Source organism: Panulirus ornatus, chromosome 58, assembly GCF_036320965.1.
Source record: "Panulirus ornatus isolate Po-2019 chromosome 58, ASM3632096v1, whole genome shotgun sequence".
Taxonomy (NCBI): domain Eukaryota; kingdom Metazoa; phylum Arthropoda; class Malacostraca; order Decapoda; family Palinuridae; genus Panulirus; species Panulirus ornatus.
Window position 1 is genome coordinate 20,767,256 of NC_092281.1, and position 72,089 is coordinate 20,839,344.

A 72,089-nucleotide genomic window follows, 5' to 3' on the forward strand; every position below is an offset into this window, starting at 1 on the left:
AACGACCAATAAATATGCAGATGAATCCAAAGATAAATCATCCTATTCCCTCTATTTTTCTTTGGCCTCGACTTTATCTGCTCATCAGCAGCCTTGCTGATCGTCAGTTCTATTACCCTCAGAGAGAGGTGGTGCAGTAGAGATTATCTTGAAGGGGCTGCATGAACTTCCTCCGTCATCAACGACAACCATTGTAACACCCTCACAGATGCTGTACCGAGGTAGCCAGACAGGTGTAACATCTCCTACACTTGTCCTCCAGACGAACCACGTCGAAACCCATTCGAGATAAATAAAAAAGCGACAACAATACTGTGTTCCTTGAATCGAGTATTATACACTCGATAGAGAAGAGAGAAAGAGTTACTAATATCTAATATGGGACTGTTGATTGCGATGGTTTCCGTAATGTGCGAGTTCGATCCACTTGGATATTAACGAGAGCAGTGGGGCAGTGTAGGCCACAGGCATCTCCCCAGTTGGACAACAGCAGCAGCAGCATCATAAAAATGATCTAAGTTTTGTATTGTCCAATCTTGATTAAGGGTATGTTCAAGGGAGACCTACAAGGAGCAATAGTACACCAACATTGACCTGAGCAGTAACAAGGGTTATGTCAAAATCACTATTTCTAATCAAAAGCATACGACAAATTGGATTGCAAAGGGAAATTAATGTTGATTTTATCATATCAGATTGCAAAGATGTATAGCCTATTACCTCCTAACGAATATTGAGGTATACAGCACCTACATTAACAGTGGAAGGAATACTGGTGACTATATCACATGCTGGTAACACCTGTGCTAAACGACAGTCACTTTCTATGGCGAACAGAAGACGTGCAAGAAGTTTTCTCGCACGTTATTATATACAAGACGGGACACAGAACGTCTCCCAGGAGGACCCCTTACATGTTGATCACCTGCACATTATCATTTCCACGAGTATCTTTACAGACGATGCACAGGAAGCCGCCGCCCGCCTTCACCTGGCTTGCGACGGTCAAAGTAAAGATCTGGAAGCAAATTGGAACCACTATGAGTGCGCTCAGTGTGATGTTGCGACATATGCAACCTGACAAACTCGTCGGGACTCGGGAGGCTTTCAGCCATTAACGCGGTCGGCTGCTCTGTAATGCCCGTTTTGAAGCATCTCGTGTCAAACCTGTTTTGCCAGTCTCGTGCCCCGCCGCCCAAGCGGAATCCAGAAAAAAGGCCTGAAGAACAAAGATAAATACGTTCGCTTCGCCTAAAAGGCCAAAAGACCATCATTCACCGAGGGAAGAATCTTAAATGTTGTTATCTTACAGTTCACCACTGGTGTCATGAACCCAGGACTGATGATGCCACTATAGCCATCCAGGGTACATGGCGATGGAACTAAGGTGACGCTGAATGCAGAGCAAAGACTTCAGGATCCAAAATATGCGGTTCTATTGCTGGGTAACTTCCCGATAGGTATTATCCTGAATATAAAAATTGAAGGAATGATCCCATCTTTGTTGGTTCAGTGTATCGACAGCCGCTCATCAAATCCTCGACTCAGATTGAAAATGTTACCTAATGAATGATAAACTGGATATATATATATATATATATATATATATATATATATATATATATATATATATATATATATATATATGTGTGTGTGTGTGTGTGTGTGTGTGTGTGTGTGTGTAGTTTATATTGCCAATTTATGATCAGACGACTTATCAAATAAAACCAAAATGAAAGCTGATGGATATCATGTTCATTTTCAGAGCCTGACATGTTGTCATGAAACTGAAATGTTCGTCGCTGAAGGCTTTCGGCCAATTTGTTTTCAAATCTAGATCAATCCCAACGCGAGTCATGAAAAATGAAATGTGGCACGAATCATGATAATCATATGCCAAATGTTGCTGGCTGCATCATACTAGTAATTACACTCCATCTATCACAAGAGTGAATGACGTGGTGTTATTTTTTCAAAGCACTGCAATTTCCGTTTTTCCTATAGCAACACCACACTATTGATCACATCACCTTTACTAGTATCATCCAGTATCACATGCGAGGTTGTATGGAATGATGCACGATACTGCAAACAAAATCATTCGAAGTGGACTTAGAGGAGATGAAGGATTAAGTGTAGATTAATGGTGTCTTGAAAGAACGGGAGAGGTTGAAATACAGAACTTGTTGGAAATACATTTACTTAAGGGGCCACTTCTGTTTATCAGCTGAAGAAGAAGGCACTTTAGCACACACTTTGTTTTAATGTAAACGTGTTTCACTCAACGGATAACAGCTCTGCAAATGATTCCGAGTAAAACTGATAAATTAAGATCCAGTTGAGAGTTAGTCTTCCAGGAGCGATACACTTATGGATGGCGCAGGTATTAGAAGAGCCACCAGAGAAAGGATACAAGAATCCATGCCATCCAGGACGACCTCCGCTATACGGTCAGCACAACTGGATGTGTCTCGGCAGGCAAAGCAATGCTTGTCCCAAGGAAAACCAGTCTAAGTTGCATATGCAGTTTTGGCAAAGTGCCATAGGTTGAGTTTTCAGGAAGGACAGGTGGTAGATGCGCCCAGATGGAAATGATGGAAACGAGATTGTGGCCTGAAGATTCCAAGGGGTGCAGAAATAATCAGTCTAACGAGAGGGTTCAGAGGTAAAGAAAGGGGTCTAGTATGTTTGTGGAACCGTCGTGGTGTGCAGGCACTAGTACTGGAGGTTTAATCATTTGTTCTAGACCTTGAAGGAAAATAAAGAAATTTTGTTGCGAATGCTGACTTAGAATGCCAAGGAATCAAAAGTCTTTCGTACTTATTTCGACGATATGAATCTGAGGAAAACATTCAGGTCTCATCAGGTTCGCGAGTCAGTTTCTGAGGCGTCTCTAATTTGCTTACCAAGGTGACCTTTTCACTCACCAAGATGACCTTTACACTCACCAGGGTAAACTTTACTCCGAGTAATTTTCAAATATTTTTCGCTCAGAGATAATTATATTCTCGAGAAAGTTAACTCAAGTTTGAAAAGAAAAATCTTATTGAGGGTAATTTTCTTGCTTGTTTGCTATGCCAGGGCGGTGTAGCTGTGGGACATGAAGAGTAGACGATTTTCTTAGCTGAAGGGGTAAGATATGTGTGTTAGCTGAAGGGATAGGTTGACTAAGCCGAAAAGTTAGCGTAACTACGTCAGCTAAAGGGGGTAGGCTGTGTCAGCTACAAGGGGTAGGACGTATGTGTAAGCTGAAAGGGTAAGAGTACCTTTTTTCAGTAGACGATGCAGGGTGACTGTGTAGGGGATGACAGATGGGTGTGATCAAGTGTCGTGTTTACACTTTGAACCCTCGCAATCACTACCTTCACTGGATGCCAAAGATTCACTATCCTTCGTCAAACTCTACTACAACACTTTACCATCATCCTGACCGCCAGATGAATCTTATAGTTTCATAGGCATCTTGGCTACATGTCAACATTTCTCCATTCTCACGAATGATTCTCCCTATACCAACCTTTCATTATCCAACCGATACATCTTACTCTAATTCCCTTTCAGTAGAGTCCACAACATTTCTCTTGTTATAGTCTACTATTTTTAAGCTTACCATACTGCTTTTCAGAATATCCCACACCTAAGGTGCACCATATACTGATAAAACACCATCTACATACACATCAAAACTCTCAACATTCAATTTCCTTTATCCTATTTCTACATTACCTACCAGGATATCTTTAAGATTCTGTGCTAATTAGACACGGGATGTACGCAGGAGCTAAAGAAAACTCTGCTTCACTCAATCCTCGAATTCGAATCACATTCGTCGTTCCTTCCATTCGCCTGAAGTGGACTAAAATAGAAGAGGAAGATACTGAGAGAAAGGAAGGCTTTTTGAGCGAATGAAGTGGGCCATAAGTTTTCCAGAAAACTGCATGCAGGTCTTGAATATGAATGATATACCAGTTCACACACCTTTTTCATTCCACATCTCACTCCTACCTGCTCGATTCATCATACGCTTTTCTAAAGAGTGAAATGATGTTCCGGCATTTTCTTCTATGATCTTTTTTGGTGCTTATCCTACCTACGTAACAACCTTACTTGCCTGTATAGATCTAGCCTATATATACGATGGCAGTTTCCCTACTGTTATAACATTCAGCAGCTCTGAAATATCTTACCTGCAACCTTCAGACTAATATCCTACGAAATTGACGAGAACCAAAAGTCTAAAATATATATTTTTTGTTTTATCTTTATCAGGTCGCTGCTGCTTTCCATTCACATATCACATGAATGAAACTCGAAGCTCAGCTATCTCTTTTTAACCAAGCCTTTGTCTTTTGCTTGCATTCAGTTTAATGCTGCTGCTAAATCTTTAATCCCTAGATTCTTGATCACTTACTTCTCTTGCCGTAATATTGCTTTTATTATCCTCTTGCTCCCCTTGTGACGGCTCTTTCATTTCCTAATTACAGCTGCCACTCTCTATACTCTTACATTCATTACATGATCAGATATCTCCCTTTGTAAGATTCAGAATGAACATGCGTATGAAATAAGGATGTTCAATGTAGCAGCATGGGTTTTAGCATATATATATATATATATATATATGCATTACACATGACTGCTAGATACCGAGTGTGAACGAATGTGGCGACGTGAATGGACGAAGGCAGCAAGTATGAATATTAACATGTGTATACATGTATATGTCTATGTATACGTTGAGAGGTATAGGTATGTATATGTGCGCGTTTATGTACATGCATATGGATGGGTTGGACCATTCTTTCGTAGGTTTCCTTGCGCTACCTCGCTGACGCGGGAGACAGTGACAAGTATGATAATAAAAAAAAAAATATATATATATATATATATATATATATATATATATATATATATATATATACACACATATATATTTTCCCCCTCCATAGGTAGTGACAGGAATAGAAGGCCGCAAACTGTAACATCCATGCCCTAGCAGTCACATGAAATGCATCGAAACCACAGCTCCTGATCCTCAAACAGACCCCACCGACCTATCCAGACGCTTCATATAACCTGGTTTGATTCTCTGACAACACGTCGACCCCGGTATACCACAACGTTCCAATGCACTCTATTCCTTGCACGTCTTTCACCCTCCTGTATGTTCAGGGCCCCGATCGCTCAGAATCTTTTTCACTTCATCCTTCCATCTCCAATCTGGTCCCCCACTTTTTGGTTCCTTCACACAAGATTTTTCAGCTTTTCCTCCCATTCTCTCCAAATGTCCAAACCACCTCAACACACCCTTTTCAGCTCTCTCAACCACACTTTTATATTACCACACATCTCTCGTGCCCTTTCATTACCTACTCGATCAAACAATTTCACTACAAACTGTCCTCAGATATTCCATTTCCAACACTTGCACCCTCCTCCACACAGTCTTATCCATAATCCATACCTCACATCCCCATTATATTAAGCCTGCTATACCTATAGTATATAAAAAGAGAAAAGTTTAATAATTACTCTTGAAAGACATACGTTTTCTTAAACAGTTCCTTAGGTCACAATAAACATTGGCTCAGCTGTTGTTAGTCAGCCATGCAGACTGCAAGACAGGAAGGTACAGGTAGAATGCAGTAGGGAGAGATGTTACAATATAGTAGGCAGGGAAGTACAGTAGGTACAGAGGTAGAGTAGAGAAGAGGAGGGAAAAGAAGGAAGTTTGAAATACTTCTGGTCTATTCCGTCGGAGATCTGCAAGTTTCTAAAGCATTTTTCGTCTTGATGTTACAGAAAATTACCGTCGAAGATCTGAATTCGACTAATAAGTCGGGATTTTAATCAATGAATGAACTGTGTGTGTTTCTAAACGTCTCTGTGAATAATAACGAGTTGTTCATCCTAGTTATATCTTATAGCACAACGGATGACCATTAGAGGTAATAATGGACTTGTTCCACCTATTTTCCGATTATGAAACTTCACGAAAACAGTGTTGAACCGTAAACAAAAAGTTAGAGAAATGTTGACGAAAACGTACGACAACGATAAGAAACCAAAAATGACGATCTCATATCCTTAGGAAAGGAAAACGTATTACAGTCGTCATTGCAAGTGTGTATTTCCCAAGTGTTATGCTACAGCCAAATTTACACGAATCTACCCTTTATCACCTAATCATTTCAGCGTAGTTTTGTGAGCCTCCCTCTAGCATCAACAACTGTGCCCTACCACCATGCTGAACTACCTGCGTCATGATGACCTGTGTTATCATTTCTCTTCTTCATTGCAGGTGGTGATGTCGCAGCCAGCCTTCAAGATCAGCCAGCCCATCAGGCGGCGGGGAGACGACAAGTGGCCTCCCAAGGGTGCTTTCGAACCTATTCAAACGGAGGTGAGCCATGTGTAGATTAGCACGCCGGAGGTGGTGGCGGATCATCGGTGAGGGGGACATAGGATGCGGAGATAGAAGGCTCAGGGAGATGAAAGACTTCTCGAGACCTGAGGGGGAGTTGGGTTGTAGATAAGAGCGGTAAGGTGAGGAGGGAGGATGGTTGGGTATAATGGATGGACCAGGTACGTACAAGGCTCACAACAGCTGATAGGGGGAACATTATGGATGTCGTTAATATCTCTCAGTTTCGTAGCGGAATGTAATGTTTACCTGAGGGTGGAGTCATACCCGAAGAGGAGTCTTATCCTAAGTTTCGCAAGCGCGCGCGCGCGCGCGCGCGCACACACACACACACACACACACCACATGATGAAAACTGAAGTTTCGCTGGTATCTGGACTTATCATTTAAAATACACATTATTCAAGAACTCCAAAAACATCAACCCCAGCAGGTATTACCTGCATGAACCTGTGCTAAGAACAGCATCCACAACACTAAACAAAGGCGGACACCATGACAATCATCCGGTGTGAGGTTACCTGGTTAGGCTATCTTGCATGAACACCACATGGGAGAGTTGATGAAGAGGTAGGGTTTGAGTGTATTCATGCCTCGCGGGTACAGAGTTCGAGTAGTGTGTGGACGGAGGGTTGCACCAGTGTGAAGAAAACAGGAGACACACTGTGCATGGACGGATAGTGTGAACGGAGTGTTAAGCTAAAAGTGGAGGACGGGGACATTCAACAGTGTTTACAGAGTTATAATACCAATTGAAATTAAGCTTTGAATAGTTTACGTGTTTGTTTCATATTCTCGTTCCGGGCTTATTGATAATACGATCGTTACATTATGAGTGATTCCTGTACTCACTCACTCTTTCTCTTCCTGCAGGTTCGTCAGTTGATAAAACCCAAGAAGGTCCAGAAGGATTACTCTGAGTTCTTCGCACAGAACGCCCTCCCGCATAACTATGCCGCCTACCGCCCACCGCCAGGCACCCAGCACCGCGCCAGCGACAAAGCCGAAGAAATGAGACACACACAAGCAGCGGAAGAGGAAGAAGAAGAGGAAGAAGAAGAGGAGGAGGAGGAGGAAGAGGAAGAAGAGGAGGAGGAAGAGGAGGCTGGCGTCACCAACATGTAACTAAAACACACACAAAAGTATATAAACAGTCAGCAAGATGTGGTCACGCCACTCAGTATCCACGGAAAGCTTTCGACAGAGAAAAGTAAATAAGAAAAAAAAAAAAAACCTGATTGACATCCGTTGTGATTTGTAAGCAAGCACTTGCCCATGGGCAGGAAGGATGAACTCCCTCTACCATCGGAACCTGCCCTGCCAACATAAGCTGAACTACCAGCGTCATGATGACCTGTCTGTTAACACGCCAGTCTCTTACCCAACATGAGCTACCTGCCAACCAGCCTGAGACGCTGGGAGAAGTGGGTGAGGAGGGGAAGATCGAGGGAGGGTCTCCAGTTACCCTCAGACAGATCGTTCATGACCCACGCTGTTCTCTATAGCAGGAGCAGACCTGGAAAGCTCCGCAGTGACGGATGGGAACCACAACAGCTCTTTGGATTCACAATCAGCCAAAGTCCGGGCCAAGATGTGTACCATGACCTCCTCCCTACAGCAAATTGCTTGCGAGTCATCTTGCATCATATGTGTATCACACATGTGCATTAACACAAAACTGCCGTGTGAGAGAAGAAAAATGATAACTCACCCCTTAAGTGTTGGCGACAGTTACAATTTCTCGATGAAATGAAAAAAATAGAAAGATCGGATTGCCTTCAAAGTGAAACGCAGTTTCGACTGTTTACCACAACGAACATTTTGTTGTCTTTACACCTAGTGAGCTTTGGATTTTATAACTTTGTTATCTTCAAAACAGATTATTCACTTTCTTTTTTTCTCTTTTATTTAGGAAATGTTGATCCAATGGTATTGGAGGTGTCTGCATTCTTCTGTTGTGCTCTATACATATTTTTTTTCTTCACACCAATAAGTTGTTCCAACACGATATATATTTTTCGTTTACTGTGCTCCACTCATTATCATCCTGGATTTACAACAATTTTCGATTAGTTTCTTCTTGATTAAATCAGGTACATTTACGTAGCCATATGTTTGTTTCTTTTTATTTTTTTTAACCGTTTCATTAACGTGATGCTGAGCTGACCTTTGACCTTACGTCTGTTCCCGTCCTGTACTCTGACCTCCACTTGCACGCTTTAAATGCTATTTTTACTAGACTTTAATGTTAAGCCAAGTCTCATTATAAATCCATATGGTAATGTTGGTGTGTGTGTGTCTTGATAGTACGGAAACATGTTAGAAACGCGAGGTGTCATTCACCTTAGGCCAAACAAGGCTGGTGTATACAATCAAATGTTAACCAGATCTGTTAAGGATTATATGGGGGGATGGTAGGGGTTTAAAAAGGGAAGCCATATCATTACTAAACGAATTCTGATTTGTAAAATCAAGACAACATGCTCTTGCTATGCTAATTTTTGTACAAAATAAAGGTTTATAAAGGAATGTTATTTTGTTTTCCTCCCCCATCCTCTGGCACTATATACGATCACGCTGTTCCAATAAAGTGCAACAAGTAAACAAAACATTCAACTGATAGAGCCAGTACTCAACAGGTTGGACAAATAAAGCCAGAACTTGACTTAACGAACGAGAGACAGACAGAAAGACAGACAAACTGACAGAGAGACAGACAGACAAACTGACAAAGACAGACAGACAGACAGGATGCCTAGAACTAGATCCTGCGTAAAGGCAAGGCTAATGCGTATCACTTTACTCTACGCCTTCTTCACTGAATAGAATTCTTCCTCCTAAGCATATCAAACCTGGGCTTATGTGGGACTACGCTCAACCTTAAACTAACTTTGCATTCTAAATGTTTCTGCTCCATGCAAAGTGAGTAATATATCCAAATCATTTGCTAGATTTTAGTACATCATTGTTATATATATATATATATATATATATATATATATATATATATATATATATATATATATATACTTCCCACGTATTCCCTGAGTGTCGTAGAAGGCGACTAAAGGGGAAGGGAGCGGGGGGCTGGAAATCCTCCCCTCTCATTTTTTTCTTTTTTTCCAAAAGAAGGAACATAGAAGGGGGCCAGGTGAGGATATTCCCTCAAAGGCCCAGTCCTCTGTTCTTAACGTTACCTCGCTAATGCGGGAAATGGCGAATAGTATGAAAGATATATATATACACACACATATATATATACATATGCTTTCATCTGCCACAAAGATACTCAATTGTCGTATTACATCGGTATCAGGAAGATACGACAAGTAACGCTTCTAAGATACGACATATAACGCTTCTAAAATACGATATGCAACACTTATAAGATATGACATGTAACGCTTCTAAAATACGATATGTAACGCTTATAAGAAATGACATGTAACGCTTCTAAAATACGATATGTAACGCTTATAAGATATGACAAGTAACGCTTCTAAGATACGACATATAACGCTTCTAAAATACGATATGTAACGCTTATAAGATATGACATGTAACGCTTCAAAGTACACGTACTGTGTTTGAAGGAGACGCTGACCATGTAGTTCACGCCATCTCTATGAGATCTCTTCTTGCGTCGGTAAAGTCTAAAAAGAGAGAGAGAGACATCTCTCAAAGCCTGAGTTGTATTTGCAGACTCGTACTATCTTTAATTACACATCAATCTCGCCTTCAAACGAGCGTATGAGCAAGACGACCCCACACACAGCTGTTCGACGTCTTCTTCATTATCAAGACAGTTCACGCCATGGTGCCCTTCCTGTCTTTGAAGCCCTTCAGTCTCCCGTTGTCTGGATGGAAAATAATATCTGACTGGTCTGATGTTTTGATCATCCGTTCCTGAGATATGTCAGTGAGCTGCTTCTGTAAGCAATAGTCATGCGAGCAGTAGTCTGACGAAGAGGTTTCTTAACCTACCTCTGCTGCCGATCTTGATAGACGTAAAGCAAAAAAGGAATTGGAAATTTAAAAAAAAGAAAAAATGGTAACTTTTTTTTTTTTTGAAAAATGATGATCCATTATGTTAAATACACGAATAAATGAAGAAAAAAAATCCAAAATGTAAAGTGAACTCTGTTTTAAAGTACAAATAAACACTTCTTTTCTTTGTAAAAACCAGAATGGATTAAGCAAAATCGCTCCCGGGCACCAACCTTACAAGAAAAGTGAATAATTAAATGAAAGGCGAGAGCATGTTAGGATGAACTTGTATAACATAGCTTGTAAATAATGATCTTTTCTGCTGTTATATATATATATATATATATATATATATATATATATATATATATATATATATATATATATATATATATATATATATTGACATACCTAGAGAGTCCATCAAGATGAAGTTGAATTCAATGTTTCTGTATCAGTGACAAATGAAACGAGTGGTAAACATGTGCCCCAAAAATGAAACGGGCGATAAACATGTGCCCCAAAAATGAAACGGGCGATAAACATATGCCCCAAAAATGAAACGGGCGATAAACATGTGCCCCAAAAATGAAACGGGCGATAAACATATGCCCCAAAAATGAAACTAGAAATAAACGTGTGCCCCTAATCAAGGCCACCTCGGGTGAATGGGAAAATTAATTAGAAAAAGAACGTCCAATTTAATCATGGCTCAGCACATGGTCTGAGCCTTTACTATTCAAGGTGGGGAGATTACAGGAGGAGAGGAAGACGAAAGACTGAGGAGAATTCCAGATAGATGTGTGAGGGGGGGAAGAAATGTTTGGTGTTAAAACAATCGATCCTAAAGCTGTCGGTCGCCACGAACGCGATGACGGAAATCATGCCTCTAGAACCAACAGAGAAGAGCAACAACGGGGCTTATAGAGTTAAAAAGAGACGGAAGGCTTCCGATGCCACTCTAGTTGATAGGGAAAGCAATACAACCTTATCTAGGAGACTAAAGTGACGGGTAGACAGAAGACGGTGTCAACTACGATGCCTCTGTCTATCCGAGTTGTTCAGACAGTAGAACCATAGCTAGACTAAGGTGCGTCAAGATGAACCTATTCTAAGTGAGCTGATAATTGCTTTATCCATCCTAGAGACAGAAGAAATAAATGTTATGCGTGTAAAAAGATAAAATGGAAAGTAGCACACTTCCAGGCTATGTTGGAATAAATTTATATTCTTCTGAGCTTCAGAAGACCAAAGAGTCAAAGATGAGAGTGGTCGACGACCTGCGGGTGTGTTGGCCTGGTAGCCACCAGCAAGGCAGCCTTCTCAACACGATCGACAGACTCACTCTCTCTAGTAAAAGATCCCTCACAAACTCGGTTCTTATCCTTCCCAAACGACGATAGACTGCACGGCTCATCAGCTTACAGAATCATTAATAAAACTGGAGTTCGTTATTTGATAATATTACATGAATACATGATACTTCGGCGTTTCGTATTTCGACTGTGACACTTTGAATGACTTTCTGTCGTGAAGTGTGATGACAGCATCTTGTATTATCCTGCACATAGAATGAATGCTATCACCTGCTGCTGGGTAACATAGAGAGAGAGAGAGAGAGAGAGAGAGAGAGAGAGAGAGAGAGAGAGAGAGAGAAATATACGACTACGAATAGAACTTCCAAGAATTTCTGCCGCCGTCCTTGATAGACCTCGCTGTGCTTGAGGAGCATCCAATATGGGGGCAGCCAGAGAGGTTGCCTTGGTGACGAGAGTCGCACATGACCAACCGTGCGAAAACATTCATTCAGGCAAACTGTCTTGTCTATGTCAGTTGAAAGATGCGAGGAGGTGGGTTGGGACCAATAAAGGTTAAGGGGTGGCTGTCATGATAAATGATAGAGACTTACCACTCAATGAACGACAAGTCGATATTTTCTCCAATAAGAAATACGTAAAGGAATACGGTTGGTTATCAGTATGTCTAGGATTTCCACGAGCAGACTAGAGTCGGGAGCATGGTTTGGTTCCTTCTTATGGCAGTCATTTCATAGTTAACCCAGCTGTTCTTTCTCCCTTAAGGGTTGGTCTGTTAAGCTGGGTACCTGGCTCTTTTTTTTTTCTTTTTTCTTTTTTTTTGCAGATGACACTGCATTAGTGGCAGATTCGAGGAAGACACTGCATAAGATGGCGTTTGACTTTGGGAGTGTGTGCGTGTGTGTGTGTGAAAGGAGGAAGTCGAGTGTAAATGTGAATTAAAAGCAAGATTATTAGGCTTAGCAGGCCAGAGGGAAAAAGTTTGTTCGGGTGCGATTTGAAATGGGGATAATTTGGAGGAAGTGAAGTGTTCTGGATACCTGAGAGAGGACACGGCAGCGAATGGAACCATGGAAACGAAGGCGAGTCGTAGGATGGGTGATGGAGGCGAGGGTTCTAGGAGCATAATGGGGAATATGTGGTTAAGAAAGAAGGGCGAAAATGGGTTTGTTCTAACCTTTAGTGTTCCCAGCAATGTGGTAAGATGCGTAAAACGCAGTCGACATTATTTAAGATATCTGACCACGTTCTTCAACATATTCTTCCCATTCCATGCACTTCTTAGCCGTCATTTGGGCATCAATCAATTTCGCTCCACGACTTTCATATTACTGGCACATCAACACACATTACCAAGTTAAATGGACAAGCTCTCTTGATTGTTTTCCGATGGCTTTGCCTCAGCGTTTTGTATTTTCAGAGTACTACGTTAGGTCAAGTGTGACTTCCTATCTTAGCCTATCTATACCATATGGAAGTATAAAGGAAGTAAAGTGAAAATAAGAAGTCTTTCCCCTCCCCCTTGTCATCCACGGAGATTATTTCAAATGATAGTAACCTCCCTTTGCTTATACCTACATTTTCTAGCAGTTTCCCTCCAACAGCCAAGCCCTAGCGTTCATTTTCTGATTATTGGCACGTGTCGATTACATCCCAAGTGTTGCAGATTACAACGTATGATGTCAAATCACGATGAAAGGCAGTAAAAAAAAAAAAATGTCTATTCACTTCAATACTTCCGCAGATCAAAGACTTTGTATGATAAAAAGTCGAAAAATTGTATAGTGATATTCTAAAAGACCCATTTTTTACATATTCGAAACTTTATTTATTCTGTGAAATAACTTATGATGGTCGTCTTGGATGTCTACCACTCGAGAAATATGAAATATATGGAGGAAATCCTCTTCCAGCGTTTTCTTTACAGAGCTATTCCGGTTCAGCTGTTATTATTCAGCCCCAGGGGTTGTTCTATCCTACGTCCCTTAGGAATTCCACCAAGTAGAAGTTTACCCTCCCTAGGGCTGAATGCTTAACCCGGAGGGTGGCGCGTTCTTGGAAATTGAAAAATCGGTCTCGGAAGGGATGGTTTTAAGCCTTGCTGTTTGTCCACCTCACTCGAGGAGTGGAAAGTGTGTATTGAAAACAGGAGAGCGTATGTACGGAGCGCTTCGAGGAGTTGATCTCGAGTGTGTGTTCTACCGGTAATCGTTGTCGAATTTCAGTAAAATGATAATGTTTTATGCCTCGTTCCAACATATTGAGTTTCATCATGAGAAGAAAAAACAAGGGAGAATAACAAGATCCGAGACTTATATGTCCAAATACACACACACACACACACACACACACTTCTTTCACACGTGTTCGCCATTTCCTGCATGAGCGAGGCTATAGTGTCCAAGGCAGATGGCTGAGTTTGAGAGGAAAATATCCCTGCTTTGACCCCTTCCTCTGTGCCTTCCTTTGGCATGTGATACTGAAGGGAAAAGTTGCCCTTGCTCACGGCTCTCTTACTCGCCTCCTTCAACAATACAGGAAATACGTGGACTGTATCCTTTCTTCCCTACCTTCAAGGCTTATGAAACAGACGAAGAAAGGCCACCGCACGCTCACATCCATTCTTTTGTTGTCATGTGTAGTGCTCTCTAACCATAACAAGCCCAACAGATCTCTTCTTGGTATCCAGCGGATGCTTTCAATGCCCTATTTCACTTCATTCACAGCACCAGGGAATATGAAGCAGCCTATTGAATATCAGACTTTTGTAGTAAGAAAGTTATATCCTAGGAAAAAAATGAAGGAAGCGGCTGCAATGATGAAACTATGACTATTACTATTATCAATAGTACGACTACTACTACTAGTAGTAATAGTAGCAGCAGAAGCAGAAATGATAGTAGTAACTATTGTAGCAGCAGTAGCGGCGGAGGTAGTTATAACAGTAACAGTAGTAGTTGTAAAAGTAAAGACTGAGTAAAGAAAGTAAGGAAGAGTAAGGAGGAGGAGACGACATGGCAGAAGAGGAGACGACATGGCAGAAGTGAATAGTATGAAAAAGGAAATTAAGGAAAGAAATGTGTAGATGTCGGGCGGACCGCTTTGTTGCTGTGGGGATCTTCCTAGTTCATCCATTAATTCAGTCTCGCTCTCCGTCGCAGTCAACTAATAGCGATGAACGAAAAGCTTTATTTTCCTTTCTGGCCACTTACACTACTATTTACTGTAACATATCCTCAGTAAACTTCTCGATTTACTTGATCTCTCGTATCTACTTTGTTAATCATATAAAGGAATCGATGATATACTAAGCACTTTCCTCAGTGAGGAGGGTCGAGTTCCCAGCCAGCCTCTCTCACATCCAGTGTTCGTATTCACACACCAATTTGCCACAATAAAATGCGCGTGTGAGTTTGTATGTTTGGTTCTTAATGTCATCAGCAGCAACGTTGGTGTATTCATTACAGTGACTCTCTCCCTCACTTGTTAAAAACAGGTTGTGTTTTTCTCTCTCGTTTCTTCTAGTTGAGCGCTCTCGTTCACAGACTTTTTCTTTCCTCTCCTCCCCCACACACGCAGTCTATTATTGCCTGCACGGATGGTTACGTCCGTTGTCTGACAGAGGCACTCTGGAGTGTTATCTGGCCGTTTTGATTCATCCGAGCGTCATACCGTGCGAGGAGACTTTGAGGCGGAAACTCTGCGACGGTTGGAAGTGGATGAAGTTTCGTGTCGTCTGAACGGATGATCTTTATGTGAGACAACCCGAGCGTGGATGATTACCAGGCACCGCTAAGTCTTTTTATAACATTAGGTGGATGGCTGGCTCCCACCGGCGGAGACTCATTAGTTGGAACCGTTTCGACGGTTAACCAGTTATGAATGAGATCATAGAGTATAAAAAAGAAATGACACTCTGAGTGAACATTTCGATACTTATGTAGGGCACTGAACTAGCAGAGCTATTACGTTTTTGTATTAAAAAGTTATTTCTATAGGGAGAGTATATATATATGTGTATATATGTATATATTCCTACGAGTCCACGGGGAATATATATATATATATATATATATATATATATATATATATATATATATATATATATATATAAATCAATGTTTGTAGTGTTGCAGGGATAGGTAATAGATGATAGAGTGTGACTCTTTTGTTTGTCTGAGGAATGGGACTTCCGATGTGTGTATGTCTCGTGGGTTGAAGGTAAAGTTGGGATAGCAGCTGTTTAGGGTTTGTTGGATATTATCAGATTGTGTTATGTTATAGTTATATACGTTAATGGCTGGGGGATCTGTGAACAGTGGCTGCTGGAGTGTGAGGCAAGTGCAGGTTTCTTGTGGGTTGGTGATAAGTTACGGAGAAGTTGGGTTGGGGTAGGAGGGGGTCTAGTACTGCTGCATAGAAATAAGAGACGAACATAATGGGGTTGGATCGTACTGGGAAGATCTGTCGCACTGTTTAGGCGTTGAGTATATCTAGTTACGAGTCAACCAGTGATTTAGGTCTAGAAAAATACGAGTCACATTTTCCAGTCTACTGTCTTTACATCACCAATCCCTACAACATTAAAAACATAGTTTCAACATATCCCAAGACCTTTCAATCCCCCGATTCAAGTGACATAACAAAGACACCGAGTACTCACTACTCAATTGGCCTTCTATTTCTGTACAAATACGCACACGCAGCAAGAGCCTCAAAGATGGAAGGGACTTCTAAGGATGGGAAGAATGTATTGTGGAAAGAGAGATCGTCTACTTGGGCGCAGGGATGTGCAAGTTTGAAGGCATGGTGGTTCTAACTTCCTCGTTTGATTGCGAGGCGTGGGTTTCAGACGAGACTGAAAAAAAGAGGGTAGGTGTGTTGGAAATGAAATGTATGAGGACAATATGTTGTATGAGGTGGTTTGATCAAGTAATTACAAGGTGAGAGAGAAGCGTGGTAATAAAGGAGCGAGGTCGAGATGGCTGAAGTGTGTGCGCTAAATTAGTTTGGACACATGGCGAGAATGAGTAAGGAAAGGTTGATGAGAGGATATATGCGTCAGAAGTGAAGGGAAAGAAAGAGAACGGTGAGACAAAATTGGAGATGGAAGGATAGAGTGAAAAGTATTTTGAGCGATCGGGGCCTGAACATGCAGGATAGTGAAAGGCATGCACTGGACAGAATGAAATGGAACTATATGGCATACAGGGGTCGACGCGCTCTCAATCTCTTGAACCAGGGCATTTGAAGCGCCGCAGGTTAACCACAGAAAGGACTGTGGGACCTTACGGATAAGGAGCTGTGGTTTCGGTGCATTACACACGAGCAAAAGAATGGATGTGAACGGATGCAGCTTTTCTTCATCTAGTCTTGGCGCTACCTCACTAAGCAGGAAACTGCGATTAAGTATGAATACCAAGAAATTAAAATTGGCCGAGCCTCTGTTTACATGACGGACAATAAATGCGAGTAGGGTTAACAACTCCCCGCCTCAAACAGCTTTAAAGAAATTAGATGTAACAATGAATGTGAGCTAATAAAGAGCTTTCTTTTCTCCTTTTCTTGACATTGGATCACTTCCTTAACGTTTACTCTTTCTGCTTTTTCATAAACCTCGAGTTGTAGTAGAGTGGAGAATAACACAGGAAGGTAAGGGGGGGAAGTGTACGTAAAGAAAGTCATGGACACCGCAAGAGTCATTCTGGAATTCTCTCCTGTCTCACGTAACTAGGCTACTCACCTCACCGCCTAACGGAAGTCGAGCCGCTCAACAGCGAGAAAACTAGTATAGCAGCATTGTTTTACAATGCCTCACATAAGTTTTGGTCTTTACTCCCACTTTAGCAATGCACTGGACTAAAACATATAACGTATATTACGCAATGATAACATGAGTATACAAAAATTAAATCCTCCTACAGTATGATAACACTACGGTGTTGCCAACATTTATGGATATACCGAAAAAAAACTTTCAAAACAATACGGGATTTGAATGAGTTTGATTAAGCAAGCCCCAATCATACCAGCTTAAATGTATAATGAATGAAGCAAGATCATCAAGTATTAATCATGATTAGTTAGAAAATGAAAAATATATGACTTGCGGCAATAGGTTGTTCAGTTTCAAGACAGAAGACGATACACACCAGTCTTGTCTGTGCCCACAACCAAGCTGTGTGCACCGAGTGTGTGGGTGTGTGTGTGTGCGTGCTTAAATAGTTTTGTTAGAATGTGTCAACACTGAATTAACAGACTATGGTGTTGGATTTCATCCACGATAATGAGGCACCATCAAGCAAGGTAAGGTTTGTCTGCAGAATCAAATTTTATCAATGTGTATTTACGATTCGGGGGAAGTAACATCTCTCTCTCTCTCTCTCTCTCTCTCTCTCTCTCTCTCTCTCTCTCTCTCTCTCTCTCTCTCTCTCTCTCTCTCTCTCACATATATCACACCTGACATCACGTACCTCACATGACTCTCCTGCGCTGACTGCAACGCGTTAACTTACTAATATCTCGTAAGTAGGTCTCTCCCTCTCGTATCTTTCTGTCTATTTATATCTACATATGGACAGTGTAGATGTTTAAGAACAGTAGTACCATCTCCTCTGTATCAGAGTTTCAAGGAAAGTTGGTTAATAGAAAAATTAAAATAGCAAGTGGTCGCAATACTAGAGAAAAGTCACCTTCAGCGATGCTACGTTATTGGAAATATAGACTCGTCAAAGAACTCACTCCAAAGGAGTTTACATTACCTTGCAGGAGAGCTCTGTTCCCTAATGCATCATTTCCCCTCCCTGGCTGTTCCATCGTAGTAGTCGTCCATGTAGCGACTTTCCCTTCCTGTCTTACTAATAGCGATGTTAATCAGGGACCTCTCCTATCACCTATTCTCTTCTCCCAGTACATGATCTTTACTCTTCTAACTCTTATATTATTCACTCTCATACTAATGACTCCACTTGTCATATCTCAACTCACTTCTCTGACGCTCCCAATAATATATATCTTTCTCTATATCTCTAAGAATCATTCGTTTCTCTCCCTTCATTCTCAAAACAACGCAACTCATCCCTGTAATAAACATATCGGCCGCAACCATGTCTTCCACTCTCTCCTGAAAACCCCACGAAATCAACATCACAAAGTCTGCTTCCTAAAAGCTGAGAGTGTTATAAAGATGCCATGATGGTGTTTCTTGTGAGCAGCTATTTTCACGCCCACCGAGGTTTCATTAGTCAAAAATGGATTACAGCTCGCGTAACTAGAGTGACATCCTCCAACTCTCTATTAAACTATAGTGGAATCAAAAGTCTTTAGTCTCGTTAATTTCAACCTTCCCTTTCCGTTGGCCGCCATGTTGCTGCTCTCTCGCTATTCGACATGTATTCTTTTGGCAAGTGTTATCGTGAGTGAGTGCCTGTGTACCCCATCCCGAAATTTTGCATCTATGGCACACGACTTTCTTTTTTCTTGTCCCTGCGTCTCAAAGTTTGTGTCTGGAGACCAGGCAGTCGAAGATTGGCCTTTCTGTTATCTCCTTCTCTCGAACAACAGTGGAGTTCTCTTCCTTCGTCTGTCTTCCTCTCTACGTATATACGTAAACTTTCTTCCTTTTACGAGTTCGGTGTACAAACGCCTACAAATAGAGACTTTTCAAATACCTTTTTTCTTTCTTTCGGTATGGCCTTGACTGAGGCATGTTGCACCCGTGCCACAGGAACCACACACACACACACACACATATATATATATATATATATATATATATATATATATATATATATAAACTGTCATAAGATTGTGTAGTCGGTGTATAAGATTGCCGTGAAGCCGGTGTTGGCCCGGTAACGGTTCTCGTACGCAGAGTTGCCGTTTTCTGCCTCCCACATTCTTCCGTTACCTCCTCCCGAAGGTGTCGATCCTCCCCGCCAGGGGGCGATGACATCGCCTACCTTCATAATAACCCCGCAGTTCCTGCTGTTCAAACCGGGATGAGCAGTAGAGTTCTGGTCGATGCCTCAGCGAGATATTTACAGTTTTTTTTTTTTCCTTTGTAGTTGATTATGTATTATTTAGTCATGATATTTTTCATATTTCCTAAGCTTCTCTCCTTAGATATCTGAACATTAAAGTCCTAAAGTTATAGATATATTATTTTCCTTACTGTTGAACAAGTGAGGTTTGTTTCGACGTAAGCAAAAGCGCTAATGATGTATAACCAATGATATCGTGTATTGTCGTACCCCAAATTATCTTCAGCACTGAAAAAGGTGCGTTTGTGGAACTGGCGGTTATAACATGAATTGGACGACCATTAACGACCCTTGTAGCCGAAAACTTCAGCTCAGTATAACCAATCAAACTAGGCAAACGTTATACGACTCAAACGATGGGGAATGAAAGTTAACGAAAGTTGGATCTTTTAAAACATGGGTTTCGTAGTGATCAGGATCTTCGATTCTCCTTCCTCCTTCGCCAGCCACTCATTCTCGTTCCCCGGAAAATATCACGAGATTCTTATTAAATTCCCTGGAAATATTTACCCTCCATAATTAGGTTGTTTTTTTTTTTTTCCATCCCTCAGGGCGTTGCACTTCATGCCTATACTTTGTTGTAGTTTATGAAATTCTATGCATTTTTCGTGTCTGATTAAAACATGCCTGTAAATATGTTTATAATTAAACGTGTGTGTGTGGTTATATTTGCATGCCAAAGAAAAAATTAGTAGAGTTTTGCAGTTGTGTTGTTACGTCTGTACCTTGAATAACTGTGTGGGGGTACGTCTCTTCGTTGTATATCAACTGACTTATATTTCTCTCTTGTCTCTCCCCTGATGATGTGATTATTACACGAAAGTGCACATGGGAACTTATCGTGTTTCATTTTCCCTGTGGACTCATAGGAATATATATATATACACTAGCCTAAGCTAGGTTTCTAAATTATTGACCAGTATCCCTTAGTGGAAGATGAACAGCTGGGTTGACTGCAAACTGACTACAGTGGAACCTATACAAGCTCGTCCTACGGTGACCCGTGGCTGGGTCGTGGTTACGAACGCGAACTGGCTGCACCACGGAGGTCCAGTGAACTTCATATCTCTCAGCCATAACTTTGGAGGAACACCTGAAGGCCATCAGCAATGCATGAGCGAAGACAGAAAACAGAGATCTTAAAGAAGAGAGGTGAAGACATCTAGTAAAACCCCCTGACGAAACCTGTCAACAAGCACAAACAAAGCCGAGTTTAAGTACTTAAGTGTTTTTTTGTTTTGAATAAAGACTTATGGACTGTGATCTGGCATGAAGTTAAATAATGGAACTTACCAAGACCAGTCAGCATGACAGACAGTTTGAGATATGGGGTCCCACGAATGTAGAATACCTACCCATACATTATAAATTGGTAATCACACACACACACACACACACACACACACACACACACACACACAAATGTATGTCAGCGGCGCTTTCGAGCCGCCAGAGGTCAACAATCCAACTGAACAAACACCCACCACCCCAGCTCCTCCTCCCTAGCTGGAGAATTGCACGACACAACATCATTGAACTTACCGTCCTCACACAAGACTGTCAACTTCAGGTGAATCTAATAGCGAAAGAGTATAATATATATATATATATATATATATATATATATATATATATATATATATATATATATAATCAGGCAACTTTACCAATTAACCAGTGAACCAGTGACTGTAGAATGTCTCGCGGATTGCCTGTGTTGGTAGGGTCTGGAGCTGTGGTCGCCCAAGTGCAAACATCATGACACTGCCACACATCAGAACCAACCAACACGTTGCTCGCACCCACTTAGCGCCTCATCTCATCTGAGCTCAGACTCGCCTCACCTATACGACTCTCCAGCCCGGTCCTTCTCCCTCACAGCTACTCAGAGGGACCAGCCGTTGGAAAGGTTGTACAGAAGAGAGCACGCAGAATCATCATCCTGGCCTCGTTTATACGCCACCTATTGAGAGGACCTCATCTCCTTTAAACGTGTCTCTATACCTTTTCGACCAACACCGGCAAATCACACGGAAGTTTAGCGATGAACTACTAAGGAAATTCCCGTCTCCGAGATCTCTCACAATCGGACTTTCTACCTTCAATGACCGTTGTCCGTCTCCACGATCACCTTGTACCAACCGATGCTCGCACAGACGTAAGAATAGTCCTGTTTCTACCACTGGGAACATCGTAAACAAACCATGAAAAAATCATGGCTAAACAGGTTAAAAAAAAACTTCTCTTAAATTATGTTCATATCGACAGCTGTATTACCTTAAGTCATTCAACTTGCAGGTATTTATCAGTTAATGTCCAACTATTCATCACTAGATGCATGATGAATAACTATAGCATTTTCTCAGTAAAACTGTCTATATATTTGTCACAAACTATTTCAACATACTTCGTTCATGTACTTATTCAGAGAGTAGAAGTATCCGGCCCAACTTTAATCTTAGGCTGTTGTATTATCAGCTGATTAATTACTATAATACCATCCCAGTCCTGTAATATCTTTACTGTTATTTTCACCAGAATGGCTGCCTATGTGTAATAACTTCATTATTATCACCATTACTACACACACACACACACACACACAGTTCATCCTCCTTTTGGGGTTGGTCTATAAATGGGTACCTGATTGTGTACGTGTGTACACACAAGAAGGAAGACTCGTCACATACACAAGATTAAAAAATGGGGAAACGTGAACGTAAAACTCTCTCTCTCTCTCTCTCTCTCTCTCTCTCTCTCTCTCTCTCTCTCTCTCTCTCTCTCTCTCTCTCTCTCTCTCTCTCTCCACGTGACATACAAATAGTAATCACACCACCAGTATAGAAGACGCAAACTGCGCTCGCCTCAGGCAAAAGAAGACGACCAGTGACCCACAAAATCCCATTTAACAGCAAGGTGGCACTCCATTAGACGTTAGTCTGTGTCCCGTTACTCGCTACCAAATGGATTTCCTCGTCATTCGCAACTGTTGGTAACACGCGCATATGTTTATGCTCACAGCGAGCTGCTGTTGCTCATTTCATCTATTTAGCATTTATTATCCTCACATCTAGTTAGTCACTGCCCACTCAAGAGCTGTTGTAAACCCGCTCAAGAGCTCTATTTCACTCACAGATATTCTAAATCTATTTAGCTGGTTTGAATTCTCTTAAACCTACGTTTTAACAAGTCACAGCTGTTCTGAACCCACTCAACTGTTCCGAACCCTCTCACAGTTGTACCGGACCCACTCTTAGACCAAGTCTTTTAATCCTTTTGCAGTTTCCCCGACAATCTCCAGAAATTCCTTACTACACCCAACATTTTCTCATTACACTCAGCTGTTCCTCACCACATACAGCTGCACGTCAGTGAACTCGGATGGCCCTCTACACACCCAGGTGTTCGTCAACAACTCAAGAGAGTTCCTCATTTCTCTCGCTGGTTCCTCCTAGCGCTTACGTTCAACACCTCGATCACCTGGTGTTGTCGCCTGTCTTGCCCGCCATGACGGAAGAAGGATAATAGAAAGGTTGCCAGACTTTATGGTGTACAGCCAAGCATCTTCAAGTATTGATACACACACACTCTCTCTCTCTCTCTCTCTCTCTCTCTCTCTCTCTCTCTCTCTCTCTCTCTCTCTCTCTCTCTCTCTCTCTCTCTCTCTCTCTCTCGTTCGCCTTCACTAATACCCTCCTTTACCCCCCCCCCACTTTCACACACAGTTACCCCCCCAACTTACCCAGACAACAGCCGGAGCAACCAGGGAAGAACGCAAATGAATCCGTGAGGCCCCCGTACCCAGCGTTAATACTACCACCTCCTCCTCCTCTTCCTCAATAACAACTTGTTTGCCACAACACTCCAACCATCGATCTTACCCTCCCACTACCACCAAACCAGCAACGACCTCCTTCCTGTTGATAATCCTGAGAGAGAGAGAGAGAGAGAGAGAGAGAGAGAGAGAGAGAGAGAGAGAGAGAGAGAGAGAGAGACGCATGAAAGAGAGACATGTGTTAGAGGTGGTCTCCGAAAACGGGCACGTATTGTTGAATATAAACATTCTCGATTACCATAAACATACATGAATATCACCCCAAAAAAAAAACAGTTAAGGGTTACGTATCTGCGAGTGGTTACCAGGCAACGAGGTGGTTTTGCTAAAATGTCAATAAGAATGGAGAGAGAGAGAGAGAGAGAGAGAGAGAGAGAGAGAGAGAGAGAGAGAGAGAGAGAGAGAGAGAGAGAGAGAGAGAGAAAACGACCTGTGGTTGGGTGCAGCACCAGCAAACTACACCTCCCCAGGGGAGTGAACTTCGTACAGTCACCTCCCCGCCGCACCCCGTGTTCTCCCTCCGTAACGAACAATGGCGTAGTCGAGATCAGGAAGTCGCATCCATATGATTCATACGAAGGAAAAACATTTTCCTCCGTAAAGTTTTCAATTTTCGGATATGCCAGATTCTTTCCGTGAGAGGAGTCAACATTTCTCTCAAGTTTATTTGTCGCTTCATGAGAAGGCGGCAGTGTGGTTGCATGTACGGTGGGTAAGAGCCTGTTGTTGTCATAGTGAAGGCGGGGATACGTGTATATCCATTTATTTGTTTTTAATTTTACTTTGAAGTCTACGTAAGAACTAACCACTGCTCTTATGGCGCACCTGCCTTGGTTTTCTTTTAGATTTCAAGTTAATTGTAATGATACAACAAATTCTTTTACGATACTGGCAAGTAAGAGACATCTTCTCAGCTGCTTGTTTAAGGTTGGCAGAGACTGCTGGTGCAAATAATGCCCGTTGTAAGGTTATGTAGCCTAGCCTGACCTGTGTGGTACCCTATTTTATCGACCAACCTCTAAGGGAGGATGAACAGCTAGGTTAACTGTGTACCGGCTATGGCTACGAGGATTCGTGCAAAATCTCTTAATCGCGTTTTTGATACGCTCGTCACCTCGGATATCTGCCATAAGACCCACTTCCTTTCTTTAAGTTTTCGTTCTTGATTGAAAGCTAGGAAGATATTTTCTGTTGCATTACATACACAGCGTCTCATTTGCTGAACTTGATAACAATCCTCTTCTTCTGTTCGAGCACTTGTAAACCTACCTGGCAATGATACAGAATGGAATTTGAATTCGGAAGTAGTAATATTTTTCATATGAATGTGTGAAATATTATCTAGGACGGGGGATTGCTGCTTACTACTGTATAGTATCTGATTGTTTGATACTTCATAAAGGTCGACAACTCACGCTGACCTGGGTTCAGAGTAATTCATGATATGATTATTGAATTCGAAGTTGGTTAGGATAATTACTCGTGTCCGTTGTCAGATTATGCCATCAGTTTCCCCACTGAAACTCTGGATTAGCCATGGGAACGCGAATTCAGCGGTAACAATGAATTTAATATGAATATTTGCTTGATCGGCTTCAGGGATCTATTTAGCTCGCCTGTCAGTATTCAAACCACACATATTCAATTACGATGTACCGAATAATGGAGAGTAAAGCATATAGATGTTCCCTGTTATTTCGATTTTTTAGTTTATTATAATCAATAATCATAATTATAATTGAAAATTAATGAATGTAAAAAAATACCTTCTCAAATCTATGGTCGACTTGAATTCTCAAATGAAGATCGAAAATAAAGGACGCAACACTGAATCTACTGTGAAGGGAACGAAGGTAATATAATGCTCACTGCTGTTCATCATATTCTCAGCTTTTTATGCTTTTTTTTTTTTTTACAATGCGGATTATCTACGAGTACTTCCCACCTCATGGCAAAACTATTCTTTGTGTTTACTTTGCTACGAAAACATCCATTTCTTGCTGGCCGAGCGGGTTTTGATTCTCTGATCATCAATGCCAACCTAGTGTATATAATTTCTGATACCTCTGAAACTTTACCTTCAGATGTCGAATATTTCTACCCCTCAGCTCCTCCAACTCTGTAAAACTCCTCTACATATGGACCGGACGTATGGGCCTCTTTGCGTCTGAAATGAGGATGCTTTTGAGCTGGCATCGAAACAACACTTAGAATCCCATCCCCTTAAAGCCCTTACTTTAAAACCTTAGAATCCCATTACCTTAAAGCCCTTACTTTCTTAAAACCTTATAATCCCATTCCCTTAAAGACCTTACTTTCTTAAAACCTTAGAATCCCATTCCCTTAAAGCCCTTTCTTAAAACCTTAGAATCCCATTCCTTAAAGACCTTACTTTCTTAAAAACTTTGAAACCCATTACAGCACTTACTTTCTTAAAAACTTGGAATCCCATTGCCTTAAAGCCCTTACTTTCTTGAAGACTTGGAATCCCATTACCTTAACTCTTGTTTTCGTAAACGCTTAGAACCATCTTTCAGATCAGCAATACGCACAGTCATCGCAGTGATAGCTAGGGTCCACTGGTAATTTCCACCCGTAATATGTACACCAAATAACATTTTTGCTACATCTCTCTCACTCACATACGCTTTTGTTCTCCATCTTAACTCCCTCCTAACTCCTTTCAAAATTCATTGCTCTGGGATGTTACTCTACATATCGACAGTTACACTCTCTCCAAACCTCTCTCTCTCTCTCTCTCTCTCTCTCTCTCTCTCTCTCTCTCTCTCTCTCTCTCTCTCTCTCATTTACATTGCTCTAATTCTGCTGTTCCAAACTTCCCTTTAACAACAATTCCATCTCTCTCTCTAACTCATGAGATTAGTATTACGTCCTGGTTCAGTGTTTGAACATGGTGTGGTTCCAATTAGGCTTGCCTTGTGTTCCCCTGACCCTAGCGAGTCGTGTTTGAGGAATTGTTCTCTGCACACAACTGATGCTCCGGACATCCAATTTTCTTTTACTCCACCGTAGTCATATTCTAAAACATATATATATATATATATATATATATATATATATATATATATATATATATATATATATATATATATATAAGGGAAGGGGCCGGGGGGCTGGAAATCCTCCCCTCTAGTTTTTTTTTTTTCTTCCCCCCAAAAAAAAGGACAGAGAAGGGGGCCAGGTGAGGATATTCCCTCTAAGGCCCAGTCCTCTTGTTCTTAACGCTACCTCGCTAATGCGGGAAATGGCGAATAGTATGAAAGAAGAAAATATATATATATAATCCCAAGTCACATAAAAGACCCCGACCCACTGTGATGGAGTTTCACAGGTGTTCACGGAAAGGGAATAAACCAATAAAGCCAGCAGTAAACCGCCTCACAGTTTCCATCAGTTTACATCAAAGGCGAGATCGATAGGCTTGTGGCTCATGGCTTCCACAGCTCGCCATTTAGCCAATCCCGACTAATCACTTGATATTGTTTACAATGGTATATATCGTTGAATGTATCACACACACTATATATATATATATATATATATATATATATATATATATATATATATATATATATATATATATATTGTTTCCTTGGTATTTAGTGTTTGGGGTCATGTTCAGCGAGGTATTAATTTATATTTTATTGTTCCGGTAAAGTAGTAAGGAATGGAAGATTCAAATGTTTCATCACCGAGAATGTAGTTCAGTTAAGTGTTGGGAAGACGTGTGTCAAGGGTTGTGTGTCCAGGTCTTACATACTGTGATGGAGAGTGTAATGGATCTATGATGCTTGTGAAAATATCTGTAAATGAATTCCTTCTGAATCCAGTAGGACGTGTGAGCTACTCAACATTGACGTGAATCTAGACCAATCACAGACACACACTAGGACCGACAAATAGTGTATGGAACAAATGGAAGTACTGACAACACTTCATACAAAATCACCCGAGCACAAATACGAACGCGCGCTGTGTGTGTGTGTGTGTGTGTGTGTGTGTGTGTGTGTGTGTGTGTGTGTGTGTGTGTGTGGGTGAATGTGGGTTTTGGGGTGTGTAGGTAGGTAGGTGTGTGAGTGTAGGTGTGTGTGGGTTTTGGCTTGTGTAGGTGTGTGTGTGTGAATGTGGGTTTTGGCTTGTGTAGGTGTGTGTGTGTGTGTGTGTGAATGTGGGTTTTAGCTTGTGTAGGTGTGTGTGTATGTGTGTAGGTGTGTGTGTGGCACGTTTAATAACTTTAACTATCTGTCGTCATGTACAGGGAGCGAGTTTCACATCCGTGGGCGCCCCCAACTGCTGGAATATGTATTCTAAATGTCATACAGTTTTAAAGATCTGTATGCTGTCAGCATTCACCATCTCCCTCGCTGCACTCGTGGGCGGCTGAGGAGGAGGAGACAGACAGCAGCCAGTAGTTGTGGGTGGGAGAAACAATGGGAGCAAGCAAATACGGAGAGCAATGCAGAAAGTGATATGCCACTACCGCAGTGACATAATGAAGCAGGGAACATGATGAAGGGAGAGAGGATCGGGAAAGACGCATGGACGTTCTTTGAGGGACACTTCGCATAGAGATAATGTAAGAAGCAGATTGAAAAAAAGAAACGAGTGGAAGAGATGCATTAATTTGGAACTAAGACGACAAACGAGTGACAAAGTGGATAAGGAAAATTTCGTAATGTGGTCAGATTACATGACTAATTGGTCTCAAGAGTCACGAGGAACAGCAAGGAAAATATAAGAGAAATAAAGAAAAGAAAAAATAATCATAGGTGAATTTCCTGGGCGCCAACAAACCTCTACGACCAAAATCATACTGATGGTCCCGGGTATTGAAAAGAATTCAAGTACATATTTAGATCGCGAGTAATTTATGGGATCCTCTAAACCTACAGAGATTCTGCGAAAAAAGAGGAGAACGTACGTAAGAACGCTGTTGAAGGTTAGAGCTTTGGTATGTCGTGTCTTTTATGAATGGACAAATAACGCAATAGATATCACGACTCACGATGTCTTTGATGTCACATCATAACTATCATACAAATGTTCCATCCTTTTACGTTTCATCCTTTTAACCTCAGATTCCTCTCGTAACTTATAATACACAACCTTTATTCCAGTCAGTTCTAAGAAATCCATTAGCTCTCTTCCAGACGACTGTTTGAAGGCTTAAGAATGCCATTTCAGTCATCGCTAGATACTAAAACTTGTACCGTAAATTTTCTTCGTTAAGAGTGACTCCAGTTAGTCCTGAAAATACAACTTTCTTTCACATACGTAACTCCGAAGATATCTAACCAGTCTTGTAAATACTAGTTTAGTTTAGATTCCATAAAGGTTCACTTGATTCGGTTCCAGGAATCAGGTCTTTGTCGATTACCAAACTTGAAACTTTTTACGCAAACTTTTGTAGAGATTTTTACCTGAAATTTCCCAAGGATGTTTGAGTCTTTGGCTTGATTTTTAAAAACTTGATATTTTTCTTCCCATGTTTACTTCATCCCACTCTCAAACTTTGTCGCAGTTTCTTGTTCGTCGCGTCCAGAGATGGTTCTCCTCTCTACTGGAAACCTTTGACAGGAGGAAAAAGACTGATACATCCTTTTGAAAAAGCCTTTTGATGACAGATAATCCTCTCAGATGACTGTCACCCCTCGCACGCTCCAGAGACTTACAGCTATATCTATCTACATGGTAGATATTTCTATCTCCCACCTAGAAATCCGCCTTGAGCTTCTGAACGGTATAGACGCATCTTCCTCAAAGATTGTACGTCATGTGGCCCCCATATAGCACATTCTTCTCATCCTTGAATCTCGGACTTTGAGATACCCTTCCCAGCCCCCCCAACCCTTGTGTTGTCCACCGTTGAAGTGTATCGTTGGTGGGAGGAGAAGGAGGATAACTGTCTGTGACGTAAGAGAGGCTACGGATGACGCTGCGAGATTCTCTCTCTCCCCTCAGGGTTAGGGGATGGGCTTGACCGCCGCTCAACACGACGGTGTCACCTGTCGCCCTAGGCTCAGCGCTTTCCATAAGGCAAATATGATGGTTAAGTAATGGAGGCTATAGCCAAAAGGTCAGAGAGGCATAGGTTACCTGAAATAGCACGGGCAACTGAGGCCCTAATCAAGGCCATCGCATTAACGCTGTATACGTATATATATATATATATATATATATATATATATATATATATATATATATATATATATATATATATATATATATATATATATCACCTTAGCCTGAGCCAGGTACCCATTTTATCGACCAACCCCTAAAGGTGGATGAACAGCTTGGTTGACTGTGGACCGACTGACGTAACTAGGATTGGAACCTATGCGCTCGAACCTGGGCGGCCCGTGAGTGCCTCACGTTCAGAAACCCTAGCCACTACACCACGGAAATCCATAGTCAGGAGATTATATGATTATGGAATATATAAATGAAATTAAACCAATTGTAAATTACTAGTAAAAAAAGAATGACCAGGTATTATCATAATGACTCCCATCTGAAAATAGGGAAAGGATGAATGTCTCCAAAACTTATCCTAATTCAATGTGGGAACTGAATGGTTGTTATCAAGCGATCTCCCTATTCATGTACCACATGAGACGTGTTCATTCCAAGGTAATGGGGTGATGGAGAAGTGTCTAATTCTGTAATTAATTTTTCTTTTTTTTTCAGATGAATTACAGCAGATTATGGCTAGACTAACAATGGTGTGGTCATGCTAACTCAGGTTTCAACAACAAGAAACGCTCCTCATGTCCTCAAGTGGTTAGAACGCTGAGTATGGGAACTGAACAATCGTTACGGCATCGTCTTGGGTCAACGAAGAGTAACAAGTGATGGTGGAGGACGAACAGAATTACGAAGTCGGACATAGGCAGGATCCAGCTAAGGCGGCGACAACCAAAGTAGTTTTTCTCACTACACATCACTTCGTATTACTCTGCTTTGAGAAATTAATCTCTCGTCTGTAAGGGGGAAAAAAAAAGTTACCCGAGGATCAACCTAACTTCAAGTGCTGATGATGTCTCTTAAAAGGTAAGTGGACGCAGTTATTACCAGCCTGTGTTAGTCTTAAATGCACGGATTAACTAGACGAAAATACACGGAAATTTATCGATTTTTGACTAGTACCTAATCAGTTTTCTTGAAAGCATTCACTGTCAGTAGTATATATATATATATATATATATATATATATATATATATATATATATATATATATATATAATATTCCTATGGTTGAAAAGTGGAATGAAATAGAATTGGGTGGAATTGCGGGGACAAAAGACGATGGTGGAATTAAAACGACTGAGAGTCTACGAAAACCGAGAAATGGGAACGGAATAGGGATGATGATGAGTAGGAGGGACAGTGGAGTAGGTCTGGGAAGGATTAGTGAATATTGAGAGATGGGATGATGATGGGAGAGGTATGGAAACTGCGGGAAAAGCCAGCGAGGAATAGTGAAGTTGTAGAAGAAAATCTTGAGGAAAATCCACAGAAGCAGAAGGTGGAAGGCAGTCAGGACGTTGCTGGAGAGGTCGGAGTGAACTGCAGGACTCGGAAGGGCTAGAGAGAAGCACAATAGCGCGGGAAGCAACGGTGGTGGGGTTAGTAGGTCTTGGCCGCAACCACAATTGCGTTCCTGACCACAACGGATCTATATACATGCCTGAAGGAACCGCCAGAGAGAGAGACTCGGACGTACTTTCTCCCACTCACGGAAAATTCTCTCTCTGCAGTCCGGGTTCTCTCTCTCTCTCTCTCTCTCTCTCTCTCTCTCTCTCTCTCTCTCTCTCTCTCTCTCTCTCTCTCTCTCTATTCTTGCGACTACATACCAGTTTTACGTCGTATGTGTTTGCGGGTGTTTGATAAGATTACCTATTTGTGATTATATATTTGTACCGAATGGACGGGTGTTCTTCACAAGTGGAGTCCAGACTCTTAGAACTTCCTGTGCAGTTACACAGCTTCTAAATAGTATATGTGTGCTGTATACATTCCCCGTCTCATAACCCAGCCTCATTCAAAAGCATTTCTTGACATACTTTCGAAGAACTGTTCTCAGAGTCATCGATCTTGTTTAAAAATTTAAAAGCTTCTGATCAAATCACCCCTCACTCTACATTCTACCATGCTGGGCGCCTTTAAGTCGTTTAGCTTTTCCATGTAATTCGGCTCTCTTAGTTCCAGTACCATCTGTGATGCTATCTTCTGCACCCTCTCTATCATTTCTTTACGATTCTTTCATCGCGGTTACCAAGCTTGAAAAGTATACTAATGTTCTGGCCTACACTAGTATGTGAACAGCATGCAGAATACATCTTTATAATTGCATTTACTATTCTGCTTTATCACGCTTCTCCCACACCATGTATTCGTAACACCTTCCACAAAGCATCTCTATCAACCTTATGTTTTCTCCAGATCCATAAATGCCACATAAATCCCTCTCGTTCTCTAGATAGCATTAACATAATACACGAATTTACTGTCACAATTAGAGAAGTGCTAACATGGATCTACGAGTTCATAAGTAACAAAAGCCCAGGTCCTGATCGCTTGTATCCACGAGTGATCAAAAAAAAGTCGAACACGAAATTGTCGGACAATTAACCATATTCTCAATAAATCGCACCAGTCCCACAGGACTGGAGATTGGCAGACGTCACTCCTGTATACAAAAAGGGATACCGGTGATTGCCTGGTAATTACCGTTCTGTCTACCTCGCATCAATAATACACAGCATCGTTTTAGAAGACGCAGATTATGCCGAACAAGCCCCCCCCCTTGAATTTTATCATGAGTTACTCAATACTCACGACAAGACAAAAGCAATAGATGTAACATTTCTTGATTTCTAGAAAGCATTCGGTAAAGTCCCCAACATTAGATTGATGCACAAAGTCCGGGTCTTGGGATTTCTGGTTGCATAGGAAATTGAACAAAAGACTGGTTACGTGATAGGCTAAGAGTACAAGAGAACAGAGATGAAATTGCTGAATGGTCTAGTAAATGGCAAATGCCATTTAACGTCAACTATTAGAGGTAGGAAACCTAAACAAAAAATATGAACTGATGGGCCAAAAGATAAAGGACACCACTAGAGTGAGAGGTCTAGGGGTCGCTGTCGTCAATAACTTCAAATTCTTCTCCCAGCATGGCAATAAGGCAGACAAGAGAGCATATACGATGTTAGGATTTATAAGCAGAGCACATTACGTACAAAAGCAAGGATGTGATATTGCCACTATACCCAAGTCTAGTTAAACTACACCACGAACATGCAGTGCAGTTTTCCCAACTTAAGGACATTGTTAAATTGGAAACGGTGCAGCGAAGAGCCACTAAGTTTGATTACCTCCTTGCGTAACACACCATGTGAGGAGAGACTGCGAGAATTAAACTTGTTTTTTCCTAAGAGGCGCCTGCGGGGCAAATTGATAGAATGTTTCAAAATATTCTAAGGATTCGACAACGTCGATATTGAACATTTCTTTTACAGTCCTATCAGCATTACCGACGAGAGAAAATGGATTAAAACTTAAAGGTCACTGAATTATCTGGACTGTATGAAATGTTTTTCACCAACAACATAGTGATGCGTGGAATAAGCTGCTAGAAATGTTTGCTCAGAGCAACACTTTTACTATCTTCAAAATTTGGCTTGATCACCGCTTAATCTTTGGTACTGAACGATTCACTTACATATAACGCAGTGGTATATTATGTTAGCATATCCCTGGCCATGTTGCGGTATCATACTAACGCTGATATACCCATGTCACCTCCTCTGAGAGAGTAATTAAGAATTCCTATAATATTCTTTAACTTCAGGAATGATATAGCCATAGTAAGTTGAGAGGCTGGAGCACTAAGTTTATCTTCAGTATTGACTTTCTAACAAAGTGTGAAGGGATGCACGGCGTTCATGTTCATTCTACCTTATGACTTTCCTATAAAACTTTCCTTCAGGCTTTTTAATCCTCAAGGTATTTTTGTACCCGTTTTCCAACCAGTATTAAAGCCAGACCATCTTGCTTGGACCTTGGGTCTGTGTATGTAATTATTCCTCTCACATTCTTCCAAGCAAACACCTGATCCACACATCCTCTACCACTCCCGAAACCACATTGTTCCTCTCTGTTCTGATACTCTGCACATGCCTTAACCCTCTAAATCACCACTCTCCCATACAACTTACTCGGTACACAACAACATAGTCTGTGGCTCGAACCTTCGCTTTGTCCCCCTTTACACAATGGAACAATGTATACATTCTGCCAATTTCCAGGCGCTCTTCCATGATCTATATATACAATGAAAGTCCTAGATAACCAGTCAGCAACGCGGTTATCACCTTTCCCAAATAATCTAACTAAATACCATCCACTCCAGCCGCCTCGCTACATTTAACCTCATGCAAGGCTTTCGCTCTCTTTTCTCCAAAACGCTTGTCATGGCTCACTTCGCATACCTCCCCGACCAAAACACCCTACATTTGCCGCCCTATCATTAAAAACATTCAGCAATCCTTCATACCAGTCTCTCCATCTCTTCTTTACCTTATCTTAGGCTGTTACCATTTCTCTTTTCGTCATTATTAACTCTTTCAAGAAGTTATACCTCAGGTTTGTTGAAACTCTTCCCCCACCACACCACCCCACCTCTTCTCATTTGCCATCGTTTTTCAGCTCTTGCACCTTGCTTTTGATTCCCTGCCGCTTTCTCTTGTACTTCTCCCAATCATTCGCACTATGTAAGTACTGCCAACACATCTCCCTTCCCTCTTTCACTAAAGACTTCCATCCACATGACACCACTCACAATCCATTCTCACCAGCCCACCTACTGCCAGCCTCACACTTATCTCGCACATGCCAGCACTGCTTCCTTAGATACCTTCCATTCCTCACTCACTCCCCTAACTTCATTCACTCTCACCTTCTGCCATTCTACATTCACTTTCTCTAAACATCATCTTCCACGTCCCTTTTCCAAGCTCATTTATTTTCAACGCGCTCCTCTCGCCAATATCACTTCCTTTATTCCCAAAACTCTTCACTCTCGTCTCTACCAGGGAATGATCAACCATCCTACCAGCTTCCCCTCTCAGATCATCCAGGCCACATCTCATTTTTGCACGCTAATCTATTAGTATGTAGTCCAGTAACGCCCGCTCACCATCTTACCCACGTGTCCTTATGCATAAATCCCTCTTTCTAAGCCAGATATTCCCAGTAAGAAGCTCTATTTCATCACAACTCTAGAAGATAGTCACCATATCTAGTAACCTTACTGAATAACTTAGTCATACCCTCAACTGCCACATTACCCATTTTCTTTTTATTACAGAAAACTGTGACAGGGAAGCCTGCCATGGTAAAATCTTAAATTCTTTAATTGCAATTGAATTCTCGATCGAAGACAAATCACATCCCGATTGCAATTTCATTGATAAGAGGAGTGAACATTCTACATCTTTACATTAAAGTTCGTTATATCACCAGCGATCAATGAAATGAAAACGAACAACTCGATGGGCGTTGTTAAGTTTCATCCGAGGACAAGAGACGAAAAAAAAAGATAGTAAAGTCCTTAACAGTTATTTTCGGTCAATCCCTTGTCATGGGAAACGTTGCAGAACACCACCACCAACGTAATACAGGTATTTAGATACATTGCAGAAGATCAACGTGACACAGTCATTGAAAAAAAAGGTAAAAAGCCACTATCTGGAAAGTATCGTTCCATTAGCTTGACGTCTGTATCAGGAACACTTACGGAAACTATCGTTCGAGACTAAACTAAGTAAAATAAACCATTAGTACCATGGTTTACGACGGACTTGCTCACGTTTGGCAAACTGCCATGCAATACAAGTTGAAGATTTTTCATTAACGATTCTCATGAAGTTAATATGTTAATTTATCACATAATACTGTCGCATATCACAGTTTCTATCATGCATAAAACAGTTTATGCCAGTGTTCAATATGAGTAACCAAACAAGAACAAAGGTACAACACGAATACATACTCACACCCCAATCTGCCGGGAAGGTATACGAGTAAGACACTAAAAAAAACGCACCTCCAGGAAATTAAAAAAAAGAAAAAAAAGATATACACCATACACCTGTACACATTTCAGTCCTCCATTCCAATTCAAACGATCCCATCCCGTCTTTCTTCTTACTCCGCTTTTTAATTACTCTATTCACATACACTCACACTTTCCATGGGTTCTTGCGAGTGCGGGACGGCAAGCAATAATGTGGATCAACATAATGACATGGTATGACTTCTTCATGCATTCTGATACTACCATAAAATCTGCCGGTGTTGGGAGCAAGAACCACCCAAACTCCTCATTAATCCAGCTACCATCACACTACATGACAGTTACCTTAAATATTTTCGGGTACTTACGGGATGAATGCTTCGGCACTTCACTCCAGCGAATCCACAACGTTAATCAGGGTCACGTCACTCTATGGTGTCCTTGTCGCTTGTAGTATGATCACAGAAGGTGGTGGACTCTAACTGACAACTGACTGGGTCGAGGGTCAAGACTCGAGTGATCTCTGCCGGTTCCCAGTACCCAAGGAGTTTACACACACACTCTGCTATACAGCGAAGTCGGCGCGACGGTGCCACTGAATATTCTTCCGCGGACAGTGGTCTAGGGCTGGTATAAAAGATATTTTCAATGAGCAGCATAATACACACACACACACGCATATATATATATATATATATATATATATATATATATATATATATATATATATATATATATATATATATATATATATATATATATATATATATTCCAATAGATTTGTAGCACTGAATCGCAATAGCTCCCGATTGCTCATGGCAAAGTAGTCCGAGTTAAACAGGAACTCCACCTGCAAGAGGTTACATGGTGAGTGGAAAGGCACCTTCGGCGAGGAGTACAGCATCGACGAGGAACTTATGACTTCAAAGGATCCATCATATCCCTGACTACCTATAGATTAGAGCGGAGCCCACGATGGCGAACGATTCAATCGATCAGTCGGAAGGATTCGCTTCCTTAAAAAAGTTTACAAGTAATTCATTTTACTATTTAGTTTGGTCTTTTCGATCTAAAGCCTTTGATACTTTTTTATTTCCTCGAATAATATCTATCTGCATGAAGCATCCCAAGTCTGTCGAGGATTCTCTCTCTCGGTTTCAGAAAAAATATATATGCACGGATTATAGCTTGCCGTCTCGTTCGGAGTTTCTCTGCGAATCGTCTAGTTAAAAGTTGGGGAAGCCTCTCGTCCGTGTTTTCTTTCGACGTGTCTCATAATGCCGGTGGAAAGTAAAAAAAGAATATCATTTTAGAAAAATGATATATGAACTTGTCACATGCAAGAGTCTAACAACAAAAATGCTGCCGCTAAACTTAGCCAGTGTTGGGGAAGGTTTATTCAAAACTTCGCTGCTTCAAGCGCAGATTTGGGTTGACGAAGGCCTTGTTGACAAAAACGAACTGCTTAACGATCTTTAGTCTTATACTATTAAATGACCATCTAAGTCTGAATTTCCGTGTATATTATGATGTCTGTCTATAACAAAATTTTCGTAGGTCATCTTATTTTCGTACATCTTTTTCTATTGAGGTCATATTCTCTTTAGAATGAGGCATTTGGATATATCAATTCATTATCCCAGATAAAAAAAAAGATATGAGATCTTCCTCGATGTGAATAATCTTAACGTATGATACCATTTTTCTTTCATATCAACCAGTATAGTACCACCGATATTCCCATTTGTTCTTTGTTTTTTCACAGAATATTTCCCAAAATGTTTTCTTAATCTCCCTGAAGTCTGGCGAAACTGGTTTACTCTTCGTTTTCGATCCCTTACACCCTTCGCTTTCTCTTTCATATATCTCAGTCATTCGCACTCCTTCCCTGCAGGTAACGCCCATATACCTCTCTGTTCTCTTTCGCTATCAACTTAACTTCCTCGTCCCACCTATCCACCTCTCGCCTTCCGCATGCCATTCTCTTGCGCAATCCAGCACTGGTTCCCTAAATACCCCTCATTCTTTACCCACCTCCTTAGCTTAATTCACTCTCACCTTTTGACATTCTGGACCCATTTTCTCCTGGTATCTCTTCACACAAGCCTCTTTTCCAAGCGCACTCACTTTCACTATCTTCTTCCCATCCATAAAATTTCCTCTTCTTTTAAAGCCTCCACAAACCCTCACCTTTGCCGCCACCAAGAAATGGTCAGATATCCAACCACCTGCCCCTGTGAACACCTCCACATCTAATAGTCTCCCCTTTGCATGCTTATCAGTTAGTATATAGTCCTGCAATGCCCGCTTTCTGTCACCACTTCTAGCTCTATAATACCCACTTTCTGTGACCACTTCTCGCCCATCTATATTTAATGTATGTCCCTCTTTTTCAATCAAGTATCCTTCTTCAGCAGATAATTCCACAGCCTGTTCATCATTTTCATTCACATTTACTGTGTACCCCATGTATGTCCTCCAGTTATACCTTCAACTGCCACATTACCCACACTCGCATTCAGATCACCCATCCCTCTAATATTCCATATATATATATATATATATATATATATATATATATATATATATATATATATATATATATATATATATACACACTCATTACCAGTAGAAATATACGCATCCAGCGCAAGCACTATGGCGGTGTGTGTATATATATCAGTGTACCCGGCAGGTTGTGGTGGTGGAGACTACGCGCCAGGAGCCACCTGCGTCCGGCCTTCCTCATGACCAGCTGTTTCATGGCCTTCCTCCTCCTCCTCAACAGGTAATCTTCGGCCATCGTCTGTAGCTTGTTATAAAACCTTCGTTAACCTTTGCATTATAAGGAATTCTTTTCTTATTCTTAGTCAAGTGATTTCATTTTTTCTCTTTTGAGTGTTTATAATACATGTATTTGGTTACCTTTGTGTTATGTTACCTCTCTTACTATCTAATTTATCTTTTTGTCTATTCATCTATGTATCTATGTATCTATCTATCTATCTATCTATCTATCTATATATATATATATATATATATATATATATATATATATATATATATATATATATATATATATATGTATATAGAAGAAAAGGCCTCGTTAGTTCATTTCCATTCTTTAACTGTCATGGGTAAATCTTGTTCACTATTCTTAGCGCTTCTTTGCACCGCTCACTTGGCTGTTGATCATTAGAGATTAAAGACATGGTACATATATATATATATATATATATACAAGATTAAGGGACGGAGCGACATATGTAAAACCTCGCCTCGTAACACTCAAACAGCTGTCATAAATGGCAACCACACACACACACACACACACACACCTCATACACAGACGGGGGAATAATTGATCCATGTAACATTGGGAAATGAAAGTTGAATTTGCCGCGTTATGCAAAATAAATCACTAAGATAATTAGCATGATCCTGGTTCATTCGTTTTCGATTATTCATATAATTTCACTGTCTAGGTGTAAATGACTTCTGTTACAGAAAACGTGGGCAAATCGGAGACTGAATTCGTTTAAAAGCACTGAAGAGGAAAGCTGGAACACGAAATTAGACGAATGAAATGTATTCTAACGTATATTCCAGTCTTAATGAAAGAGTATGATATTTGTAATACCTTACGATTGTGGGTAAAGGGTTGAATATTTAGTAGTTACATTACAAGGGTTAAGATATCAGAGGGATCTTTTTATACAATATTCAGATATTTAATCCCTCGATGATGGGAACGAGAATAATCTTTTATCATGGGAAAAAAAGGGGGAAGATAACGCCGCGAATATTCCATTGCCCTGCTTTGCTTTATCTAAAAAGAAAAAAAAAAAATTGAGTTGCATGAAAATTTAGCACACATTTGAGCGTAAAAGAATTACCATTTTCATTCGGAAGAGTCATCTGGTAATGGATGCATAGAGGTGATGGTAGAGTTAACCTTTACAACTCCCACTGGTGAAACAGTCGACGTGGCTTCCGTTTAAAGTCATTAGCAGAGAGAGAGAGAGAGAGAGAGAGAGAGAGAGAGAGAGAGAGAGAGAGAGAGTCTCGGAAGTCGTGAGCGGGATATAATACATTCTCTGCATTACCATCGGTCATTCATTCATCCAGACAGACAGACAGACATCTTACCGTCAGGCTGACTGTAGAAAAATTGTTAAGACCATCACTAATGGAATGACTCTTTCAAAGATCATTTGATTTTAAGTGAATTTACGTTACGTTTTGACTGCTTTCTTATGCTCATCTAATTCTGTTATATATCCTAACGTATATTCCAGTCTTAATGAAAGAGTGTAATATTTGTAATACCTTACGATTGTTATCTCTATCGAAGTCTATAATCTATCATTATATGTAGGAAGAAATAAATAGATTGAGATTACCACCTTGCAACACGCTGATATTTTCCTTCGCTGCTCCATACCACGTCTCGCACCTCTCGAATACCTCGTAAACATTTTTGGATCAGGGGACGTCATGCTCAGCATCGCCTCTTACATAATTGTGCGTGCTGGAGTAACTTCTACGAAAAACACAAATCCCAGTGAACGAACATACGAACGAATAACATCAGGGGAAATGGTATACTCCACTTCACGGCCGGATGAACGTGAACTTAAATCTTCCAAAGAAATCAGCGGTGAGGTGCAGTCGCTCTGTTTCCAACGTACGGGTCAAGAGACTGATCTGTCTCGCACCAGCAGAATAACACAGCTGCGCCAACAGATCTGTGTGTGTTCATTCTCTACGATTTATTCATCGTTATAGATGTCAATATATTATCATGCAGCAGAAAATCTGGGTTCTTCGGGAAGGAAAGTCTTCACAACTAGAGAATCAATAGATGCATTTGGCGCGTTTGATCCCCCTGTCGGCAACAAGTTTAGCCAAAGGTTGATATCTAACCTTCTTTAGGCGCACCTTTCATCCTCCTTATCACTCGTATTACTTCCCAGACCCTCGCTCTTTACATGCCACTTTCTCTGTGCTGGAACTACCAACGCAGCCGACCAATTACCCGAGGCAGCTGGCATCCAAGCGATCACCGACGTTAACAAATTGGGCTCGAGCCTTTACCCTCAGATATTATCACGTTTAGCCGAACGTGAGCAGCTTCTTATATCAAGGCATAGGAGAAAAGGCAGCTGACTACCTCCTCCTCTGCTTATATGTTAAACTTTTGAAGTAAAAAAAAAGATAAATGGTAGATTTAGCTGGTCCTTAGAGCTCTTCTTCACCCGTTCGTGTTGTACATCTCTACTTTGCTCCCTTCAGAATGAGGCGTTCGTCTATTCTTACATACACCAGGTCAGTGGACTTTAAGGAAGGAGCATCATCTCTACGAATGGGATGTTATGCTTATAGATGCGACAGGAAAGACTAACAGGAGACCCAGTGTAATTCTATATATAGGACGTCTGATGTAAACTACGGATTTATAATTCATGATATTCATGGTGTTGCCCCCAAGAGATTTACAGTTATATATAGATAGGTAGAGTGTGTAAAATAATCCCTGCCCTACGATGAAGCTTGGTTAGGGGACAGAAAAAGAGACACGGGTGCATATTTCATTTTCCTTTTTCGGGTGTTAAGTTCATGATGAGAGATATGACAGGAAACGGACGAAATGAAGCGCCAATTATGAATGTGGTGTATTGTCATAGGCGAGAGAACATAATAAGATCAAAGATTGAGAATACACAGACAAACGATTCATGATCTATTTCCAGAAACAAGGAACATTTTTCTTTCTCTGTGATAATAACATGGAAGAGTGAGGATCTTTCCAATTACGTTGACCCCATCTTGAACTGATAAGAGTATAATCTTCGAAATATCAGCCTGACTGATCCAGTGAAATTAATCATTTTCATTGCAATACCTATTCAAAAGGTGTCGAATTTGACCACGACCCTGTTCATATCCCTAGGTTCATACAGATCTGTAATACTGCGTTCCTTTTGCAATATACACTAACCTCAGGGTTATACGTTCTGTCACTTCTAGACAGCTACCACTTCCGTGTGTCTGGTGTCAGCACTTGGAACGGTGAGGCAATTCTTGTGGCCCGTGAGACTCGACCGAGCTACCAATATCCCCTGCAGCTCTATCGGTAAGCTTCCCAGTAATTGGTATCCCGTCAGGCTTTGCCTTATTTACTTTCCAACACCGTGATGACAAAGAACATACGACCCCCTAGCATTTTGCTGAATCCTCTGCAATAATATCAGACCAATGGTTTTTTTTATCCACGACTTTTATTCTCTTCAGATAAACATGTTACTCCATGATTCGAGAGTGTGCTAAAATTCAGTATTGGAAAGTCGCATGTCGATGGTGTAATCGCCTTGTCTGTCACATTCAGTCTTGGGGAGTCATAGTATAGATGGTGTGATCGCCGCGTCTTTCACATTCAGTAGTGGGGAGTCACATATAGATGAAGTGACCCTCTCGATTATCACATCACCCTTCATTCTGGTGCGAAGTGCATTCCCCTTTTTAGGGACAAACGTCTGAGGCTTCTATCTACTTCCAGCATAATAAAACCCAGTTTCCTCTTCAGCAGGTTTTCTTGTCCTATGCAGATCGGCCTTGCATTTCCTGCTCAAATAAGATAAAGGTTTACAACGGAGAATAGTTCTTATTATATCTGGCTTGGGAATTCTAGGTTTCTCCTGACGGTGCAGGAACGCTACACGTTTTCCACATCGGATTTACCCTCTCCAAGCGTTGCTACCAGCGTTCCATTTATCTTTAGATTATTACATAAGGAACTCTTCCAACGAGTTACTTAAGTCCTTCCTGTACAGTAAGGTGAGTTCAGACTAGTTTCTTCATTCAAGTGCATATATCAGAATTAACCATGAACACGTCTCTTTTTTCTCTCTCGTTGACCTTACGAATTAGGTACTGAAAGTATCTTAACAAGATCTGTTTGTAGTGGCACTTAAATTTCCCTTCGTTGACGCTGAACGCCATTCCACGTTATCCATTCCAGTACCTGATGCAGCAGTATTCGTTTTCCTACGAGCCATTTGGAGTTCTTTTTCCATCGTCCGATATTCCTCCACTCCCATCCTTAACGTTCCCTTCGGCTCAATATAGAAGAAATGCAGGTGCGGTTCTCACCCTTCCTGTTAATTCTCCCTGAGACATCTAGTGTTCAAAGGAGGTAAGTGAGGCAGTTTGCTCCTTCTTTCCTCCGGAGTTTTAGGCAATATGGCTCACTGCATCGTAACACATACAAATCCTTACGTACGCCTTCATCAGAGACGGTGTTACCTTTCCTTGTATATGAATAGTCATTAGCCTGTCTTGACATATGGCACAGTGTGCGTCTTCCGTGTCTTCATTAACCAATGGTAAAGGTTCCTCTGTCCAAAACAAGCTTCAAATATAACAATGAGTTTGTTTTTTCCAAAGTCCTCGATGGAGTTCTCATTTGATGCTTAATGACAAAACATACTTCAGCTACTTTCACATGAAAAAACTATACATATATATATATATATATATATATATATATATATATATATATATATATATATATATATATATATATATATATATATATATATATGAATTATTTCCAAAGAGCCTTAATATCAACAGAAGATCCGACGACATCCCCTATTTTCTAAAGCTTCGTCCAATCCTCCAGCATCTCTATTGTCTCTCCCTTCCTAGAATTCAACCTGAAATCCTTTTGTTGAGCATTCAATCCTTTTCTAAAAAGGGAGCTGGTGTTTTACGTTTCCACGGACCCTGCCTCATACTGTGGTAACTAAGTGGAAGCCTCATGTGAAGCTGACCGTAAGGTAAGGACACTAAGCTCGTATCTCATTCAACATCAAGTCAGTTAGTTGGTCCATTTGATATATATCCTCTTATTAAAGGCAAGCGATCATTGTTTTATCCTGGCTCGCCTCTCTCTCTCTCTCTCTCTCTCTCTCTCTCTCTCTCTCTCTCTCTCTCTCTCTCTCTCTCTCTCTCTCTGTTGAGGTGGCTTTTAAGACCAGACGGCTGAAAACTTTCGAGGGAAGGAGGAATCTCATCCTCGTTTGACTCCCATCAGTTTCTAGTTTTTAAGATGTGGTAATGCAGGAAGGGAGGAAGGATTACCAGGCGTCTACCTCCCCTACGAGTACTCTCGCCCTCTTAAACGCACGAGATACTCCCGCCCTTCTCCAGGTCGCAAGAGATACTTCAGTATTATTCTCTCTTTCCTCTCCCCACGAATGAGGCGGGAGGGGAGGATATCCATGCCTCGGCTACCGTGCAAACCCAGTTGCATTTTATGACACACAGGGAATACTGGGACAGTACACAATTTACCCTGTTGTCGAGGGACTTTGACACGAAATGGCGTCCTAGCTACGTCTCTTTGTATATCAACTGACTGTTATATTTCTCTCTTGTGTCGCCCCTGATGATGTGATTATGACACGAAAGTGCACTTGGGAACTTATCGTGTTTCATTTTCCCCGTGGACTCATAGGAATATATATATATATATATATATATATATATATATATATATATATATATATATATATATATATATATATATATATATATATATACCGGACTCCACCTACATGGAGTTACACCGCGAATGAAAAGTCACCTTTTGCGAGGCTGCATCAGTGAGAATACAGTCTCGTTAAAGACTTTTTTACTCCAAAGGAGACATCACATGGATTCATTAACTACAAATCACTGCAACAGGCGAGAAGAAATAAGATTAAAAGTTCCTCCAAAAAGATGACTATAAAAACTATCAAGATAACTATTGCTAAAGTTTCTTTTATTTCATTATGTCAGCTATTTTCATCGAAATGGAAAAAGCATAAAAAAAAATGGCAGTATTTTTTTCGCGTTGCTCTGCATGTGTTCTCTTGTTTCTACTAAACAATATTTTTCCCCCCAAACAAAATTGGTGTGAACTGTGTATTTTCTTATGTCATCTCGATATCTTCAGGGGGATACTGAACTCTCTCTCTCTCTCTCTCTCTCTCTCTCTCTCTCTCTCTCTCTCTCTCTCTCTCTCTCTCTCTCTCTCTCTCTCTCTCTCTCTCTCTCCACTGCCATCACCCAACCCTCAAATGCGTTTCCTTTCCCAAGGTTTCAGACAAGGTGACGCACATAATCACATTGCTGCAAAGACCGGTAAAGTCAAAGTCTCTCTCTCTCCATGATAACACGTAAGTAATGATCATACAACACATAACTAATAAAAGCAATCACACGTATATCAGAGACCAAGCGGATGTTCCCCTCCTCTCGTCTGTCTGCACGGGTTGGGAACGCAATAAAACTCTCTCTTCACTGATTGCCAGACCCAATATACTGTTTTCTCGCAGGGCTGTGGTTGTTGACAGAGCGGCACCCCACGGACTACCCAACATTTTCGTCCCTAGTGGGCAGGACTCACCACCACTACCACCACCGCCACCGCCACTACCACCACAACCACCACCTCTGGTCTACTCCCCGCCCTCGTCGTCTGCAGCTACGGTGACGTTACTGCATCCCAACCGATCACCATCGTCTGCTTCACCTCTCCATTCCCAGCTTGCTGACAGGAAGGAGGTGAGGCCACTCGAGACAGCTGATGGCATCGGGAAAGCCTTTACAAGTCCCGAAGGGAGGAATCAAATCACAGATTACTTTGATACCTACAAAGGCAAAGTCGTGAACCTGAATGACAATGGTAGGCAAAGTACAAATATCAACAGCAGAAATAAAGACGATACGAGAAACTTAAGGAGGAACCATCATGCGTCTCTTGCCTCTACTAAAGGTGACAAAACTGACCCATCGTTTGGCTTTGTAAACGATAACTTCCAGAAGCAGTCGCGGTCTGCAGCAGAGGGGAACGGGTTCGTAGATGTGTTGAAGGGCTTCATGAAGGGCGAGAGGGCCGTGAACCCTGGGACGTTGCTGGGTGTTGTGGCCGCCCTCAAGAATGTCCAATCTTCCAAGGACGCAGAGGGTACTCCACTGAAGTCAGTTCTGGACTTCGCCCAGGCAGTAAGACAATCCATTTTTGTTGAGCCAAAGAAGAAGGAGGTGGAAGAGGAGGAGGAGAAAGGTCTGCCAGATTCACAGGATTTCCTAAAACAACAATTTAGAAGTAAAGACTCAGACGAGGAGAGCATTTCAGAAATCAAAAACAAAGGAAATACTTCAATGGGCGAGACAGATATGTCCCCTAATGAGACGACAAAACTGAGAAAGGATAGGTCTTTGAACGAAAAGAAAATTTCAAAACCTTCCAATAAACCCTCTGCATTTAGAGCCTTCAATCCAACGAATATCAAAGGGGCATTGGGAGCTATGGCGTCACTCTTTGATCAAGGATTATCCGGCAGATCATCAGGCCAAAGTGTATTAAGCTCCGTCCTAACTCATATTGCTCCTCCTCTGTTGGCCAAAACATTCTCACAAGGTAAAAACGATGGTGTACCCAGTTCTGATACGTCGAGCCCCCTCCAGTCTCTAGTAAGTGGGGTTGGCCCGGTTCTTCTGGCAGGATTAATGCAGCAGGGATTTGGTAAAGGGAATCTCAATTCTAAAAGCTCGCGTAATTCAACCAAACCCAGTCCTTTTCAGTCCTTTTTAAGTGATATGGGACCATCCTTGCTGGCAGGGGCGTTACAAGCAGGACTGGGTGTTGAAGAAAGTGACAAGAAAAGTAGAAATGACGGGAATAAACCCAGCCCTGTGCAGTCCGTCCTGAGTGGATTAGGATCGGTCCTCATGGCAGGTGTGGCACAGGGAGGCATGAACTGGTTGCAAAAGAGTAACGGGGGTCCAGTGGAGTTGGGCCGTGCTCGGTCAGTTCCAAAAGTAGCGTCGCCGGCCTTGGCAGGGAGAGGGAGCAAACAAGAGCCAAATGATGGCAAGACGGGGTCAAAAAACACTTCTTACGATGAGAAATCACGTTCATTAGGGCCTCTGCATGACGGGAAGGAGAAGTTAGAATTGGCGGAGACAATACAGCGAGGTCGTGGTGGAGTCCAAGCCAGGGATTCAAATTCTTTAGAACCCGAAGCACTTCTGACGAACATGGCGCCGCCACCTCCTCCTTTGGCTGGAGCGATGACACGAACGCTTAAGACTCAGCAGCCAAAGGACGAAGACTTCCTGGCGGGACCAAGGGCCTCTAACACCAGCTACAGCGCTAGAGAGGAGGAGGCACAGGAAGTCCCTCATGACGTGATCATTGACAAGGTGAGGACAGCCAGCGTGTTACGTTAAGTAATCTTTACTAATGTAATCGTGTTATGTTAATTGATCTTCACTAATGTAATCGTGTTACATTAAGTAATCTTTACTAATGTAATCGTGTTACGTTGAGTAATCTTTACTAATGTAATCGTGTTACGTTAAGTAATCTTTACTAATGTAATCGGGCTACGTTAATTAATCTTTAATGTAATCGTGTTACGTTAAGTAATCTTTACTAATGTAATCTTGTTACGTTGATTAATCTTTACTATTGTGATCGTGTTACGTTAAGTAATCTTTACTAATGTAATCGTGTTACGTTAATTAATCTTTAATGTAATCGTGTTAAGTAATCTTTACATCTATAATCTTCTGAATGACGTAACTTTACATTTATCATTGTTAGTGATACAAGGAAAGTTTCATGAGCTCAACACGTAGAGAAAACATGAATGCTGGTGCTTTAATTACACACATCAGTCTTGACATGGGTGGCTCCGTAATGTATTGCTGGTATACCATTGATAACACCATGATATATTGCAGGCTCAGTAACATAGATATCATATAATGACACTGTTATCTTACATATCGGAGCTAGAACGTAATTATAGATATACAGTTCTTGATATCATATTGAAGCTGTCATATGTATATAATCCGAACCGATATGTTTTGAAGACACATATAACAGAGATATACCAATGACATAGACGAGTCGTAACACTATACGTGATTATGATGAAGTTGTAAAGTTTGCGAAGAAGAACCAAGAGTACACGTCAAAATTCCGCGTATCTACAGGGTAAGGGAGAGCTGGTGCGCCAGCTGACCCGAACCATACTGGAGGGTGTGCTGCCAGAGGAAGTCGCAGTACCTGAGCCGAACTCGACGCGCGGGGCCTGGGATATGGCTGTCAATCTGGTGTTTGGCAATCCAAGGGACGGTGAGGGAAAGAGCAGGTAAGGAGGATAAACCCGGAGTAAACTTCTGTCATTCTACTGACGTAGAAATTCAGACTGTTTGGAAAAAGTTCATAAAATATGAGCAATGCTTCATGAATGATGTATATAAAAAACCCGACGCTCATTTTCTTCATAATTTACCACATTGATGTTAGTGAATATCCGGCAAAGTAAAATGCTTCAGATTCAGTTGTTGTTTTTACGAAAGAAAACAAAAAGGGTTTTGCCATCACTACTTCTTTTTTTTTTTTCCACGACACTAGTCAGTTCTGGAAGTGGCTAAGGGAGCATGGCGGAGGTGTGGCAGAGGAGGGGGCAGACCATACCTCTGGGTGGATCACCCAGGTCCTGGACCACAGCCCACAACGTTCCTCCTACAACAGCGAGATCACGAGATTATACGACCTCCTGGAGGGTCAGCAGTCCATCTGCACGAACGTGAAATATGTTGGCGGAGTCTTCAACTGGAAGACGGTAAGTGGTTCCCCCCCTCGTGGATAATCATGGAAGTAAATATATAGTTAAAAAAAAAGTATTATATCTTGAACTCATCAGACAAACTCATCTCTCGTAATCACTTTGTAAAAGCGATACGAGATAAAAACCCCGACCTCCTTTTTTTCATTTTTTTTACCTACTACACGAAACTTTGATTGTCTTAACTTTAAATTAACTTCAAATTAAGATTGACCTTCAAGATGAGGCTAAAAAAAAAGTTTGACTTTGCAATTAGCGGGGATTCCTCCTCTCATTGATGTCAGCTGAACTTCTCTATGATTTTCCCTTGAGGTATTCTTCTTATAAGATCCTTTAAGAGTTTTCTTTTCAACGTTGTAGTAAAAAGAATTGGAACTAAAGACGGTAAAATGATTCAGGAAATAAGACGTAATTATAGAACACGCTTTTGTGGCATATAAGTTCTATAATATTCGTAGAAAAACAAAAGATACACAAGCAAAATAATAAGGAAAAGTTTTGGTCCTTATACATACTTTATCCTTCTAGCTGCAGTTTCTAATGACAGAATCAAGATCCGACTTATGAACGTTAACACACACACACACACACACACACACACACACACACACACACAAACAGACACACACACACACACACACGTGGTGCAGTGGGTTAGCGTTACGGACCATGATTCAGCACAGACACTCCCGGTGTTGGTCCCATATGATGGGTTCGAATCCTGTGCATGGCAGTCGGCCCACACCCAACCCCAAGTGTTCATCCACCCCCTCCCATCTGGTTGATAAACAGTTAGCTTGGCTTAGACGGATGGTGTACGTACGTAGGAGTCAAGATATGGTCCATACAAACAGGTTAAGATCTCCGGCCTCTTCGTTTATTCTAGTCACTTTGAAGACTCTCTCTCTCTCTCTCTCTCTCTCTCTCTCTCTCTCCCGGATAATGTTGTACGTCCACCCACTGCTGTTATCATCCTTCGAGACAGGACGTGCTGGATGGCGCCCGAGCTGTGTGTATGGATGCGGACATCTCGCCCAAGAGGAGAGGTTGTGTTGTGTACTCATTTGGAATCAAGGAACAATGGGACTTCGAGGAAGAAATGGAGAAAATGGGATGTGAGGTAATTATATATATATATATATATATATATATATATATATATATATATATATATATATATATATATATATATATAAATATATATATATATATATATATATATATATATATATATATATATATATATATATATATATATATATATATATATATATATATATATAATTTTTTTTCTCTTAAGTGACATCTATATTCATCAGTTCTTTTTTACTTCAAAGTAAAGGAAAAGTATGATTGAGGATGATCCCAATAAGTAAATTTTAAATGTTTACAAAACAACTACATTTTGTTTTCCGAGTAATGAAGCTAAATGTGCAATCGACTCAAAAAATTCTTTCAGTATAAGATATTTTTCTACCTAATTGGTTTATTCAGATATTTACTCTGGATCGCTATAGTAAAAACGTCATTTTAAGTCACATTTCTCCACAAATACTTAAAAGATTTGAATGGTCAACATTTATGCGGTGTATATTTTCTCTGAATACCGTTTATGTTATAGAAATATCTTTGGGAATATCCTCTTGATTCATTATGAATATTCTGGGGAGGAATCTCCCATAGGATGTAGTAGTCTGGAGAGGAATCTACCATAAGAAGTGATAGCTTAAGGGTAAATTGACCTTGGGACTGTGTTATGTAGGTTTGGGCGTTCGATCCAGCGGTGAGGCTTGGCAACCACAACCACACCTCCCACATCCACTTCTACAGCCTGGGTCTGGCGTCCTCCAACACCACCAGGATCGTCGACGACCAGGTAGGTACTGTGCATGCTCGTACGCAAAGTGTAATGACCTATTATTAGGCACAGTACGAAAAGTGGGTTGTAGTCCATTCGTGGGATCTTTCCCCATGTGTGTGTGTGTGTGTGTGTGTGTGTGTGTAAGCCTCTTAAGTATATGGATGTTAATCTTCATCCTATACAGTCCAGATCAAGACATACATACTTAAGGAAACTCTCCTATCCACTTCGGGGTTATCTTCAGCCGAGCGATGAGCCGGCAATTGTGCCTTGCCTACTCAACAAACTTGTATTAAGGATACACGAACGTCAAGCGTAGGTGAGACCAATACATCAAGCGCCCCTAACCAAAGATGTAGCAACACAGAGAGAGGGAGACTCACCTTTCTCCTTATGAAGGCTCACGCGGCCATCATCCCCCAGGGACACTACTATAAATATCAGAAGTAGTTCAACCTTCGGGAGAGTCTTTGAGAAATCTGTGGTCCATGACAATCCTATCATTTTTTCAGAAAAGTAGATCTCGAGCAGCACCACTGTGTCTAGCAAGTTGTCGAGGAACTTGAATATACATATGATGAGAGTGAATGAATGCCTTTATTGATATCCCATGCCATTACTGACTACTGAATATCTGATTACATAGATTGGTTGTGATCATCCCAAAATTGATGTACTAACATTCGCCTCTCCAGGTTGTGTGTGTGTGTGTGTGTGTGTGTGACTCTATGCTTATTGAAGGTTGAAGGTTCAACAAATATCAAATTCAAAGTTTAAACGAAAAATACGAGTAGAAAGAGTTTATGGCAGATCGAGATGTCATCACATACGGTGAACGGTCACAGGATAAATCTTGACATAAATGATAATTACTCCATTATTGAAGCAACCTGATTACAAGAGAACATGAAGTGTTCAAGGATCATTGTTTCATTAGCATTTATAAAGCCATTTCCGTTCTGGCTCTGCAGCCGTGCTGAATTACTGGCGTAATGCATTACGGAATTGCGCCAGGAGAGAGAGAGAGAGAGAGAGAGAGAGAGAGAGAGAGAGAGAGAGAGAGAGAGAGAGAGAGAGAGAGAGAGAGAGAGAGAGAGAGAGGTTGAATAAGATTCATTTTCCTCTGTTTTAGTTCGTTCTAACGCCTTATGAAATACGAGGGCTCTTTTTTTTTTTTTTTTCAATCTTTTAATACAGAAGTTTTGTATTTTCAAAATTCTTTTTCAGGGTAATTTTTCTACTCACGTTTTCGTCCTTTTTTTTAATGGATCAAATTCCATGATGTACTTTTATATTTTGTTCCGGTGTGTAAACCGTCGTTTATTCCCCAGGTGTGGAACCTGTTCACATTATCTGCCGTGATGGGGAAGCTGGGTCACAACACGACACCAATCGACTACCTCAAGTTGGACATACATGGCGACGAGTGGGAGGTCAGTATAGGTCGAGTGGGAGGTCAGTATAGGTCGAGTGGGAGCTGGGATAGAGAACTGAGTGGGAGGAGGTGGTACCACGTTGAATAGGTGAATGGAGTCGATTTGGGATTTGGTTTGCAGTATGGGTGAGTTGTGTGGTGTTCGTCGAGCGGCAGTCACAGGGGTGGTTGAGGGGATGAGTATGAGGGGTGTGGTGTAAGGGTGCTATGTGTTGGATGGCAAGAGTAGATGAGTATAGACTGAGTGGGTTTGAACGCGGTGGCAAGAGTAGATGAGTATGGACTGAGTGGATTTGAACGCCGCTTGAGGGGAAGGTAAATATGTACTCTCACTGTGAGCGAATTCTGGATGAGTGGATACGTTGGGTGAAGGGATGTGAATGTCAATTGCGTGGGAGTGGAGTGGCTAATGGATTCATTGGCGGTTGAGTATGGCCCCGGTGCGGGGGTGAGTGTGTGTGTGGGTGTGTGTGTGTGTGTAGGCTTAAATGTATTTGCCGAATGGAACTCACATTTAGCCCCATGGACGCTTGAATTACAGTAGATCGGAAGCACGGAAGATGTGGGGATGCATGAAAGGCAGGTTACCATGAGCTGTGTGGAAAATCACAAATCATGTCGAGAAGGTGATAGACATACGGAAGGTAATGGTTTCAATTGGTGCTGTCAAGTGCTGGTCAAGATCTCATCCTCGAATTCATTCATTTTATCGCCATCGTAACTTAAGAACGTATAGTCCTCACCAATTAAAAACGGTAATGGAATCGCAGGAAAGAAAATTCAATTCTACTTTATCAAAACTTAATCATAGGAGTTTGCATATGTTCATATTTACATATGAAATAGAGAGATACTTGATAAGTCTTCTCCAATTCAATTTTTCACACCTGTTACATTGCGCTGCTTGTTAACAATATTCTGAGCTTCACCTGAACTATACTTTCCGGCGAGAGCGACCCGATATTCACATCTTGAGCATCACCCAGTGTACCGAGCGAGCGACGAACGAACGGGAATGAAACACATTCTGAGACAATGGATTCAGATATCCCTCGGGGAGCCAAACCAAGTCTCAGAATCATCAGAGAGAAGCGAGACATCTGAATCAGACTACAACGAACCTGTGCAGTAGATTACTGCAGGCTAACGTATCCTTGTCCTACCACAGGTGCTGCAGGAGGCAATGCAGGACAGCAGTCGCCACGCCCTCACCAACGTGCGGCAGCTAGGTGTCGAGGTCCACCTTCATCGAGCCCTGTACGACCCTACACTCTACAAGTATTACCTCGACACTCTCCTCGGACTCGAGAGCTTCGGTTTTCAGCTCTTCTCCTCGAACATGAGTCAGAAGCAAGAGAAACGATACGAGGATCCGGTTCTTAAGAGGAGAGTCAGCCTCGACTACAACCTTGTCTATTTGAGGATCTGAAGACGAGTCTTCGAAGCAGTTTTGCCTTATGTCGAGTCGGGTGCCAACATGTCTGGCTGGCTCATTATCCTATCGTGTTTCAAATCAGCGCATCGTTATTTTTTCTTTTTTGTGTCGAGTGTTATTGAGTAAACTGCCCGTTATGTTCCCAAGTAAGGTTTTGCCGGGCTCCGCCTGCCGAGGTTACTCTGCCAGAGTAAAGAAATCACCTTAGGCGAAGCTGTATCACTGGTGAGTACAGTTTCGTCAAGAATTTCTCACGGCAGGAGATTCTACATTTCTCTGCTACCTGGGCTGCAGGAGCCCTTAGAAAGGACTCATAGGAATATATATGAATGCATTATTTGCCTAAGATCGTTTTACGGTATTCACCCTGAAGTATTCGTAAGTATTTCCATGTGCGATATACCATCAAAAGGTAAGCTGACACTGCGATTCAAGGCCAAGACTATTGTAGCGTATTCGTTTTAGTGTCAATACAGCTTTTGAAAGACTGTTAATGATTGGTCTGATGGCTCGTACGATCATTTACATGTGTTGAGTAGAGACCATAATCTGCTCTTTCATTTCTTTAAGTGATACATAAACTTTCCATCTCACATGTGTACTGATTTATTCTTTTAGACTATTGGGTAGAGATACAGGCAAAAAGCTCTCTGTGTATGCAAGTATGCAGGTATGTAGTTATATTAATATATAAAGCTATATTCAAAGGTATGTACCTTTAGTACATATTCTAAGTATTGATGCAAATACATAGTATGTATATATGTATGTATACAACAAGGTAGTCAGTTTCTTGTGACAGGTCAAGTGAATTATTATTATCATAATTGTTATCATTGTTAGTATTATCATCACTATATTGTTATTGTTATTATTGTTATCACCATTGCTATCATCATTTTTATAATACATATAAACATTATTATTATGATACATATTGTTATCATCATTATCATTATTATTATTATCATTATTATTGTTATTATTATTATTACTATTATTATTATTGTTGTTGTTATTATCATTATTATTACTATTATTATTATTGTTGTTGTTATTATCATTATTATTATCATTATTATCATTATTATAATTATTATCATCATTATCATTATCATTATTATTACTGAACATAGCTTTAATTATTTCAGGGTCAAAATGATCATCTTCACCACCTTTTCAACATCGCTACACTCGTATGTTCACAACAGACCTCTTTCCGTAACACTCCTATGTACACTCCACCTCCACCTGCACCCACAGTCTCGACACCAGTGTAAACCATCAACTACATGGCAGATCACACTGACTGACTGAAGCACTTTCCGCTCGTTAGCGCCGTTCGTACTTGCTACTTCCTATACCGCCAACTGACTCTCACTCATACCTACCCTCTCCAGCGAGACACAAATGGAGGAATCTGGATGGATCAGAAATGTAATTCATTCCTTTTGTACCTGTTAATCGAGCCGGAATTCTAAGTTACAGAAAATGTTTAAGAACATCATACTTGATGTATGTGAGAGCACAGGTGATCGTAATAAGAGAAAAAATATTCTTAGTCTGAGTCACCGAACTGAATATTGCAAATCATATAAGGATTACGAGGTATATCAAAGATACCATAAACCCATTATCCAACGCTTGTGGCCCGTTAACCAGCGATAACAAAGATACGGTTTCTTTATGAAACAATTGTGATTATATGTGTTCAGCATCAAGAATTCATCTGGTTATAACAAAGTGCATTACCACGTACAGGCTAATGAGAAATCAAACTTGCATGATATTCAAAGTCACGATACATATGAAGACTCGAACCCGCATTAAAGTCAACTCGTCCTGACGACCTCTCACAACACTGAAAGAAATAAGCGGCCAAATACCACTTCTGATTAATTGAATATTCAACGCCTCACTTCATCAGGGAAAAGAACCTAGTGACTGGAAGCCTCCGAATATCATCATCAAGTTACAGAGGGATGCAAAAATATAAGATAATAAACACAGCTCCAATCATCATCAGGGTTGCTTCAGTTGTTTAGGAAAATGTTAGTCACAATAATTGGTAAGAAGACTGTTAAGTTTTCATAGAAGATGGTCAATTTATAACTGAAAGAGTTGACTGACTGACAGAATATAAAACACGTGTCGTATTAGATAAATGAGAACACAACTGGTACAACGTGACAAGTGGAGTACCACAAGGCTTAGTTCTAGGCCCCATATATATATATATATATATATATATATATATATATATATGTGTGTGTGTGTGTGTGTATTTACCAAATGGCGTCCTAGCTTCGTCTCTTCGTTGTATATCAACTGACTGTTATATTTCTCTCTTGTGTCTCCCCTGATGATGTGATTATTACACGAAAGTGCACTTGGGAACTTTTCGTGTTTCATTTTCCCCGTGGACTCATAGGAATATATATCTTTTTTCTTTCGTACTATTCGCCATTTCCCGCATTAGCGAGGTAGCGTTATCAACAGAGGACTGGGCCTTAGAGGGAATATCCTCACCTGGCCCCCTTCTCTGTTCCTTCTTTTGGAAAATTAAAAAAAAAACGAGAGGGGAGGATTTCCAGCCACCCGCTCCCTCCCCTTTTAGTCGCCTTCTACTAGAGAGAGGATCCATCAGTACCATCTTAGGATTCCTCGACCACACGAAATATAAGATTAAAAGCTAAACAAAGGAAGTAAGTTTAAGGCTTCCAATACATTTAGACAAAGTGATGCAATGGTCGAAAGAGACGGCAAATGGATTTCAGTGCTGACAGGTGGAAAGTGATTAATTCTAAACAGAGAAATACCAAATGCAAATATAGAATGTCTCGTAAATTCTTGTCAGAATTACAAGGAGAAAAATAGTTTGGAGTTTTGATCTGTAATTTCCACAATACACAAAACAATGCTAACCTGAATTCGACAAGCTAAATGTAACATGCTATAGCTAGAAATATAACATAACATAGCCAGAAACATAAACTGAAATAGCTAGAAATATAGCATAACATAAATGGAAGTTACAACATAACATAGCTAGGAATATAAACTGTGAAATGAAACACACACAACTTACTCTTCACTTAACTCACGTCAGACATCATTTGAAATATGTTATTCAGTTATTTCACCAAACTTCATCACCAGAGATGATGAAAGACTAGAACAAATGTAAGGAAGAGGAACAAAACTAAGTACAGAATATCTTATTTCGATACCAATAAGAAGTACGTATAATAATGGCCAATATATAACATGATACGTCTATCATAGTAATGTGACACGATCCAATGAAATCTATTCGCCCTTCTCGAAGGTCTTTCCCTCACTCGCTCATTTCTGTTTCTTGTTGACCCAAAATGCTTTCAATTGAATCAAACTTGGACATCATCTTCTCATAGGTTGCCTGACGCATATTACACATCCCTCGCACATCTGTCTCCGCGACCCCACGTAAAGATTCCCGGTCGCAGACAGCCTAAAAAGATATGAGGATTGTGGACCCCTGCCATCAACACTATAGCCAATGTATGTTGGGTGATGGGCGCTTGCTACACCCGACACTGCGTGTGTCCACTGACTGTGTGATACAGTCTCGTAACCCCCTCACCAAAGGAGTTGTCTCTGCCATAAACCTGATAGCGAGGGGGACGATATACAGAGCAGGAGAAATAAGATAACTTTTCTGATTAGATCTATTAGGATCGATAAGGATAGATACATTGAAGAAATCATTAGAAAGAGTCATGAATGGTCTTTAAGGATGTAGAAGAAATATGTATCATGCGAATTTGATTAAAACTTGACATTATCCATGTCCCCATCACAGCTCCGTGCACAGAGTCTTGGAAATGTTTGCCCTGACTCAGCTTAGCTATACGCTATTCACCGATTAATGGAAAAAAAGAGAAATAGAAAAATCCCTGAGCAAATTTTGAGGTCTTTTACCAGCGACAGATGGTGTAATGACTACCAAGATGGAAAATAACCCACGCCCTCCGGTAGAGGCTATTCATTCTCCACTTACGACAGATAAAGGAGAGGTCTTCAGCTGAACTGGCGAAGCTCTTGGTTTCCTGTCTTGGTATATGTACCAGAAAACGATGTAGATGTAAAAATAAGAGAAGAAAATTATCCTGCAGTGCAATCTGCTATACGCGTGTTCAAGGTTTCCATTAGACCGAGACCAAATTCCAGAATATATATATATATATATATATATATATATATATATATATATATATATATATATATATACATATATATATATATATATATATATATATATATATCCTTAGGGACAGGGGAGAAAGAATACTTCCCATGTATTCCTTGCGTGTCGTAGAAGGCGACTTAAAGGGAGAGAGCGGGAGGGCTGGAAATTAAAGATAAAATGAACCTTCTTTTATACGAGAATTTGCCCAGATTAGTGAATATTTGTCTTAACTGATGTCACTGCAAGTATTTTGTTTGTATGAAAGATGTCATGTTTGAAAAAAAGATTTTTCTTCTGTCAAATTGATGTATTCTGGAGCAAATTGCAGCTGTTGTAACAGAAACAGTCTTTTAACCTCAGAATTGCTAGGTCTAATGGCCGCTATTCTGAATTCCTTGGGCTTAATTGTATTTCTCTTTCATCAATAACAGTTTCAACGAAATCGCTTATGTCTTTCTGTAAGGCAAATGAAAGAAATGAATGTAGCTTCGTTGAGTTAACTTCTGTTTTGATCTCTAAGGAGAAATACCTGGAGAGTCAGAATGGGCCTAATTGGAACTCAAAATCCCATCGATGCTGGAGTGTCATCTAGTGGATTTTCAACAAGGACGACCCAATCAATATGAAAGAGCATGCTCTAACAGGTAACTGTCTGTGGAGCTAATTGGTCCTTAAGTGAATCAAACAACACGAAGGTCTGGTTAGATAGATCCCCGTATCTGGATACAGCATCGGGTACTTCTCGGTTACTGTATCAGTGTTCACCTCTCTCTTCGCCGTAGATGCCTCCGACTGTCTGAAGAAGCCTTTGACTCGATAATGACTCAGGTTCGCCTCCCAAGTGACTTAAGTTCCCTACATACCACCCTTCATTCCAGTAATGCCCCCCCCCCCTCAACCCCCCCAACCCCAGCAGGATCTCGCGGTCCACTCTCTGTGGCTTCCCCCCAAGCCTGCTCAGTAACGGCATTTGAAAACCAGTGATGGAAATCTGCTCAGGTAGAACATATAAAGTCCTACATCAGACGAGCGGATTACTAGCGAGTACAAAAATCTCTCCCCGTCTGCTCTGGTCATTACCTAGTCTTTCAGTGAAGTGTAGAACAACAGTCTACATCATTCACGAGGGGATATACAAGAAACCTTTCTTTTTCCGAGGAAGTTTAAGAGAGACCTGTTGGTTCGTCTTGGATGAGGATTTTATTCTTAGAGGTATTAATGTGAAAGACGTTTCGTATCCTGGGTACAAGAACCTCGACGGGAAAGATCACCCTAAAGCTCAGATTACGGCTAAATGCTGTAGGAACTTCCGACCAAGCTACAGGGGATGAGTGTAACTTGATGGTGCTGCTAGCCGGAGGAGGAGGATGAACTTTGGAGGTAGTGTGTGTGTGTACCATATCCTGGCACGGACTTCAGTGAAGAGTACGTCTGGTTCCATCATAGTTTATAGGGTTCATAAGGACAAATAAGGGACTACGTTAGCATAACAGCGTATGAAAAAGAAATGGAAGTGTGGGGAAAACTTACAATGGCGTTAAAAGTTCATAGAATGGAAGATTTCTTTTTGGGGTGGGGGTCAAATTATGTAGCATGCAGTAAACTTTATGGATCTGAAGGGATGTATAATAGACCAGCAGCAAGCAAGCAGTTCCTGTGAGGGAACAGACTGCCAAAGGAAATCAGAGCGAAGCAAAAACAAGCAAGAGTTACTCTTACAAAAAAAAAAAAAATCAAAAGTAAAACCTATAGTGAAGACTGAAAACAAATCTGTATATGTCCCATTCAACAAAGCCAGCTTAGGTCACAGAGATATGAAGGACGTGAAAAAGAAAAGAAAAAAAGAAAAGGAAGAGAAGTGAAGAAAAAAAAATTGAATAAATGAAACAAGAATAATTCTTTTAACATGTTGCGAATGGCGGCAGAAGTCTAGACCATCCGTGACATTTTACATGGTAGGAAGGAGAGAGAGAAGCCAAGCCAGGAATTGCGGACACGGAGCGCCAAGGGAGTTTGACTTAGCCCATCGTACTTAAAGCTGATGGAAGAGGAGAAGAGGCGGTCCGGGCTAAGGAAGTGGCTGGAGCCATCCTTCGAGGATGCGGTCTGTGTGTATTTCAAAAGCATGGAGAGTGTGATGGTGTCCTTTTCAAAATCATTTATGAGGTAAATATCTGAAGACGTTGATTGAGATTAGAAAGTGAGGAAATGAATTGTGTGTGTGTGTGTGTGTGTGTAATTCATCATGCATTCTACTTCTAATTTTTCTGCTTGAAGTAACTATCTGTGTAGCTCATTATGTGAAGGGGACTTCGACTCATATGTCCTTATTTTGTAACTTTTCTCAATCATGCTACAAAAATGTCGAAACTCTTATACGTTCTTTGTATTTTCTATTCCTAATATTTACCGAGAGAAATATAGAAATAAAGAAATCCTTTTTCTGATTATATATCAATTTTTCAAGGAGAAGATTCATATTGGGGAATCAAATGACTTGTCTTCAACACATGTCCATCATACATTATCTTCAGTGTACTGTAGGTCCTCCGGTAAGAGGCTAGGCTCTAGCATTGACGTGACTGTCTCTAGCACAGTTAGTTTCCTGCAGATTATTCCCTTTCAAGAGGTGTTGTTGGAATCTCGTCTCCTTTAACTGTATTCCACTCACGGTACATTCAGTTAGCTTTAATTTCATGAACCTTGTATCTAATCAGAGCGGCGGCATCCTGCTAATGCAAATGGTTGCATTCCGGGGCATTCCTCAGCCTTCTTTATGGCCGAATCATCATCTGCAAACATAGTATTCGCTCATGACTCCCCACACTGTGCTGACGGGTCATGTACGTAGATCAGGTGTAAAGTCGCTCCAGATCAGAGTGTTGCTGCAAGGGTGCGCAACACTATCTGCATTAATTAATTGAGAACAGAGGCGGCGTCTAACTTACATCCCACGAGTCCATTTGATTACGGTAATTAACGATCTAATGGAGGGGGAGGAGGGGAAATTGTGTCTGTCAAAGGACCTTCTGGCACGCCAAGAATAGCACACTCCAATCATCCATCTCTCTTCGGTAGGATAAGTACTCACTCCATCACAGGAGTCTGGAAGGATATATGTATGTATACATCCCGAACTCTCACTTGCATTATTCCTATTAAGCATATTCCTGATTCATTTGTCTCTCAGTGCCCATGGAACACCTTGTCAGTAGCAATTATGTCCTGCAATTAAGTCTGTAAATATTTCTCCCTACCACATGATCCCTTCCATTCCCCCCCTCGATATTAATTCCTCTTCCATTACTTCTCCGAAGAGCGTTTTATGAAGTCTGTTGATCAAATTTTGCACTCTGCTCACCCCCTGCGAGAACAGATAAGATTTACCTCCGGGATAAGGGAAGAAGAATCTCGGTAGTCTCTCTCTCTCTCTCTCTCTCTCTCTCTCTCTCTCTCTCTCTCTCTCTCTCTCTCTCTCTCTCTCTCTCCTTATCGGTACTATCCTCCTCTCCCCCCCAACCCCTCAACCTGGTTATCGGGAGGTGACAATGACGGCTGTTCGGCGAACCAGAAAATGAAAATGAAGAGGAACTGAGTGAAGGTAAACCCAAAAGTATGAAAAAAAAAGGGACTATGTGTAAACCAGAGGACAGGCGCAGAGACGGTCATCTTTTATGCAGTGAAATGTTCTGTTGTGGAAGCCATAGTGAGGAAGGCTGGAAAGGACAGAATGATATTAGCAAGTTCAGACATCCAGATGTATGCAAATAGTTTAGAAGACTTAATGTAAATGGGATGATAGGCGCAGACACCTACCTCCTCCAAAAGAGATTTTCGATTCAGTAAAGGACGTTGAATAATGAGAAACATTATGCCAAAGAAAAAAAACATATCTTGAAAAGCAAGATATTAAGATAAAAAAAGAACGAAGAACAGAGATAGACATATGAAACCACAGGGATTAAGGCTCCTGCGAAAATAGAAAAGGTAGAGAATCGTTGATAATGACAGTAAATAGAGACGGAACCAAAGAGATCTTACGTGTTGTGAAAGCCAGAGCTCAGGAGGCTTTAGACAACGTAACGATTAATAACACAGTGCAAAACCCACATGAAAATCTCAATGGAAATACAAACTAGTCTCATGCAGGAGGTATACCAACTTCAGGAACTTATAAGGAACCAAGGAAACTACCTAAATCATATAGACACGAAAATGCAACGCGTGTAAACGAGAGAAATAATGTCAAATGAAGAAAGCCATGCACAGCGAAGGGTACAAGAATGGGAGGTTGCAAGGCAGGATGGGACATAAACAGCAGCAGAGACGAGTAGATATAATGACAGAATTGCTTAGGACTACGGATGTCTGTATGATAGAAGTGGACAACTGAGGGTCGACCGCAATGCAAGCGTTTTGTACACAGAGTTGGCGTGAATGGACACGCCGGCCACAATTAGTGTACAAGGTGAAAAATAAGGCAAGTAGGACTTTTGCAAGGGGAGAGAGAGAGAGAGAGAGAGAGAGAGAGAGAGAGAGAGAGAGAGAGAGAGAGAGAGAGAGAGAGAGAGAGAGAGAGAGAGAGAGATTATTACATTTTACTGCTCTTGCCAAACTTCTTCACGTCCACGTCTCGAATTTCCCTCAAGTGTGGCAAATTACTTTGCCGGACTTTGAAGAATTACCTGTTCACTCTTATCTTTGTGAAGTCTTTCTCCTGGAATTCTTTTTAAGTGTCGAGAAAAAGTTTTCGGGTGATTGGCTGTTTGGCAGATGACCCATCCCATCACAATACTCAGTTTCACATAGTTTTAGTTCCTCCTCTGTTCATTTTTCTGAGGACTGTCTACTTACTCAGTCTTTTGAGAGATATGATATCATGGACGTGTTCATAGCTTGTATCAAACTCTCTCTCTCTCTCTCTCTCTCTCTCTCTCTTGTCATATATATATATATATATATATATATATATATATATATATATATATATATATATATATATATATATATATATATATATATATATAAGTATAGAAAGATCACAGTTGAGCGTGTGATCAAGTATATTCAGACAGCAACAGACCGCCCAGTCCTTTCGTCGCTGTTAATGATAGTGGAGGATATGAGCAAGTCACAGATTAATTTTGGTAGAAATAGAAAAGCGTCATGATAAGTCGAGGACAAGCACTTGCAAACTGTTAACGTCACTTAGGAAGAGCAATTAATGTTAGTCTCGGACCTGAAAAGCGAAACGTGTCTCATGTCTATTCTTAAACGTATCTGTGGAACTGCTTTTAAGGACAGTAATTGGTAAGTCATCCTGTTGAAGAAAAAGTTCTTCGCCTCATTCGAGGTTAAACGATGTCCTACAACGAATGAAATCAGACGAATCAAGTTCTAAGTTGCTCGTTTGACCGATATTATCAAACCTTGTCCGAGAAGCATTCACGGGCCGTGCAGGGTCGAACGCGTGGGTATGAATCTTGTTTGTGGAATTCAGTCCACAGTCATCCCAGCTGTTCACCCATCCCTGGAGGTCAGTCGATAAAATGGATAAATGGTTCAGACTGGGATATTCTTTTTCAAGTAGGGTGACCAAAACTGAGCAAAGTATCCAAGATTCGGACACATCATTGATTTCTCGGTGCTTAATTTCGAAATCCAAGAATCGTGTTGGCTCTTTTTCTTTTCCTGTTTTTGTGCACTGTTTACCTGGTTTTAGGTCATCAGAGACTATTATGCTGTTGTCTCCTTCCTCAATAACCTTTCGTAGTTCAGCAGAGCTCATACTTTTACGTTTCTTAACATCAATAAGTAGAACTTTGCATTTATTGATATCAAAATCCATTTGTCACCCATGGGCTTAAGTCCTCCTGTTCGTTTGTGTCAAACTGAAGCTGCAGATGTTCAAATTCAGTTGTAGATTTATTTCCCAGCTTAGAATCATTTACGAACTTTGATAACTTGTAAAGCAACTCGTTGTCAGTGTTATTGATATAAATGGTAACTGGTAAGTAAAACTGTTATAACACGATTGGTTACCATTTATGTAGTCCCGGGTTCTATCCCAGGCATGTCATAGTTTACATCGATTCCTCGCGGTGTTACGTTTCGTAGATTTCAGTGGATGTCACAAGTGTGTTCTGTGTTTTCTCGTTCCCGCGAAGGCCTGCCACACTCTCCCTCACCACCGTCACTACGCTCCCTCACCTTGCCTACCACACCCTCCCTCACCACCATCATTACGTTCCCTCACCTTGCCTACCACACCCTCCCTCACCCACTACGCTCCCTCACCTTGCCTACCACACCCTCCCTCACCTCCAACACTACGCTACCTCACCTTGCCTACCACACCCTCCCTCACCACCATCACTACGCCTCCTCACCCTGCTTAACACTCCCTCCCTCACCGCCGCCACTCCCTCCCTCTCTGGCCGCCACACACACTGGACAGCGCATTGATATTGTTCGGTTTTTTATCCACTCATCTCCATTATTTTCGTCTTCAAATTGTACTCATATTGTAAACTTATACTTCCCACTCAACTATATGGTAAAGGGTAATATTTTCCCGAAAATGCATCACACATTAGTGGCCAGCAATTCTACTCCTGCTGCATAAATGGATGAATTATTGGAAACTAGGTACAGGGATTTGATGTTTTGATGTTCATACGCTTGGCAACTTTTTCACCGAATCCGCCAACTGGGAACGAACAGAGGAACAAGAGCGCCTTTTTATAACAGTATATATTTGTCTGATATAATTCTATACAAGTACTTAATTTCAAGAAATATCTACGATGCAGTGTAGAGGCTGCTGATCTGATCAGTGCGTCTAAGACTTTACCAGTACATGTTGATTGTAAATGACTCAGTCGCCATAAGCCTTTTTTTTCTTTCTAACTCTCTGGCCTTTTTTGCGAGAGGAGCGCGGCATATGACAGGAAGAACAGTGCATACAGTGACATCCCGTATCGTATGATCACTGGACACAGAAGGAGTCTGAGGTCTGGACTCTCCTGCAGGGGAAGCTAGTGTTCCTCCCCTCCTTCATGTTCCATGCCGGAAGGTAAGGAGTAGTCAGTCACTCGGGACGGTGGAGGACGTTCCTGCTTTCACAAGAGGTAGGGGCTGGCTGAGGTGTGGTGGTAAGGGCATGGAGGTTGTGGTAGCGAGAGTAACTGGTTGTGGTGATGGTGGTAGTGAGGGCTGCAAGTGGTGGAGTTGGATGCGTGGGCGGTGGTGGTGGCGGTTTTGTGGCGCGTGCTCACTCCTGGCCATTGCGGGACGGCAGCGCTGCCACACGTACCACCACCACGACCCGCGCCCGATAGCCCCCGCACACACACACATACACACACCCTGCCATCTCCCGCTCTCGTCAAGTCGCGCGGCAGACAGTTTCCGCGCCCTCTGTTCACCCACTCCGCCAAGCGACGCACGCCAGCCTTTTCCCACGCGCGCTTGTGTGGACAGCCATAGATCGCTCTACTGCCTTCCTTGAATGAATTAGTGAAATAGATAATTATACCCTGAAGACAGAAACCAAGTGTTATATAGAATTATAACGATGATCAATGATTATTGTCTGATCACGGATGCCTTAACCGGATATATAATACATCTGCATCTCTAAACTGATGGAAATATTGTGTCAAAGTTTTCTGTCATGAAAATCCTGTTGTTCACAGCTTCAGCAACAGTATAGGAATAACGTGCATCTTCAATCAACAGAACAAAACCTGAGGTAAGGATAGAGAGTATCATATATATATATATATATATATATATATATATATATATATACATATATATATATATATATATATATATATATATATATATATTATCCCTGGGGATAGGGGAGAAAGAATACTTCCCACGTATTCCCTGCGTGTCGTAGAAGGCGACTAAAAGGGGAGGGAGCGGGGGGCTGGAAATCCTCCCCTATCTTTTTTTTTTTTTTTTTTTCTTTTTTTTTCCAAAAGAAGGAACAGAGAATTGGGCCAGGTGAGGGTATTCCCTCAAGGCCCAGTCCTCTGTTCTTAACGCTACCTCGCTAATGCGGGAAATGGCGAATAGTTTGAAAAAAAAAAAATATATATATATATATATATATATATATATATATATATATATATATATATATATATATATATATACACAACATATTACCGTACCCCACTTGCTCCTGGTTACGCCGCGAGTGAAAAGTCACCTTTGACTAGGAAGCAACCTGCCTGCAGGCGAATATTAGAATAGCTTTCGAGTATATGGATAAGGAAGTATTGAGCGAGTTGTTCATATCCTACGTTAGGCTAAAAGTAAAATACGCTTCTTGGGTTCGGTTACCCTACCTACAGAAGCACAAACAGTTGATAAAAAAGATCCAAAAAAGGACAACAAAAATGGTATAGGAAATCATCCTGTATACACTGTAAAAACTTGTATCTCTATGTCTTCTTATCACCAAGAGATATCCAGAGTTCATCAGTCTATCACTGTATAATTGAATTCCCCCATTATCATTACCTTGTCTGAGAAGTGGTTGATTTACAGCGTAATGTCTGTAATATTCTTTTCAACATCTCTCTGTTCTTCCTTGTGTAACTATGCTCTCGCATACTTCACAGATTCTGGCTGGCTTGAGTATCGCCTATATATATAATTCAGAGCTCATCTTGGTGCTCCTTTGCTTTTCGACATCTTTTATCAAATAATTCTTCCCTCTTTCTTTTACCCTTCCCTCTGCATTTGAGGCTAAAGATACCCACATACCAAGACCTCATCGTCAATATCACTTATCACCTCAAAGCCCTGGTCTCTGGTAGATGAACTCCATATCCTAATGTACGTTACCATAGAATTTCTCTAATTCCTTTTAGTGTCTACAATTATACCTCCTCTTTATGTCTTGTCTCGACTCTGTACTTTTAACATCCTCGTTTGCCATGTAATCAGACCTGGGCATTACATGATACCGACCTCCAGTTGGTGTATCACATATGATATTCTCAGTATCCATGTTTGTATGTGTGAAGATAAGATCTACCAATGATGGTGTGTCAGTCACTCATGTTACTGCATTCATCGACATGTTTGTATAAGTTTTCCTACATACACTCTAGAATTTTGTGTGTGCGTGTGTGTGTGTGTGTGTGTGTGTGTGTGTGTGTGTGTGTAAGTGTGCTTTTGTTTACTTGTGGTTATCTGCATGCCTCTCAGTGTGTTTGTCTATGCGACTGTGTGTCCGTCTGTCTGTCACTCCGTCAGCCCGTCAGTCTGCCTCTCTGTCATTCTCTCTGTCTATATGTCTGTATGTTTGCCTTTCTTCCTGTCTATCTGTCTCTGTGCCTATCTAACTCCCTATGTGTACGTGGTTGCAGGTATCTGTGCGTGTATCTCACACCTTCGTCACCAGGCACCAGCCTCACGGCCAATCCTCTCTGTTCGTTCCTGTCGTAGCACTCTCTGTTGCCTTCATCTTCTTATAATGTCTTTCTCTTTCTCTCAAGCGAGCTCTTGATGTCTTCAGTCCATCTCAATCTAAGACGTCCCGCTGGACGCTTCCCTTCGTGGGTCCAGTTCAGATACTCTTTAGGTATTTTCGTGTCTTGTTTTCCATGTGCAAGGCCATACCACCTCTGAGCAAAGCCGACCTGAATACATCTTCGGTCACTCTCTGTTCGCTATACTTCTCTGTACTACAAACCTTCCCTAACAACACAGTTGCCTTTACTCGACCTGGGGCCGGTGTTGTTGGACAGAGCTTCGATCCCTTTGTGTTCACTATCCTCTTCTTCACTGAACTGTCATATTCACAATACCATTACCTTCATAAAGGTAGGTTCACTATAATCGTCTTCACATGCCCTTATGTTCACTAAACCACGTTAGATATCGGAACGTTTTCCACATATTATCATTATCATCATTATTGATATTGTCATTGATAGAAAAGTTATCATAATCATTATTATTATTATGATTATTATCATTATCACTGTTATCATTATCATTATTATTATTATTATTATTATTATTACTATTATTATTATTATTATTATCATCATTATTATTATCATTATTATTATCCTTATCATTATTATTATTACTATTATTATCATCATTATTAGCAGTATCATCATTATTATTTGTGGAAGTCAATCAAATGCTCAAAATGGTATGTTGAGAGGATATGTGAGCCCAATATCATCCATTTTCCATCACTAACGATGAATTCCTTGACCTTGTGGTTTCTGATAAGACTGCCGTCAGTCTCGACTGTATATAATGAAGGGGAATACGCTCCATGCAAGAACATACATAACACATGAAGGATAATTGTAATCGTATTAGCTATCCTCCTGGACCCGATGACTCTTTGCTTTTTCCATATAGTTTTTGCTTCACGTCGTTTCAAAATCAAGGTTTTCTTTGTCGTAACACAGGAAGGAAATGCCAGCACAACGTTTCACAGTGGCGCACATCCACTTGAGAGAGTCAATACCCCCCCACGGTGACCAACTTCTGCCAGTGGTGGCAACCATGAATACACACACACACACAGCTGAGCTGTGGCAGTGACCCGAGAACACACGACAGACTTGTGTTAGCAACGGCTTCCAGAGACCAGGTTGTTATTGACAAGGGACCTTACACACACACACACACACACACACACACACACACACACACACACACACACACACACACACTATCTTAATGGGAGGGAACAGGGAAGCATATCAGAGAAGCCATCTCGAATGGGCTAAGGGTACTAAATGGAGTGCGACAGGGTTCTGTTCTACGACCATTGAATCCTCTTCTTGGTCTGTGTGAATGACTGGCCAGAAGGTGTCGAGAAGACGTGTGAAGATGGCGTAAAGGTCACGAGGGGAGTGAAAAACGCGGAGGAATATGACGCCTCACTAGAAGGATCGAGACAGACTCCAGAGTTGGTCTGATACGTGGTTGGTGAAATTCAACCCGAATGTATCTAGAATGATTATATTCAGTTTCCAAAGGGTTATTCTTAAGATATTATGGACCACATCGACAGTTCGGTGAGGTGCTGGGATGAGAGTAAAACCTGTTGCATGTGGCGAGAAATGCAAGTTCATTTGATAACATACAGTGCAAGAATAAACTACAGTGGATGATGAAAGGAATTAGTTTGACACACCCATGAAAACTTTCCCCATTTGAGCAAACAACAGATCGAAAATACAGGAAGAAGAGCGTCATGCCAAAGGAAATGCTTAACTGACGTGTATAAAAGAAAGATCAGTATTTAAAAAGGTACCCCTTAAAAGTCTTTAGTACGAATACAAGTCAGCCTGAGCTAAGGTTAAGAGATGATGTTTGTATAGTAGCGGTATTAGAGTCACTTCTAATAGAGTACTGTGGTACCATAATGATACTAATTACCTGGGGTGATATCATTCGGTGCCCTCACTGCGTTGCACCAAAGCCTTTCCACCTAAGCAAAACCTCTCCACATATGCAATTCCCCCGTCGCTCGCTTCACATCACGCTAAGCCATGGGTACAACTCGGACCTTGATGCAAGTTGTGTCTTCAGTCTGGTCACCGAAAGAAGAAGCACGCCACAGTGATGTACATCAGTGCTCTCAACATCATGTAAAACATTCTTGATTTTTGATGAATACTGTTCGACAAAATCGAACACAGTCATCTTAAGAACGACATGTTGGTGGCTCTATAAAGATAACTGTGTGACGTGACTGATTCCACAGTATTTATGGTCAAGGTTGCGACACTATAGGAGGTAATTAATGTTACCCGACTTGGGAGAAATAGGTTTCACAATTATCTCCCAAGTAGCAAGTATATAAGTCAACAAGTCAAAATGCCGTAAAAGCGAAAGAGAAAAGAAATAAAAGAATGAAAAGGCAATTAGGTTTGGGTGTAATCACATCAAAACTCAATCAAGACAATATGCATTTCAATCAAAATGTAGTCAACTCCGAGTACAGACGAATCAAGATATAACCAAAGAGAAACTGTCATGAAATCGAGTCGCACTCACTTCAGGTTGTAATCAAATCAAAATGCAATCAACTTGAATTGCAGTCACATCAATATCTAATCAACTCAAAATACAGTGAAATCAAAACATAATGAAATCAATTTGCAGTGAAATCAAAAGGTAATCAACTCAGATTTTAGTCAAACCAAGATATAATCAACTCATGTTACAGTCACACTATAATGTAATCCATTCAAATTGCAGTCAGTTGAAAATGTAACCATATCAGAGCGTAGTTCATTTATAAGACGTAATCAGATACAAACACAACCAGATTAAAACATCATCAAGTCAAACAGAACCAAGTTTAAAAAGGGAATCGTCATAATCCAGTCTAAACAAAAAAGGTAATCAAGTCAAGGCTCAGCACGTCATTTAGTTTGAACTGCTTAAAACCTGATCATATCATGAATATAATCAAGAAACGGAATCACCATGAACCACTCGAGACGTAACGTAACCACATTATTACACAGTACATTCACCATGTAACCAAGACTAAACCTGTAATGTTGGCATGAGTAATCGAGTAATGAAGACACTCAAGTCAAAACACAAATAGTCGAAACGTAGATAAGTCAATACATAATCAAGTCAAAACATAGTCAGTCTGGTACTTAGTCAAGCTAGACATGAAGCCTTGACCATCAGAAATGTCGGTTTTGATTCCAAATAAGTGTTTCGAACCTTCCCAAGCGATAAACGGTCTCATGAATCAAAACATAAAAATATATGAACAAAAGTGAATCGCAACGAATTATCCCTCAGGCAAATTAGATGATGTAGTTCCAAATGAACGAATGATCGAAGTCTGCAGCAATTGCTGATCACAAGGCAAAGGATCGAACCGTAATAGACTGATATTAAGAAAAATATGTTAGCTGTATAAGCGCATCCAAAATAGATTGATGTAAGATAAATGAAATAACATTTTCGTCAGTGTGTATTCAAAACTCAAAGTTCATTTTTATAATGAGTTGTAGTATTATCAAGTTCAAGCAGCTTAATTTCAAATCTCATCTAAGTAATGAGTGCTAATTCAAATCTAGTTCAATTAATTAATTTCCATTAGAAATAATGAAATATGACTAAGAACTTAAAGTTATGTATTTTGCCGACATTCAAATAATTTGCCTGATAATCATCATTTCATAATCTTTATTTCCTGTGGTTAGATCCTATTCTCATATAACCAACGGGGATACTGTACATTAAGCAACTATTTATCTTGCATAACATAAGGGAAATTCGAGGATATGAATATCAAAATATAATCATCAAAGTACGATTTAAAAAAAAAAGAATATTTCTAAATGATGAACTCCAGATGAAAAATCTTTCTATTTCATGGATTCGAAAGAATCAGTGTAATTATCGTGATGGTGTAGATTCCTCTCCTGTTACCCTTTGGAGAAGTGTCAATATATAACGCCACAGTGGCAGATGACCTATGACCAGTCGCGGAACGCACAGAACCTTTATGTCCCGCCCGAGATTTTATACAGCTCGGTCTACCCTTTTAGCTCCGAACCCTGGACGCCTACTGGTGTTCTACTGGGTCGCAGACGCGTGCGGAGAGAGAGAGAGAGAGAGAGAGAGAGAGAGAGAGAGAGAGAGAGAGAGAGAGAGAGAGAGAGAGAGAGAGAGAGAGAGAGACAGAGAGACAGAGAGACAGAGAGTCATTGGTATATACGTATACATCTTTGCACAGAATATATATATATATATATATATCTATATATACAAAACCTTCTCGTCTCGCTGATACATATCTTTGGTCTGGGGTTCTGAAATGATTGTTATGCATTATACAGCAGTGCTCTTTCCGTCGAATCATGTGTTACATTTAGTTGAATCATCCAGAAATAAAGTTATTGTCTCCTGCGTCACCTCTGCCCACACACACACACACACACACACACACACACACAGAGGACGCCTCCAGTGTATTCCAATAAATGTCATGCGTGTTCTTTTGGGCTTCCCATCTGAAGTGCATTCAGCAACTCAGCCAGAAGTCATTGCTTCTGCCTGCATCTACTACTGCAGCCTATCTCTTCTACTTCTGCCATCACAACCTTAACCATCACAGATTGTAATCGATCTATTGTAAATCATATGTCCTGTGGGACAATGTCATTTCAAAAGACTTTCGTCTATACATCGTCCCTAATCTTATCTTCATCATTTTTTTTACATCCTTCTGGATCACTTTTTCTCTACATCTAACTCTAACTCTATCTAATAGTTCATCCATCTATACTGGTTTTATATTCGTATCATACGAGAACCAATGGAAAGAGAGTTAGAGCTTGAATGATTGAATAGGCTGTGATGGAGGGGAGCCGGTGTGGTGAAGAGAAGGTTGGAAAATTAGCTCTTAGGATAGGGAGCGAGAATGTATTCACGAAGGGATAGAGAATATGAGGGCTGGATAGATAGATATCCGTTCAGCAACAGTTCAGGAGACAGAGGTATATAGCTTAGGAAATCTCGGTTAATTAGAATGATTGCCGGTGAGAGCCAAGAAATGATCCGCCCTGATACAGTACGAAAGGATACACAGTACACCTCATCAGTGACAGCTGAGCCTTAGAAAAGAGACGTGCCCTAAGCTGCTTCTATTCCCTGTTGATATATCGTAGGAACAGAGGCAATCACCACCGTC

General features: G+C 40.9%; 2 protein-coding genes across 4 annotated transcripts in view; both read left to right on the forward strand.

Moving 5' to 3' along the window:
• Positions 1-8,953, forward strand: part of LOC139766637 (uncharacterized) — a 134,560-nt gene extending 125,607 nt beyond the window's left edge. For all 3 annotated transcript variants that reach the window (XM_071695513.1, XM_071695514.1, XM_071695515.1), the window contains 2 exons: positions 6,302-6,403; positions 7,298-8,953. In XM_071695513.1, coding sequence (XP_071551614.1) covers positions 6,302-6,403; positions 7,298-7,549 — 354 coding nt within the window. In that variant the 3' untranslated portion in view covers positions 7,550-8,953. The remainder of the gene's footprint in view (positions 1-6,301; positions 6,404-7,297) is intronic.
• An 8,933-nt stretch (positions 8,954-17,886) lies between these two features.
• On the forward strand, positions 17,887-54,178 carry LOC139766638 (uncharacterized). The gene is made up of 10 exons (XM_071695517.1): positions 17,887-18,033; positions 30,316-30,678; positions 38,403-38,495; positions 45,094-46,966; positions 47,768-47,925; positions 48,192-48,402; positions 49,391-49,525; positions 50,168-50,281; positions 51,598-51,699; positions 52,870-54,178. The coding sequence occupies exons 2-10, from the start codon at positions 30,662-30,664 to the stop codon at positions 53,128-53,130; spliced, it is 2,964 nt and encodes a 987-aa protein (XP_071551618.1). The 5' UTR covers positions 17,887-18,033; positions 30,316-30,661; the 3' UTR covers positions 53,131-54,178.
• The last annotated feature ends 17,911 nt before the right edge of the window (positions 54,179-72,089 follow it).

What these genes read in the sequence shown, in the direction of transcription:
- LOC139766638 (XM_071695517.1), top strand. An exon ending in GAGTCTTCAACTGGAAGACG is followed by an intron (nt 48,403 to 49,390) that starts GTAAGTGGTTCC and finishes CCTTCGAGACAG; the next exon opens with GACGTGCTGGATGGCGCCCG. An exon ending in CCAGGATCGTCGACGACCAG is followed by an intron (nt 50,282 to 51,597) that starts GTAGGTACTGTG and finishes TTTATTCCCCAG; the next exon opens with GTGTGGAACCTGTTCACATT.